Here is a 72,089-nt window from a genome sequence, read left to right as displayed (position 1 = left end):
GACCACTTTTTTAATATATAATGATTGATTGCAGGTTTAAGGTATACAGTCAGTGACATTCCTACTGTAGTACCACTAATGCTTGTAATGCAATAACCATCATTATATTATGTTAAATAAAACTGCTCCAGACTCCAGGGCAAGTTTTAGCTCACAGACCTGTTGCTATAACAACTCTGAGATGAACAAAATAATCTATGATTAGGTAGTGTTGTCACAATACCACCATTTCAGTATTCGGTTCCAATAACAGTGAACATCCACGGTTCTCTGTACCAATCGGTACCAATTTCGGTACCAAAGCAAAACACAAAAACAAGCTAATTAAAAAATGTGACTATAATTCCATTTAATCCAAATTGTGTACATATTGAATATTAAAGGGCTTTTGAAAACTGAAGTTATTCAGAATAACAACTAAGTTTGTGAAAAGAGAAACATTTGTACATTATCTAACAAAAAGATTTTAGATTCACATTTCATTCTAATGCCTCTGGTGTGTGAAAAGAGTAAATAAAAAAAAAGTCCTTTATTATTATTATTATTATTATTTACCCAAATTAAAATTATAGGGGCATTAAATAGTTAAAAGAAACTTCATTTTAATGCTAATTATATTAAAAAGTTAACAGCTTAAGTCATTTGTGGATTAATGCGTATTGGAGACGCGAACCGTTTAAAACGATTCAGTTCGTTTTGGTGAACTGGTTCAAAAAGATCCGGTTACATCGAATGATTCATTCGTGAACCGGATATGACAAATTGCTTTGTTTTGAACTCTCTCACAACAGAAACGGAAGAGAAGACAATGCTGAATAAAGTCGTAGTTTTTGCTATTTTTGGACCAAAATGTATTTTCGATGATTCAAAATATTCTAACTGACCCTCTGATGTCACATGGACTACTCTGATGATGTTTTTCTTACTTTTCTGGACATGGGCAGTATACCGTACACACAGTTTCAATGGAGGGACTGAGAGCTCTCGGACTAAATCTAAAATATCTTAAATTGTGTTCCGAAGATAAAAGGAGGTCTTACTGGTTTGGAACGTCATGAGGGTGAGATATTAATTAAATAATTATGATTTTTGGGTGAACTATCCCTTTAAGAACAGTCAAGTCCTGCTCATATGTAAAAAGTAACCCAAAAGTAACATATCACATTACTTTCCACAAAAAGTAACTAAGTAATGTAATTAGTTACTTTTTAAGGGAGTAATGCAATATTGTAATGCATTACTTTTAAAAATAACTTTCCCCATCATTGACAGGCAAGATAAAATGAAAGTGCATCCATAATTTTCTGAAGACAGACGGTTTCCATCAGAAATGCAGTGATATAAAAACACCTGCACTGGGATTTGACATTGCTTATGTTTATTCAGTGAGGTCAAAGCCTTTCGTCAAATCCATTTGTGGTGTTCAGTATTGATATATTGGTCTTTAAAGTGTTTTGTTAGTTTGTTGTGTTTCCTCCTTTTGAGGTCACCACGTCTCAGTGCTTTTATGAAGAGAGCCCATCTGCACACCTTTCGGATAGCCCATCAAGAACTGGGTTGACTGGGTACTTGGTACCAATACTGAAAAAAAAAAAAAAAAAAACTGGTACCATAACATTTTCATTTTTTATTACCGACTTGGTACTGAAGTGCCGGGTATTTTGACAACGCTATGATCAGGTCAAATTAGTAACAAAAATAAATAACTCAGTTATCACTTTACAAAGTACAAGGCCCAAGTGCATAAAACACATATCTGCTCATGTGCTTCAACTTGAAGGTCGAGAAACAATCCAAACTGAAAATGACAACGTTACAGCTTCAATTTACATTTTCATGGGATAATTAATTTAAACGCTTTAACAAAAAAATGTAAGCTTCACATTTTTGCCTTTACTTTTATTATAAGTGATTTCCTCAAATTGCATTTTTTATACATTTATTGAAAACTAGAAGGGGCAAGTGGAAATTATTTTCTGTGTAAATCAACATTTCCTTGTGAAAAGAGTCTGTAAGAGTCATACAGATGAAAAAGACAAAGAAATGTCTAATCCATGTGACAGTGAATGTGGAAAGTAAAATATATCTTTGTAGATCTGGAGACAGCAGAGAGCAAATCTAACATGCAGATAGAAGGGCATAGTGTGACACCTCAAATTGAGTGCCTTGAAAGTAGACTAATGCATCAGGCTGCCTTGAAAGGGGAAAAGAGCAGTTCTTTCCATTCCTGAGCTTCAAGGACTCTCCTAAATTGGTTGGTGGGGCAAAGAAAGAAGATATGTGTGTCCATGTGTGTATGTGTGTGTGTGTGTGAGAGAGAGAGAGATGGGGAAAGAGGGAGAATAAAAGATAGAGAAAGAGAGTTACCTGCTGTACTCAGCTCTTGAGAGGTTCAAAATTTCAGTCTTAAGCTGATAACAGTGCCAACTGAAAGTGCTAGTCAAAAGGTCAAAAGTCTCCCTTGTCAGGAGGCAGGAGAACTGCACAAGGAGATCTGGGCCACAGGAAAGCCAGCAGCTGTTTCCATCAAAGCCATCTCTCATCTGAGTGGCCATCTTCCTCCTGCGCCTGGTCCAATAATTCCGGTATTCAAGCTCTCCTACCTCTACAATGGAGAAGTACTCTCAGCACTTCAGACGAGGTGGTAGAAAAGGTAAAAGATCTTCCATCTCTCACCGATTGTTCAGCAGCCGCAGAAGAGGCTGTTGATACCTGATACATGTAAATAATAGAACCTGACAACTTTTGACAAGCAATTATCCAGCTTTTGTTACCAAGATTGCTTTCAGAATGAGCCAAAACCTGACATTTTAATGAAATTGAAATTCTTTTTTTAATAATAATTTGATGAAATATATAAACAAAACAAAATAAATTGCAGCTGTTTATCTATCAACTCCAGAAAGCACTGTAAGAAAATGTATTAACAATACTAAATTCAACTAAAATACAGAAATGTGCTGCTGGGCAGAATTTTATTACTGAAACCAAATTAAATTATTTAACTTTCTTGGTGCCCTGACAACTAATTAAAGACAACAACTACAACAACAGCAACTAATTCTAATTTGTTGGAAGTAGCTTTAAATTAATGGATACTTTATAACCAGTACAACAGCTCAGTATTAAACTAGAGCTGATCAACAGTGGCACATGTGCACCTTCAGTAACAAAATACCAGTAATGCACCTTGGAAGTAAACACATTCTAGATACCTTCACTTCTGGGAAACAGGAAGGTCCAAACTGTAGTTTCATTGCATCTTCAAAGGGCTCTACAGGATCCCAGCCGAGGAATAATTAAGGGTCTTATATAAGTATCATGCCATTCAACATTACAGTATAACTGAGCTATTCATTTTAACATTTATGAAACTAAAAAAAAATAAAATAAAAAAAATAAAAAACATTACAATAAATGCCATATTTACCTGTGCCCTTGAACTTAAATATACATGACATTGAAGTTATGAAACACTAAACTCCAAATTAAATATAAATGAATATAAAAGTTATTGTTTTCCTCTTTTTTCTTTGATTAACAATAATCGCAGCAGCTGGTTATTTGATTGTTTACCTGCTGTTTCTTTAAGAGCTGCCACTACCGAATGGGACGCGGATCTGACATGCATCAGATTTTCTCTCAACACATTTTACCTTTTATGACCCACTTCAGGTCTTAAAGTCTCTACTAATGAACTGACGAGCTGGATGAGGGAGACCATGCTGGGCTGCTCTAGGGAAAGTTTTGAATGTATGAATGTACATATACAACGCCTGGCGCTGAAGTGAAGCATAATGTGTGTTTGTATTTATAGTGTAGGCCTATATATACACTATTTAAATATTTACATGTATATATTTATTTACATGTAAACATTTATATGTATATAATTCATATTATAAAAATATACATTTAAATGTAAACAACATATTTTAGATGTGGCATGCATATATATATATATATATATATATATATATATATATATATATATATATATATATATATATATATATATATATATATATATATATATATATATATATATATATATACATACACACAGGCCACTTTATTAGGTCCACCTCGCTAGTACCGGGTTGGACCCCCTTTTGCCTTCAGAGCTGCTTCAGTTCTTCATGGCATAGATTCAAAAAGGTGCTAGAAACATTCCTCAGAGATTTTGATCCATATCGAAATGATATAATCACGCAGTTGCTAAAAAAAGCTGCTCTATTTGATTGAGATCTGGTGACTGTGGAGACCATTTGAGTAAAGTGAACTCATTGTAATGTTCAAGAAACCAGTCTGAGATGATTTGAACTTTGTGACATGGTGCATTATGCACCCGGGGTGGTCTTCTGCTGCTGTAGCTCATCTGCTTCAGGGTTCGATGTGTTGTGCGTTCAGAGATTTATTCTGCATACCTTGGTTGTAATTAGTGGTTATTTGAGTTATTGTTGCCTTTCTATCATCTTTACCCTGTCTGCCCATTCTTCTCTGACCTCTGACATCAACAAGGCATTTTCGTCCACACAACTGCCATTTTGCCTGATATTTTTTCTCTATTTCTGACCATTCTGAGTAAACCCTTAGAGATGGTTGTGCATGAAGATCCCAGTAGATCAGCAATTTTTGAAATACTGAGACCAGCACATCTGGCACCAACAACCATTCCACGTTCAAAGTCACTTGAATCCAGTTTCTTTCCCATTCTGAAGCTCGGTTTGAACTATTTGAACTTATGAGCTATAGTCTTCACCACATCTAGATGCCTAAATGCACTGAGTTGCTGCCATGAGATTGGCTGATGAGCAATTTGTGTTACCAAGCAATTAAAAGTGGCTGGTGAGTGTATCTATACCTTACTATCGATTGATGAGCAGCAGTTTGACGCAAACGTTGAAATGAAGTTAGTTATAACTGAATCAGAACCCAAACTAAAGTTCGACCAAAGGAAGCTAATTTATAAGTAACGTGGAGCAACACTTAACTAAACTATTTTATTCAGACCAAACACTCCTGTTCAATGATTTCTTTCTTTACCAACATCTGATACTTTCACCAAACTGCACTTGCAGTCCCATCTTGCAAGTCAATCTTTTCCAAGACAGGCAATGGTATTTTTTTTTTTTTACTTTTTTTTTTTTTTACAATTTCATAGTAATTTTCAACATGCACAAACACTTTGTGGTGCAAAAATATCTAAATAAATAAAAATAAGTACTATAATTTCTATGTACTACTACTCTGCTTTTCTGCCAGTAGCAATTACCAACTGTTGTTTGAACATGCATTTATACTCCGTGTTCAGAAAGTTAAACGGACATACAAGTTCCTATTCTTTTCACATATACATATAACTGTTTAAAGTTAGTCAGGTTGTGCAGGCTATTTTCAGCTAGTAAACAGACACCCATAAGCAGAAGTTATATTTGCAGGAGTATCCATAGAGACAGTATACTGTTTGAGCACTTTTTTAAAATAGGTTCATTAACAGCTGGAACATTGACATAAGTATAGGCATTACTTATAACTCGGTTATAGATGTTAGTGACTTATGTGGCTCAAAAGACTTACCTGATAAAACTTTATCTCTCTCTCTCTCTCTCTCTCTCTCTCTCTCTCTCTCTCTCTCTCTCTCTCTCTCTCTCTCTCTCTCTCTCTCTCTCTCTCTCTCTCTCTCTCTCTATATATATATATATATATATATATATATATATATATATCTTTATAATAATTTTTTTTAAGTCGCACCATTTTGTATAAATCGTGCATACACTGCCATATGAAAATCCTTGCAGTAGTATTCTGAAATCCACCTATTACATATTTAATTGATCAATTGACTTATTTTCCGAGCAGATACACAAGTACACAAAGACAGATGCGCACACAGAGGGAGTGATTAAAATCTAATTATTTCCTTTCATTATCTTCAGAAAGATGGTGTCCAGAAGTCACAGAAAACCATAATTCCTTTTTTGCCATTTTATATTTGCATAGTAGGAGAAAAACAATTAGACGCATGGGGATTAGACATATTAGCACTGTCCCTTGGAAATGAATTTATTACCTGGCAGCCCACTTAATTGATTTCGTGCCACTGCATCTTCGTTCTCGTCTTAAATCCCGATGCTGTCTGAATGTAAATACTCTCAAATTTGAGCCACTATCCGGAACAAAAAGCCAAGATCATTTTTGATCTGCACGAATGAATCAATATATTCTCCGGCATGTGTCAATTGACGCCGACATGTAGTTAGATGTGAACCGGAGGGTGCATGAAGGCACTCGGAGAGTCTTTAATGGAGTCTCAGAGGGATATAATGAGGAGCTCCTCGTACCTGTTTCAATTTCTGTTTACTAAGTAGGAACATGCACAACGAATAAAAGCCTTTGATAACGGAATCATCCCTGAGCCCTTATTTCTAGAGAAGAGTCGGTCTAGCTAACGACAACATGAGGTTAACAGCAAATTCAGAAATAATGTGCCATTTCCCTGTGGACCTCCCCCTGTCCTTTTCATTTTCTTTGTTCCTGAGGAACGCTGTGGATGAGGGGGACAGATTCCTCACTAAGTCAACATGATGTGACTGCACTGCAGCCAGTGTTTGTGGTGGAGGATGGCCGGGGCTGCCCAGGGAAATTAAGTCCCTCATAGGTGCTGTTCTGATTCGTAATGGCCATTGGTGTGTGCCTGGAAAAACAAAAGCCATGCGGCGCCTCGTGCTGACCACTGTTTTGAGGAACTGAGGGGTTGTTTGTTTGTATTGTTTCCCGAGAAGACAAGACAAGAATGTGAAAGTGGGAACTGTCTTAGGTCATATGTCCTTAAGCAATAATTTCACAAAGCTCAGTATAATCAATGGAGCATATCTCAACTATACATTGATCAGTTTGTATTGACTTGTTCTCTAAAGTACAACCACATTTACATGTTAAAATTTAAATGCCAGAAGGGGCAAAAATTTACATTAGAAGATAGAGGGAAAATGTTGAATTGAACTGTGATGTTAAAGTGGTGAGTTACTCACCAGGAACTGCATAATGAAGAGCAAGGTTTTTTAAAAGTATGAAAATGATAATAATAATTAATATTATTAGTATTATCATCCAACCGCCATTCTGAATCACAACAGTACCTACAGTATGAGATGACAATAATGATAATAAAAATAAATTATTATTATTATTATTACATCATACTTTGAATTAGTGAAATAAATCAACTTATTGATTATATTCTAATTATATGACCAGCACCTGTACACTTTACTTGACCAAAAGAGCAGTCTGCTTTCAGCTATTCTAGTCTGTGAAAGAATGACTCATGTCAAGTCCAAGACAAGTCACCAGGAAGTGTGAGAAAGTCAAAGTCAGGTTTCACATACTTGCCAATTCAGGTCTTCAAAATTGAGCCTGTGGTCTGACACTAGTTTAATTCACGTCTGAAGCCCACGTGTCTGGAAACAAAAACCCTAGACCTTTAGTGCCTTTGGTGCACGTGGTGGCTGTGAATAAAATCTGATCAGTGGCTTTGTCATTTCCAGCCGATTAAAACCAGATTCATATGGCGAAGAATTACATTAGTGATTCTGCCTAATTATCCTGTGACTTGTCTGAATTAACACAATTAAGCACCATTTTCAGTGGGACCTCGGGATGAGATACACAAGTCATACTCCAAGACCAATTATGCCATTAGTGGCACCAGATGTTCACACAGCTGTATTCACACTGACAACAGCACAGAGGGTTAAATTAACTAGAGTAATTGAACAATAAAACTGGGCTGACGAAGTTCTTTGGAATAAATTAAAATGCGATTCTCTCATCTATAATATCTCAGATGAGAATATGAGGAACACATCAGTTTCGCTTATAACAGAATATAGTGGTGTGACTCAAGTATGCATACAGCACCGTATCTGATATTTAAACTGACACAATCTGTAGTATTTAATGTGTCTAAATGATGAATGCTGTAATTATCACGGAAAAATGTGAAACTCTGACATATTGTAAGTGGTGTAAAATTACGACGTTTTAATTTCTAATCTCATCTCCATCTGGGGCTAAAAATCTCAAAGCAGCTGATACAGCTGGTGACTCTTGAAATCACAGAACAACAACATACAATTTAAAATAGTACAAAAGCTACCACAAACAAACAAACAAAAAAACAATAATGTTATTCTCTGCAGTTTTCTGTTAAGAAAGCTCAGAGGTTAATTGGGAATAAGTCACAGTGCATCAAGTTACCTGCCACTTCATGTCAATTGCAGCGCAATAGTTGACCCTTCTCTACTAACTAAGTTTGTGTCTTTCTTCGAGCAGAAATTACTCTTTCCATCAATTAGCAAGAGCAATCCCTCTGGAGGTGCAATCTGTAATAGATATGCACTTATTACACACTAAAGGAAACACGGTTTTTAAAACATCTAATTGAGAAGGATCGGGTCATCCAATTAACCCAAACACACATGGGTTTAAACCATTTGGCAAAAGTTCTGCTTCAAGACTTTATACAGTTTATACAAAATACAGTTACATCAGTCCCTTCTAAATGCTGATAGGCTTGCTACATTCTAAGGTCCTAACCTTTGGCACTAATTATTGACCATTATAGAGTTCATTAACGAACACGGACCACCACACCATGGACATTAGAGACTTACCCCTGTTAACAGTTACTGAAATATCACTACTGTTATTTTTTTGGTGATTGCAGTAACTGAATAGGAGCATTAAATAAGAATTGTTTGTGTAATGTTTTTAATGACAAAGTTAAGGAATAACTATTTAAATGACAAACCTTTTCGTACAACAATAAGATACTGGCGTGTCTTAATGACTGCACAAACTCAAAACTGCATTTCAACATGAAAAAATTGCTGTCTGATATGAGATGCAGTCTATATAGAAGGCATGACAGGTGTTAAGTTAGAATAAACATGACAATCTGTTTCACATTTTCTGCAGCCTGCATTTTGATTCTTCACATTTCACTGCCTGAAGGTAAATGTATCAGTCAGTTCCTCTGAAATTTGCACAGGTGTGCTAGCAGAGTAACCAAAGGCTAATAATCACATGAACCATGAACATGGTCCACCACCATCTGGAAGTCAAAAATTATACAGATACTATTTGTGACTCTTGACCATAAAAGCAATCTTAAGTCACATGGCTCTATGTGTAGCAATAGCCAACAATACATTGTATGGGTCAAAATTATACATTTTTCTTTTATGACAAATATCATTAGGATATCAAGTAAAGATCATGTTTGTGTTTTTGTAAATTTCCTGCTGTAAATATCAAAACTTAATTTGATTAGTAATATGCATTACTAAGGACTTCATTTGGACAACTAAAAAGCAATTTTCTCAATAATTAGATTTTTTTTTGCACCCTCAGATTCCAGATTTTCAAAGAGTTGCATCTCGGCTAAATATAGTCATATGACAAACGATACATCAATGGAAAACGTATTTATTAATCTTTTAATAAAATTGACCCTTATGACAGGTTTTGGGGTCCAGGGTCACATTTGTAATTTTATGCTACATAGCTATTGGTTTAAATACAAAACCTACACTCTAAAAAAAAATGTTGGGTTAAAAACAACCCAAACTCGATTATCTGGCAACCCAGCGCTGGGTAAATATTGGACAGAACACATGCTGGGTTATTTAGACTCAGCTGGTTAGTTTTATTTCAGTCAACTGTTGTTTCAAAATTATTAAATTGCTGCCTTAAAATGGACTAGAAAATACACAGAAATATACACAGAATTACTAGTGGAAACAGCAAAAAAGAAATAGAATAAATAGAAAAATAACCCAGCATTTTTTATAGTGTAGCTTTGACGTGTTTTGCTTAAAATGCTTACGCTACCATTTAATTCTCTAAAATACATTTTGTTATGTAATATATAAATAAACACATTTTTAAGCATAGTTTTTGGTGCATTTTAGGGATACTATACAACTTCAGCAACTTTTTCTTTAGGCCTATACTATATTTAGGCCAGTATAAACAAGGCTAGTTTTAATTACTGTGAAGACTGCTGTGTATGCATAAGGAAAAGAGTGGAAATGAAGCTGACCAAAAATGGAGAGAGAGAGAGAGAGAGAGAGAGAGAGATTTTTTTTGATTTTCACAATCGATTTATTATAAAATTTTTAATATAACACTTTACACACACTTGAGAAAAAAAAAAAAAAAAAAAAAAAAAAAAAAATATATATATATATATATATATATATATATATATATATATATATATATATATATATATATATATATATATATATTACATTAAATCTCTTGCAAAGACAATTTCTTCATTTTCAACTGAAACCAGAGCATAATTACAACACCACTGAGTTTCAAAAACCTTTAACGTACTCATCAATTTATGAAAATTAAAATCAATAAGTATTCTTGATTTTACCATATTTTTAAAAACTAAAACATCTTGTCCTGACTTCTCTTCAATCTTATTTCTCCTAGTGATATAAACAGCATATTTTGCTTGTCCCACAATAAAATTGATGACTTGACATTTGAACTTTTGTTTTGAATTGTAAAAAAAACCCAAAATATAATTTTGTTTTGAAAAACTAGTATTAAAATAATCTAAAAAAACACTTAAGTCAAAAAGAGGGTTTAGTCGCTTACAATACATGAAGCAATGAAAAATAGTCTCTCGTTCTGAACAAAAAGGACATTTGTCGCTTACAGTGGGGTTTAAAATAGACACAAATGCATTTACAGCAATGGCTCCATGTAAAATCCGCCACTGCAAATCACCAATATTCTTTTTTAATGGTGGTTTGTAAAGTGCTCGCCAGACAGGTTTAGTTTCAGAATTGATTCCTAATTTTTCTCTCCATACTGTATCTGTTTTAGTACTTAAATTTTGCTGATGAGTAACTTTAACAATGCATTTATATAATATTTTCCCTTCTACTGTACAAAAATCAATATAATCATTACTTCCAAAATTGAACAGGGGGCTATTAAAACAAAACTCATCTATAACAGGGAAAATTTCAAGTTCAGGAAAAAGCTCTTTACTATCAGGGCTTAAAGTCCCTGCACCAAACTCTTGTAAAAGTATCTTCTCTTCATCAGTTAAAATCATAGTTATTTTTTCTAGAAATTTTTTTACAAACCGTATTGATCGAACTCCTAATAGGTTAGCTACTTTTTCAGCTCTCAGTAAATTATAACCTGATTCATTTATAATGTGTTTTAGTTTAAAAACCTTTTTATTACATAATAAATCTGTTAAACCAGGAAAATCTTCTGCCGAAGTATCAAACCTAGCTCCAAAAACAACTGGTTCTTCCAATAACCAATGAAGAGAAGTTGCTGGTTCCATCCAGCGATGTTTAAAGAAACCCCACACTTTGAACAGATTTTGATAGAAAGAAGGAATTTCATTAAAAGTCAATCTTTTATGGTCCATTAGAAACAATGTTAAATCCACTTCCATATTGCCAACTCTTCTCAAGATACTTAAGGCCAGTGGTCTCCACACCAATGAATAAGGTCCCATCATAAGTTTCTGTATATATTGGAGACGGTAAGTGGCTCTTCTACAAGCGAGATTTACAAGACCTTGACCTCCTTCCTCTTTGGGCAAAAAGAGAATGCTTTGAGGAGTCCAATGATACTTGTCCCAAAAAAAGTTCACCAGTTCTCTTTGAATATTAACAAGGAGTCCGTTTGGAGGGTCAACACAAGCAAGTTTATGCCATAGTGAGGATGCCACAAGATTATTAATTATAAGAATACGTCCTCTATAAGATATCTGAGGCAGCAACCATTTCCACTTTTCCAATCGACCTTTTATTTTCTCTATTAAACCTTCCCAATTTTTCCTAATAAAGTTTTCATTTCCTAGATAGACACCAAGGTATTTTAAACCTCCTCTTTTCCAAATCAGTCCTCCAGGTAAAGCAGGAAGATCTCCACTCCAACTTCCCACCATTATAGCTTCACTTTTCCTCCAATTTACTTTGGCAGAGGAAACTAGTTTAAAATCATTTACAATTTTTTCTAGCTTAATAACATCTTCCTTCTCATTTACAAAAACAATAACATCATCAGCATATGCAGAAAGGTGTAAAGAATTATTACAATCAGGAAAACTCAAACCTTTTAAATGAATTCGTAGTTTTTGCAGTAAGGGTTCAATTGCCAGGGAGTACAACATACCAGACATAGGACATCCCTGCCTGACCCCCCTTTCAACTTTAAAAGGAGCACACAAACCACCATTAATTTTAAGAACACTCTCAATGTTACAGTATACAGCCTTTATCATTGATATAAACGTATCGTTAAACCCAAAAGCCTTTAAAGTACTCCATAGAAACAAATGTTCAACTCTGTCGAATGCTTTCTCTTGATCAAGAGAAATCATTCCAGAGTTAATTCCCAGGAGTTTAGAAGCATCAAAAACATCTCTTATTAAAGCAATATTATCAAAAATAGACCTGTTGGGAATACAGTAAGTCTGATCACAGTGTATCAATTTGCTTATAATTTTACTAAGTCTCATAGCTAAAGTTTTGGACAAAATTTTGTACTCTGAACATAAAAGTGAAACAGGGCGCCAATTGCTGATATACTGAAGATCCCCTTTTTTGGGTAACAGTGTAATGACTGCTCTTCTGCAGCTTAGAGGCAATAGTCCTCTTTTCAGACTGTCATTAAAAACTGTCAGCAGATCTTCTCCTATGACGGGCCATAGAGTCTTATAGAACTCAACAGGCAGCCCATCAATTCCTGGAGATTTACCATTATCCAAGCTCATCATGGCAGTATAAAGCTCTTTCAATGACAACGTCTGTTGTAGATCATTGTTAGACTCTTCATCCACCTTTGGCAGTCCTTCAAGAAAATGATCAGCCTCTGCACCCCATTTCCTCAGTTCAGATTTATAAAGGTCAGAAAAAAAACCTACAGCACAGCAACGTATGTCAGCAGGCTCAGTTAGTTCTTGTCCTGTAGCTGAGCGTAAAGTATGGATCATTTTACTTTGACCTTTTTTAATTTCTAAATTAAAAAAGAATTTTGAGGGAGCATCCATTTGTGCCACAGTTTGAAACCGTGACCGGACTAAAGCTCCCTTTGCTTTAACTCCCAACAGGTCTACCAAAATAGATTTCTTTTCTTTCAGATCATCAATATGTTTTCTGTTGTTTTTTTTTTGATGCTAATAAATCTTGTAAAACAGTAATTTCCGTCTCTAAAATCTTCATTGACTGGGCTAGGTCTCGAGTAACATTAAGAGTGTACTTTTGACAAAAATCTCTAATAAGAACTTTTCCACAATCCCACCATTGCGATAAAGATACATAAAAATGTTTTTGCTGCTTAAAAGTTTTCCAAAAAAAACTAAAATTTTCTAAGAATTTTTCATCATTCAGCAATGAAGTATTAAAAATCCAATAAGCACTTTTATACTTAACACATTTAAACAAAACACTACACAGAACTAAGCTGTGGTCAGAAAAACCCACTGGAATAATTTTACAGAACTTAAAAAGATTTCGTTGATGTTGAACACTATATATTCTGTCAAGCCTTGCTAAGGATATATAATTTTCAGTACTATGAGCCCAAGTATACTGTCTAACATCTTGATTCATATTTCTCCAAATATCACATAAATCATGTGTTTCAATTAATTGTATAAGTATTTTCTGAGAAGCAGCATGTGGTTCTATATGATTTCTATCTAACTTAGAATTTGCGGTACAATTAAAATCCCCACCTATAAATAACATATCATCTGGATTTAAGTCTTTTAAGACAGCATCCACCTTATCAAAAAACAAAACTCTTTCTAACCCCTTTGTAGGAGCATATAAATTCAAAAGCACCATGGTAACTTTCTCATATTTTACTTTGATCTTTAACAAACGACCACCAATTATTTCTTCAACTTCACAAGACAAAGGTAAAATGTGTTTTGAAAACAAAACAGCAACACCTCCACTAACAGAGGATTTATGACTTAGGACAATCTGTCCATCCCATTCTCTTTTCCAGTCGTTCTCATTTTTAAAATCACTGTGTGTTTCTTGTAAAAACAAAATATCAATTTGCTTTTGTCTACTAAATTCATATAACATCATTCTTTTATAACCATCTCTGGCACCATTTAAATTTAAAGTTCCAATTTTAAAATTTGTCATATTTATTTTAGAGACAAGAAAAAAAAATAAAAAAGTTGCCAAAAAAACTATTTTTGGCAAAATTTTAGAAGTTGACAGCTTCATCTTTATTACATTTTTTTTTCAGTTTGTTCACCAATTTTCTAAGACGATAAATCTCCACATCTTGAAAAGCTCCCTCTTTTATTAGATACCTTACATCATTAATAAATTGCTTACTATCAGGGAAGAAATCTTCTACTTGCACTCCTTTTACTCCTTTTGTTTCTTGCAGAAATTTGCTAATATCATTAGCACTATACAAGCAGATCAAGGTTTCATTTTGGGAACTTAGAGACAGATTTGAACATTGAGATATATTGGAATCAGAGGAATCTCCATCACTATCTGATGCCACACTCTCTTCACCACCCTCATCTTTCTTTACTTGTTTAAGTAACTTTTCTTTTCCACCACTTTTTTTCTTTCTTTTAACTGGGATCTTGAAAACAGATTTTGCTTCATTCTCAAAAACTACAGCATTTTCTTGCATATCCATTTCAACAACATCTGTTATGCAAACGTTCTCAGAAGGTTCAGCCTGCTCATAAGGCCTAGCGAATTCATCATTTTTACTAGACATGGTAACAATCTCAGACTCAGTTTTATCAGATCTTAACTCAGCAGCCACAACTGCAACCGGCCCAAGCTCACCGGCTTCGACCACTGACACACCAGCAATGTCAGTGCCATTCACGATCTCAGCCAGCGGAACAACAGACACCCCCATTTCAGTGCTTGTGTTCACAGCTGCATTTTCCTTTTTATTCGGACAATCACGAACAAGATGTCCAATCTTACTGCAATTAAAACATTTAATCGTAGTATCAGATGTTGCAAACACTGTATAATCGAAACCATCAATTTTGAACTTGAACACCAGATCAATCTCATCAATTCCGTTTTTCAACACCATGAAAACTTGTCTTCTAAACGAGACTAAATGTTTCACCAAAGGTGATTTGCACCCAAGAGGAATTTTCTTTATTGATGAAACCAGTTTTCCATACCGAGATAACTCTTGCACCAGTATATCGTCATTAATAAACGGAGGCACGTTGGACAGAATGACCTTTTTGGACGGGCTACTCAACGGTAAAACACTCACGAGTGAACCGTTCAACACAACGCCACTTTGGACAACTTCATTTGCCTTCTCAATTGATTTAAAAAAGATAACAATTGCACTATTCATTCGCGATGCAGAGACAATATAATCATGTCCCACAATCTCTCCCACGGCTAAACATACCTGCTCCACGTTAATCTTAGACTCCACCTTCACTCCATGTCGGCGGGTTAAATCTTTAAAACTCATCGTGTTTTGGTTCGTCATGCCTCCCAGCGCAACGCTGGTTGCAGACGGAAAAAAAGCTTTTAACTCTAACCGATCCAAACACAACAAAACATACAAACAAACACACAGCTCCAAATACAAAAGCACGATGCAGTCACCCTTACCACGCTCAGTTCATGCACTCCGACAGAGAAAGAGAGATCTAAAAAAAAAAAAAAAAAAAAAAAAAAAAAAAAAAAAAAAAAAAAAACACCCAAACCGAAAAAAAGAAAAGAAAAGAGAAAGAAAAACAAACGTTTTTGCCACAGCGGGCAAAAAACCAGCTTACATTCACCACGCGCTCTCCAGTCTCGCTCAACAGACGCCCACGCATGCGCACGAAAGAGAGAGAGAGAGAGAGAGAGAGAGAGAGAGAGAGAGAGAGAGAGAGAGAGAGAGAGAGAGAGAGAGAGAGAGAGAGAGAGAGAGAGAGATAAAAATGACTGCATTGAACACATGGGTAATAAACAAACAAACAAACAAACAAACAGGTAATGCAATACTGCATCTATCGCTCAAGTAAACCTCTCGGTTTCTGAATGCACAAGAATGGTATATCTGGCAAAAATTAATTTGGATGCATTTGAGTCCATCCTGTCAGACATACCACATTTTACTGAGGAAAATGTGATTTAACAGAATGAAAAGTATAATGTAACTTCCAGATCTTCCTGTAATGGACCAGGCTTATCCTATAGTTCTCCATTTCACATTGAGCTAAAACTGAGCTTTCAATTCAATGCGGCCACTTACATATTTTCTCTCCAATTCTATCACCACACATAAAGTGGGTTTCTGTAGCACGTGAAAACATATGGACCACCCAAATGAGACAAAACAGATGATCAAACGTGTCAAAAACCCCAGAAACGATGGATGGAGTTTAGGACCATTTCGAGAAAAGTAGAGAAAATCAACAGTCTTTGAAAATGACTTGAAATGATGGCCTGAAATCAAAAGATTCAACTCTCAACACATCAAACATCATACCAAAATATGAACTGGCATGAGGAGAAGTATTCACTTTGCTTGACCTTTCATCTATGAAACCTGCAGCAGAATTATTTATGCAGGTGTATCTGATGTGTGTTTTGGACAGGGATGCCACGCAGCTGCCTTTGAAGGAAGTAAATGTGACTCCGAAATGTATCTACAGGTGTAAAGTGTCTGAAATGATGATCTCAAATAAAGTTCAAGGCAGAAATGAAGGGTGCTGTCTCTAACTAACAACATTTGATACAATAAATAATTATAAATAAAAACCCTAATGCTGCATATGGGTCATTAATAATAATAACACCTACTGTATTAGTTCAGTAGATATTTTTTGTCAGTATAATTAGTTTTTTGGGCAGATAGTCCAAATGACATTATACAATCTAAACTATATTTGCCGCGAAGAAGGACATCAAATTATCATATAGATTGACTTTTTTTAAATGTATTTTTAAATAAGTTAATGCATCTGGACATCTCGTTTTGATTGTCCAAAAAAAGGACAGATCACGCTATTGACCCATGAGGATTACACATGAACACAACTTTCCATTGCAAAACCCTACAATCTCAACTTGTGTAATGGCTTGTGTTTACATTGAGCGGTGGGCTTCACTGGGCATTTATGGACCCATCCCTCACTGTCTTTTCAGTCTGACAATGATAACACCAACACACGAGTATGAATGTGTCATTTTTCAAGGCACACAAAACCTATGGCACTCAAACCTTTCATTTCTCCCGACTCAAAGGCAGGCGAGGAAGGCCCTGTTTGATAACAGCAATTCTAGAAAGGTCACAGGCGTCAAGAAAATAGGAAGAATGAGCCAGGAGGTTTTAAAGTTGTATTAATGAGAACCCCTTGCTGGCACATGCCTCTGAGGTCAGACCATCACCTAAAATGATAAAGATTTATCATGGGAAGGCAAGCTGGTCAAAGCTTCCTCTTATCTTATGGCATTCCTTTATGAAAGCAGCCACTGTCAAGACCCTTGGTGGATGAAAGGTTCTCCTACACTGCTGCAGACCTCACAGTAAAAGAGAAACATCCAATAAGTCTGTAAATATTTGATGCAATATATTTTGTACTCTTTGAGGATTTTATAAGGCGAGCCAGCACATCATGCTGGACTTTGAAGATTCACTCTGAAGAGGTGATGTATATAAAACAGGAAACTTCTTAAGATAATAAACAAATGACTTTTTTTGTTGCACTTTGCTTTTAAAAGGTTACAAAAACTAGTTTCAGAAACTCTTTGGATATTTTCTCTTTTGCCTTGCAAGGACAGGGTCTAATGAATCTATGGGTGCTTTCACACCTGGCCCGTTGTTTCTGAAAATTTCATTTTTCCTCTCTTACCTCAGTTCGTTTGGGCATATGTGAACGTGGCAATCGTGCTCAGAACCATGGCAAAACAATCAGTCCAAAATCGCCTGAAGAAGGTGGTCTCAGTTCGATTGAAAATTAACTCTGGTGCGGTTCGTTTGTAGTGAGAAAGTAACAATCACAATCACTAATGAATCAGGCTATACCAAAGTATATAATGGGTAATTACGCAATTTCAGTGAAAAACAGTAGACGATGTCTGTGGGTGAGCATTTCTTTGCTATTCAAAATCAAAGCACGCTTTTTCATTTTATAATGCCCTCTTATATTATACTCTTCATATTAGGTACATTTAAACAATGCTTTCCTGACAAATCCTGGACTCCTGCTCAAAATGCTAAATTAATATAAAGACTCTTGAAGCTGTTGTCGTTCCATCAAAGCTGGTTCCATCCTGACGGATGACAGCTATGAGCAGAATTCCGAAAAATAAACCTTGGAACTTTGACCAATGAGAGGACAATTTACTTGTGCGTGACTTGTATTAACAATTTTGGTCCATTTAGAAACATTGCTGTGTGAAAGCAAACAGCACCAAGAATAAAAAGCAACATTGTTATAATTTGAATCCCTGTTTCGAAACAAAGCGATCCATCTACAGGCCTGAAAGCACCCTAACAATGTCAGGTGTGCCTATGGCTCCCTGTGACCACCATTTAAGAATATATAGAGACTGCATGGCTAAACAAGAAAGCATCAAGCATGGCTATGAAAGCTTCATCCAACAGTTTGGTACAGTATATCACTGCACAACACCCTTAGCAATATTATAATGCAGCGTCAAAACTGCTCCATGTATTAGGTGTTTCACACAATGAAAACAAGCCGCAACTCCAAATTAGCATAACGCGATTTCATTGTGTTGTAAAGTTTCTGTGTTGTGCACTACTTGGCCACAATACTCAGAAAATAATTTTAGTAGAAGGACAGCATTTAATTAACTTACTTCACAAAAGTAACATCAATACATACACTTTTGGTTATATATATATATATATATATATATATAGTGTGGTAGCGGTTTTATAAAAGCGCTAAGGTACTCAAGGTGAATAAGTCATGATTGAAGGGGTTGCTGACAACAAAATCAAGCGATTACTTACATGCAGTTATAACCTATTGTAATCCACATTCTCAATGCAAAAGGAAGCCTGAAATTTCCTGCCAAATTAATATCAAAAGTGCAGAGTCCCAAATAGCATTACCTTGACACACTTGACAGATGCTTGCAAATTTTGGGTTCTAAACTGACAAAAAAATAGCACATATTCTGAGGGGAGTGCAAAACTTTTATAGAAGAATGCAAAAGTGGTGACAGAAATTATATGAGGTGGTTGGAAAAATGAAGTAGAATTTAAAGACCTTGACATATAATTTTTCGGTGTTGTATTTCTTTATGAACCTTTTTTGTATAGAATTGGTATGTCAAAATGACGTAGGAAAAAAAGAATAAGCATTAATGTTTTACGTATGTAAGAGGATTTATAGAAATAACTACAATACAAGATGCTTTCATTACATCACAGGAGAGCTGTCACATGGATTGATTTGACCTCGTGGAGACCATGAGAATCTGACGAGCTTCTAATACCTGATGCTACATCTGATTTCAGTAATGTAAGCAATATTCAAATTAAACATTATTGTATGTACTTAATCAAAAGGTTAAAACAATAGCAATGAATTTTGCCAAATAAATTAATGTCGAATTTAATGTGATTAACTAAATCAAGAGGTTAAAATAACAAATTAATTTTTGCAAATAAATTAATGTCTAATTTAAAAGTGAATTACTCAGGGGCAAAACATTAAAGATAACATTAAAAGCCCAGGCTGCAGAATTTTCTTCTACCTACTTTGCATCCATCAACTTTCACGCTTAGTTACATGTTCAACCTTATTCTTAAGTGATATTTATTTTGTTTGAGGCGGGCACCCCTGGGGGCAGGAATAAAAACCGTAAATCCATTGTTGACATGGCAACCATTAAACCTCAATTTCAGGATTTCAGCATGAGGCCGTTTGGCAGTGTGATAAAATGTGTGAGAACAGAGCAATTGAAGCAGCAACTGTTGTGTCTATAGACTGTGGTTTCTCACAATCTAAGAGTCTTTCTTACAAGAACAGTGCTCTCCTGCTGGAAACACACAACTAAACTGAATCTACAGCAAAGAAAGCATGCTGCACAAGGTTTCTGAAACTGAAAAGCAAATCTTTGTGGTACTCTGATGCATAAGCTTTTGTCACTGCTAATTTCTGACTAAAGGACAAAGGTTTTGTTTCTTAGTTGTTTGTATTTATATTCACGCTGGTATTTTGAGCCCCAACTTGATACCGAGAGTGTTTTGGCAAAGTATGCAAAGACATGCTGTGGTAAACTGATATGAGTACAGTCTTGGGATGGGTGTAATATCATAAATGCATTCTGGCTAGCCTGCAGCAATACAAAGCCAGAAGTCTTGTAATCCCTAAGCATTTGAAACGGCATTGAGTCATCATCCACAAAGTAGGTCCTGAATTATCAGCACAGTCTACACCAAAAATTAGTAATTAGAACACAACGTACGTGCTGACATTTCAACTAACTCAACACATTAGTTAACCTTCATGTTCTGCTGAGGTGTCGTTGATGCTATTAACCATTTATGTTGCTTTAAATTATTGTAAGCACATTTAAATCCATTACAGAACTTACTAGCTTTTTCATTCCGTTTTACCACAAAGTATACAAAAAAGAAATAAAATCTGAATATCTGGTTGCAGTGCATGTAGAATTGCATTTAAATTGTATTCATTGAGAACTGATATTATATTAAAATCACATTTAGGTTTCTTAAACCCCATACAGAACATTAGGGTTAAGAACTTTCAATAGAATTCACACACAAATAAATAAAATAAAAAAGAATGAAATCCATGGATAAATGTTCAGCTCTTAAGCTGTGTTATGAATGGCATTTTAAAGATGCACATGGACTTCGTCAGGTCATATACCTAATCCAACAGATCCAAAGGCTGGTGATCGTACCAATTTTACAGAGTAAGCTGGAAATAGAGAATGGGTCTTTGTTTGCACATCTGCTGAAGCTGAAAAAGCTGTTTAAGTTAATGAAATGACATTGGGTAGCAAAAGAACTTAAAACAAAAGTGAAAGATGGAAACTAGGTAGTTTTCATATAGTTTGCCAGACAGCAGGGTGGGCAAGAGCAGCCAGAGGAATGGAGGTGAACTTGACACTGTGAAGAAAAAATAGTGCAATCCAGAAAGCATTACTGTTAAAGCACAGGATTGCAAATTAAAAGTGCATCTACCATGTTACACCGCAGTTAATTAATCATGGTTCGTCTAGGAATATAAGGAGACATAACATACCAATTTTAAAATTGTGTGAATATCAAGATGGGAAGAAACTGAATTGAACAGAACAATGCTTTGAAAAAAAAGGAAAAAAAAATCCCACTAACTGAAGTTAACCAAACAAAACTATCCATCAACAGACAATGTAGAAACAAATATCTTCAGCGTACAAGACGCCATGGCTAACCTTGCGCTAACCAAGTGTGTCTTATACAGTAAGGGAAACCTACATAATGTAAATGTCACGACTTGCACAGATCTCATCAGAGACTAAAGTTTAACAAATGTTCAGCTGACATCAAACAGGTGCATCACACAGATCAAAGTCAGGTGTCTTTTTGAACATAGCTCTTTGTATATGATATGACAATAGTTTCTTAAAATAAGTAAAATGCTCATGAAGTGATTCAGAGGATTTCTAGAGATTGTTTGTTCATGTACTCATATATTGATGAGGCAGAGGCAGAAAACAGTGCAAGCTTCAGTAGGCCTGAGTGTAACAAATGAAACCAACATGTCTGCACCATTCATTTCCACTAGGGGCGGACTGGGGATAAAATTTCAGGGCGGGAAATCTCACACTCATACATACCACAAATTCTAAAACAATGGACAACATAAGTGTAGCAAAAACCGTGGCTAATTTGCGGTTACCATGGTTCAACATTAGTAACCATTGTCTTTTGGATTTATAGTAAAATCATCCTTAATTTTCATAAGGGTTGTGTTGTCTGCCCTAGCTCCCCCTAAACCTATTATAAAATATGATTATTTGTCTGCTAAATTACTACTGTCATATTACATAATAATGATGTCCTCTATACAGTATTTTGAGTGATGGCTGTGTGAGCAATGGGCTGCTGTTGCTTAACTACGTAAACGAAGACAAAACTACAATAGCACATGTACAGATGAAACTGACCTGCACTTGAAACCCTGTAGTTTTGCTTCCCTGCTCCGCATGTAAGCTTCCACAGTCCACTTCTCTCTGGCTGCATCCGAAACTTAGGCAGGTGACTTGCCGTATCAGGCAGTGACTTTGCAGGCAGCATTTTTTCCACGAAGGCACCTCATAAAACTGATTTTGGACAGGCTTCTGAGGCAGCTTAATGGTTTAATGATCTACAGCAAAATATAGAGAGCTTTGGTGACAACGTAGTGGATATTTCATTACTGCAAAAATTTCTAACTAGAAATTCCATAAAAAGGTGGAAAACATACAGCTACACAAACGGACCACCTACCTTAACTTTCAGACGCCATCTTTATTTTTTGGCTTTACTGTCACAGAATGAAACGCACAGGATTGTGGGATATCAAAGGCAGCGAAGGATACATTTATGCTGCCTTTTAAAAATCTGCTAGATGAACGCATTTCAGCAGACAGGAACTGAATCTAGCATTGAAATCGGACGTGCCTTTATGCCTTCCTAACCTTGGAATGAATCTTCTGAAGGCAACATTTTTCAGATGCAGCCTCTCTCTGTCACAGTCTTCTGTCTTTGTCACTGTCTTCTGAGAGTGTTGTGTTTGGTGCCATGTGCTTCTGTCACAGTGCGGCGAAGGGCGCCAAGAAGAAACAGGGTCTGGGTCCAAATGCAGGGAAGAAATTACTTTAATATAAATGAAACAAAAAGCAAACAAGACAAAAAAAAAAAGATCCAGGACAAGATCAGAATCAGAAGCAACCGCAAGACACAGGTAACCAGTAACAATTAATACAGCCAGAGAGAGTGGTGTGTGAGATGAGAATATATAGTCCATGACAATGAGCAACAGCTGTGTGTGTGATTGAGAGACAGGACAGAGTGAAGGTAAATGAGTCCGGGAACAAGGGAGAAACACAGGTGTAGCAATTAAAACAATGATGAGGTAACAAGATAGGCGGGGTAAGAAAAGAGACAGGACAAAAGCACATGACACCAAACAAACACAACACTCACAGAAGACAGTGACAGAAAGACAGAAGACTGTGACACTCTCTCATTGATTACTCTGATCCAAAACGTTTGGCAGAGGTGCGGAGAGTGCACGAGCTGAAGCATTGCCAGTCATAACTAAATGATTCGTCATTTATTAGAGATTTCATTATCGAATGGTGGATTTGGAAACAATAGCTTTAGTACTTTAGGCAGGCAATTGTACAATAACAGTATAAAAATAGTGGGCCAAATTGCCTGCTATGCCACCGGAAATTGTTGCGGTTCTCCTAATAGCCAATCCGCGCCTAATTTCCAAAGAAACACAGAACGTGCAGGATTCATATATTATCTTTTTGTTGCTTAATAATCACAGACACTAAGTGATTCAAGTGTACTCTCCTACTTTTGATTTATTCGTCCAAAATGTAGCATATTCTATCCGTGTTGGGCTATAGGAATTCTGTTTTTATATAAAAAAATATGACTGGATTCTACAAACCAGTGTCTCCACATTGCAGAAATTATAGGGCCATTATGTCTCAGAATAGTCAGTGCAATTTGGAAAAGAAATCAATTAAATTTGTATATGTGTGAATATTCAAATGTAATCCACTTTGTAATCGTTAACATTTACAAAAGTAATTGTAATTTAATTACACATTTTTTCTTTGTAACTATATACATTTTAATTCCTTTTCATAAAGTCTTAAGATTTGTTTGTGCTCCTATGTTTTTGATTACAGCTGCCATTCTCCCGTTCAGGTGATTTTCATCCTTTAAAAAATGCTCACTATTCTTCCTTGACCAGCTACAGCACTTCAGATTCTGCACGGTAGTGATCTCACTGTACTTTAAAATTATTACGTGGACATTGTGAAAGTTCACATCCAGCACATAAGCAATATCCAAAACAGACTGACCTGATTTAGCCATTTTAACAATATTCTACTTGTTTGCATTGCTCCTTCCACATGGCTATTTTCTCTAAAACCTACAAAACAACACATAATAATTCTTATAATCTGCTACATAGTGATTTATTAAATTACGGACTACTAGGAATAATGACTGCAAGCCTGGTATGACCACTTGGCCAAAAGTGACATCTGCACAGTTTGGTAAGTTTCACTGCATCATGACAAATGCTACAACTGAAACTGGGAACGCATACATTAGTTTTACACTCCAGGCACAACATAACAACTAGGGCACAGAATATTTAACAAATATGAAATAAAAAAAGTTTTAATTAAGTACGAAAATGACAACTTCGAGGTTGAACCACAAACTCTGTAGAGTGACAAACAAGCACAGTTGAGTTTCAGCTTACCTTTCTTGCTGTGCATTATATGTGACTTGATCAGAGTTTACATCAGAAGTCTAAATTACATTTTAAATAATCGTATAAAGTGATTGCCTGTCTTGAATGACTGATAAGAAGATTGATTCTTATGGATTGCATTTACAATCTCGTATTGTACTTGCAAATTTTTTTGCAAAGCTTTGGTTGCTTATACTTTCAATAAAGCAGACATCTCATTGACAGACATCTCTTGGGTTTTATTAAAATGCCTTCATTTGTGTTTTGGACATGAAGAAAAGACTTTGGAAGGACATGAGGATGAATTAAGTTCTATTTGCATTTTGTAAACCCAAAACTCAAAAATGGCTTTAAGCGCATAATGGCTCTCAACGAAAGGCACTGGAGCACCTAATTGCATTCATTTTGTGGAAATTTGAATGCTTCACCTCCAACTCCCATTAGCTTCTCTCAAAGTCTAGGTCGATGAAATGCCAACATCAAGGTGGCATTTAACTCTGTTGCTGTGCTTCCTAAGACAGATCAGACCACCACTTAGTGCACATCACTCCTATATTCAAAATTACCATCATCTAGAGGACTGTCACTAAAAAAAAAATCTTAAGTTGCAGACAAAGGAAGTTGAAAGAGCTTTGTGTGGCATGCAGGAAACTTTTGCAACTTGCAGAGAGTGTCTTTTCTCTGGATCACAAAACTTCATGCACTGTGCCAGTACCAAAGATAGGCTGCCCCAGCATCCATAGGGCCTAAACGGTAATATATCTTCTGACATCATGAAGACGTCTAGGAGGCAGGTCCTGAAATTGGACTCAAACTATATGGATCTACTGCGGTTTGCATAGAAGCCATAAAGACTTGTGAACCATGATTCGTATGCATTACCATGGTTAGAATTATCTTTTTAATTGGGAAAAACAATGGAAGAGAAAACAAATCATCGGTTTCGTAGCTGCCGACCCTAAAACAAGCATTAGGTTTGATTAGATGCACTGTTGATTTATTGATGGTTCAAAAAGGTCCTTCTCTCTAATAACTGGAAAGTCTAGCAACATTTTTCAGATCTGACTGAGAGTTTATGTTTTCCTACTCTCTTGAAATAGGTCTCACTCTACAGGCTGGCTAATCATTGTGTAATGCATGCAAAATTGAGTTGGGTTTATCAAGAGGCAAACTGAACCGCAAAGCTTGAACCAGTGGCCCCTGCGAGCAAAGTTTCAGCTGAGTGCTGTGAGGTGCTAAGAGTTCGGCGTAGCAGTTGATGAGTCATTCACGGCACACAGACACAGCTTTTTTTCACTGTTGACAGTCAGCTCCCAGACTATAAAAGCCTTGTTTGTCTTACAAATGGGCTTTGGCTGGGAGAAACACAGCTGGTTTGGGCGATCAGATCTCTAAATGTTCAACTTTCCAACAGGAGTCATTCAAACGCAAGGAACGGGAGCTGCCTATTGGGAAATAGTCCCGGATTAAAGGAGCCAAAAGATTGAAAAAGTAATTTAAAAAATAATGGGCTTTTTAATGACTAAACCTAAGGGACACCCAGATGTGCTCTTTGTTAATTTTCACTTGTGTAATGTAAAATTCCAACTGCTTAATTACTCTAGTATACACAAAGCAAATGCTTTTAACGAAGCAATTATGGGAGACAATCTCGTCATGGCACCACAGCTTTCACAAACACCCCCTGCCACTTGGACAGACTGTTGTTGGCAGAGAAAAAACATTGGTTTCTCATGTGTTGGATGACAAATGAAGACATATTAGCGTTTATTAATGGTAACATTTACACCCGGTCTTTCTAGTGTTACTCTCTCAATGTTAGGGGTTGTGGCAAAGCAAGTCATTATACAAATGATGATATCAGCTGAAGGTTTAACAAAGAATATCTATCTTCACAGCAATACAGTTTTTTTTCTGCTGTCTTTGTTGGTCTAGTATTAGCCTACTCTCTGCAAATAGTCCTACAGGCCACACCACAAAATAAAATAACTTTAACACTTTAAGCAATTTACTGTTTAGCAATAGTTTTTTTTTTTTTTTCTTTAGAAATGCATTTAAAAAATGCAATAATCCATAAAATGATTAATTACAACCATAAGGTAACTACTCCATAAATAAATGTTTACTTTAAAAACTGCAGCATATGATTTAAAACATTTTTGTTTGGTTTGTATTTTAACATTCATACATCAAGAACACCTTTCAATATTTACCAGTTTCTTTCCTTTGTGTACAAGGTTACACCGGTGCAGGGTTTTGAGATTTTCTCTTATTGAGCATTACAGTACAATAACCAAAAGCTCAGACCCTCTGCAAATCAGGCAACGGAAATCCAAGAGCTGCTGTTTTTCTTCTTTTGCCAGTGGAGATTTTGTTGTGTGCTTGCCTTTGTATGAAGAGAAGATGTATCATGCACTGAAGGGGGAAATGTTGGCATTGTTATTGCCCTTTTAGATCAAAAACATCATTAGGGAGCATGTCTCATGACATTTTGTGTTGATTTTTTTTTGTTCTTGCTGGAGGATCAATAGATTTCCAGTGCCAAGGAACGTAAAGGGTGGCGATTTCTGCCTATTGTAAGAGCAGCCGAACAGCTGTTGGTAAATATCATTACAATATTACATGTTTTATTGCTGGTTTAATAATGACATATTTGATTGCCATGCAAAAAGGACATTAACATTTAGAATGATCAATAGAACGTCTGGTTGCAGATTTTATGAGAAGCATTTCCCTGTGATAAAAGAATTTGAAAAAGACCTATAGTCAATTGCCACTAGATTAATGAATGGGAGATGGACGGAGGAATAGCTTGCATCTGATGAGCCACGAAGATTTAGTTCTGCATAGTCACTGCACAGACAGACAGCTACATAGACAGAAACCCTCCAAAATGAAATGAAAATTGCTCATTGAAAAGACTTCATTTCGTGCATGGTTTAAAAATTAGAAGCATGCCTTTGAGATGCAAAATCCAGAAGAATACTTCTGTCAGATCTAAATTGCTAATGCACACCGTATGGGAGCCGGGTATCTCTTTCAAGGATGGGAGTCTTAAAGACACAAACCTGATAGCTGCGCACTTGATCAAAGCTTGGCCATCCCTTGTTTTTCCCACTGAGGAGCTGCACAGATGCATAGCAACATGCATATTCTGAGCCACATTTTCAGATTGTGGGAGTCTGACAGTATAATTGCCAAATATCACTAACAAAATGAACGAACAGCAGCTAATTGGCCTTCCTAAAACTTAATGTCCTTAAAAATCTTTCAACTTAATAGAGAGGTTGTATTGCTAGGCAACATATTTAAATGATAGCACCACTGGTAGTAGTTGGAAAACACATCAGCTGCTGCAAAGGAAAACATTTTGCATTACAACTAAACACTTAAATTAGGGTATTAATCTGGATAACTTTGAAAACGCATCAGTGATTTGTCAAGCAAAGCTCTATATAATGGATACATTAGGAAACATGGTTTTTACATTGAAGTGTGCACTATGAAAACAGAGGTATTCATGAATTCACATTTAGCCATGTGATGCATATTACACATACAGAAAGTTGTACCATGTTATTGTATACTGTATAAAGAATATTTACTCACAACTGTACCGCAGCAATACCATACTTGAAATGTTGACCTGGACACACACAGTAAGTGGAGGCATATTTTGCAAATAAAAATGACAGTGTCAGAGGAATAGCATGATGACTTTATCATGGTACCAACAAAATTAGCATTTATGATGTTTTATGCATGCACAGCACATTTGTAACTTTTGGTAAAAACTTAAAATGTGAATGTGGACGAAGAGCAAACAAAAGTCAGAAACACTGTTTTAAAACATACCCTGATACTTCCTGTTTTTTTTTTTTTTTTTAAGTGTTAAGTAAAAAGGGTTTCACAAAGGGTTAAAACCAGAAGAATCTAATAAAACATGCTTCATGGATAATGGGCTTTACATTTATCCTGATTAATGTAGATGTATTGTAGCTTTGGAGAAACTACTAATGGTTACCTTTCAGAGTAACACTTCTCTTAATATCAATTTTGCATTTCATAGATTGTGAGTGATGCAGTTTAAGCATTGTGTATCCATATTGTATGACAACAAATATAATTTGAACTCTTCTTTTTATCAGTCATATATTGTCTTGTAAATTGCTTTGATCTATAAGCCTGTAAAGCCATTATTCATGTTGTACCCTTGCATTTCCTACACATTTTCAGTACATAATTGTCCTTAATATATGGATAACTGTCTGTTCTGGGAAAGAATGTGTTTACATCCAATGATAAATTCAGCCCAAGTGAATTCCTCTGATTCACAAGCTCCCAATACAGTAGAGATCAAAGTGAGTGTATAATATAACTGTTTTTTAGATAAATACAAGCCAGTCGAGGCCAACTCCTACATTCGGCCCACAGTGATGAGATTCTCCATTCCACAAAAGCATTCCAGCACAATAGTGCTGGAAGATAAGAACTGTCCCTTTCATGAGCGCTGCCAGTGAGTTTACACGCTCCACTTGTTTTTCTCTTGTGTTTCAGCTAATTCGCCAGAGTTGCCCACTCACCCTCTGCAAAGAACACACATACACATGATCCAAGGCCACGTCACGCTGGACAAACTTTCCCACTAACTTATTACTCACTGAGAACCCGTCACCGGGGAGGAGCGGAACAGGTGTCCTATTTTCTCTGGAAGACTATGGGGATAATGACAACAAGCTCTCATTAACACATACTTTCTGTATCTTTTACACACATATGCAGCAATATATAAAAGGCAAAGTCAAATGAAGTTCAGAATTCAGTGATTACCTGGAAGAATAAAAGCAGTTGGATCTTTTAGAAGGCAAAAAGTTTAATTAATGAGGGCTACATGTTATAAAAAGTTCTATACCTAATAAAGTATAGAGTTCCATACCTAAATCTCACTAGCTTTCTGGACCAATCTATGAGGTGCTTGTCATAAGAGCCAGCAGCACTGGTCCGAAAGATGTCCCACGAGCCGGATATTCCGCCAGAGCCTTGTATTTTCCATATTTTCATGAAGGCATTTCACATGAGAACTTAAAAGACTAATTGGCCCACAGGGATCAGCAGTATTGTTAGTTCTGCCCGGCTCCCAAACCCAGACCTGCCATATGAGTGGTTAATCACCTGTGAGCCTCACACCTGACTTAACAGACACTTTCATATCCAAAGAGAAGCTGTTACCAGTCAAAGGTGCCTTGAGCCACAAATGTGAGACTCAACCTAAGTTCAAATGGAGAGGACGGTCTGCTATAGCGTAGCAGAAACATGCAGGCTGCACAAGTCTACATTTTTCAGGCAGTATTTAATATGGGTAGATTCAAACTGACACTTCATCTGACAAGATTATTTTTATATCAGTGAAAAAAAACAACAATGTAATCGATGAGTAATATCTTTGAATCAGTAATTTCTGGTTTGATTTCTGAATGATGATGTGACACTTAAGACTAGAGTAATGGCTGATAAAAAAAGCTGTATAATTACTGTATAATTAAAATATTTTTATTAAATAAATGCAGCTTTGATGATCATTCAAATAGATAGATAGATAGATAGATTGAATAATTTTTTATTCTACATAAGAACTACAGAACATTTCAGCACAATCCTGCAAGTATATATATATATATATATATATATATATATATATATATATATATACGGTCACATGCTTGTGGAACATAATGCAAGGCACTGGCAGGGGATCTTCCCTGAGGAGCAGTCAAAAACCCTGCAAATTACGTTGTCACAAAATCAAAGGTTCCTCAAATGTCACTGGTTTTTGCATTCTGTGTCTGTCAATTCAATTTTTATACACATCTGACTTCAGAATCACGATAAGAGAGAGAAGAGACGTTCTATTGTGTGATCTCTTATGTAACACAGCACACTGATGTACTGAACAGTGAATATAAAAGATACACCTAACATCATACCCAAGACCCAGAGCCATTTTAAACCCCACTCTTCTATTACTTACACATGATATTGATCTTTTGTTCTACCTTGAGGGCGGACTTATCACCTAAAATAACGCTGTGCATGCACGAAATGGAGTGAAACAAAGGATCAGGATCATGAGTGATATTACGTTTCTCGTATTGCTAACACACTATAACTGATTCTTCTGGCAAATTTTTCCAAACCATTCGCAGAGTTCTCAAAAACAAAGACACAATTCTCAAACATTTTGACAGATTTCACCTGCTTTCACACACACGTTCAAATTTGCTGTTGGTTTCATCAATGCATGGGCTGTAGTCATTTGTAGATAAGGTAAGGTAACTCTGGATATCATCAGCAAAGCTGTGATAGGCAATTTGGATCTTTCTCATTATTTGAAGACTAAGAAACTGATATAGTATCACATATAAGGATTTTACCAATACTGTAATGCAACTTGGCACTGGATGCTGTATTTACTTATTTATTTACAGTAACTGACAGTGCAGTATATTCCAGTTGTGTTTACTGTGTTAACTTTCGTAAAAAAAAATGTTTGCTGAATTTTACTGTATCTGCAGAGCTCTATTCATGTTGTTAGTTGTGAGAAAATGGTGAATTGTTTCATGAATTGTGTGTTAGCAGTCAAGGAAAACTAAATAAACACTTGATAAAATACTTTTTAAACATTTCAGTTCTCTGTTAACATACTGATCATTTTATGTGTTTGCTCCTAAATCCTCCTCTGAAATCATGGATTCAATTTACAGAGGAAAATATTATTTAATGATTAAATAAAGCAATGATTCACATCCTTTATACATTAGAAACAAGTTTATACATATCCAATAGGCAAGTCTTCAAAATAATTAGTAATCTTTGTTTTATGAATTGTCATCTTAAATTCTAACAGTTTTGTGTACATTGATTCCTTTTATTATTTTATTAACATAAATTCCCATTATTCCAAGACACAGAATATTATTTACAAATATATATATTTTTTTATAATAATAATAATATATAGATACATGCACCCCCCCCCCACACACACACAAATACAGGTGTTTGTGCATGATGTGTATATGTGTGTGTGTGTGTGTGTGTGTGTGTGTGTGTGTGTGTGTGTCATGCACATTTGTAGAAAAAAAGTAACCAATAAAGTGTAGAAACCACATAAATGTTGCAAAGCAAGGCCTCATCAAGTGTAGCAAATCAAGGCTACATTTGATGAAAAACGTAATGTAATGGGGGAATATGTTGCACTGTATGAAAGCCTTTCATCAACTGGAAAAAGAAATGCAGCAAAGGATACTTTCATACAAGTCTCTCATGCATGTCATGTACTGATGCTTCTGTTGTGATGCATGGGGAAAAAATCCTTTATATTACACAGGGTCAGAATCTAAGATCTTTCACACTCTAACTCGCCTCGACCGTTGTCTGATCCACTGTATTATCCATCTGACCCATAAAAATCCCACACTGACTGAGATAAATATAAGGAATAAGTTATTAAATAAAAAAAAGAAAAAAAAGAATGTCCAAAAAGAATGACAGCAAGACACTGAGTTTAAACTTCAAGCTATTCAGTCTGTCCTTAAAAAGAACAAAACCCAATTCAAAACATAGTATCTGAGTGTATGTTCCTGTAAACTCACTGAAATATACTTTAATCCATGAGTAAATTAATTAATGTGACTTACGTAAAGAAGTGTGTTCTGAAGTTCTTTCACAATCCAGTTGCATCCTTCAAAAGATACAGTCAGAGACATCATGACCATTCAAAGTGAAGGGGCACGTGCCCCCTCAGATATTTGAGCAAAGTGGTTTTTTAATGCAGCTTTCAAAAGAACAAAATAGCTGATTAATATTTCCTTTATTTAATACAACCACACTGCTGCTAAATTCAAATCTTAAACAAACATTAAACAAACACACATGATGCTGTTGAGTTTATGAATGCAATGACCAATCAGAGATGTTCAGATGAGTCATTGCTAAAATGCCGGTGTTTTCTTCACTCACTTGCTTACAGAATACCTCTTTCTGGCAAATAATGTCATCAGAAACAACGCAAATATTCATACGGATCTGTACGATGTTAATTTCACAGTGTAAATAGCTTCAGTGATTTTAATGGGAGTTTTTGAGAGTGCTTGAACTAGACTGTTAGTGGAAATGTTTTTTTTTTTTTTTGATAATGTAAATGTACTTTGCTCTCTTTCTGTTCAATGAAAGTGTTATGATTAGTAGCCTGACTTTCAATGTTTTTATTCACATACATTTTCAATGTTAAATTTATATTAAATATAAACTCAGTCGTATTAAAAATATGTTGTGGCATGACACTCATATCTGTTAATTGAGGAAGCAGACAGGATTTATGCATAGTTAATAGATTACATTATTAGGTTTCTTTGACCATCATACTGTAGATCAATATAATCTATAAAGGTGAGAATCAAGATATTTCATGATAAATAAAAAAATGCTGCTGTGGCTGAGTGTCACATAACGCAACAACCCCCAACTTGTGACCCCTCAAAACAAATTAGTGCATAACACCCCTGGATACAGTACGTCAAAACTGAACAGCTATAACTGTTACAGATTAATACATTAACATATTTCGAGTCATGGAAAGACATCAGAATATCCAAGTAAATGTCCACAGCTTGTTAGTTTAAATGAATAAAATGCCAAACATTTTATGTCAAACAAAGTATGTCAGTTTTAAATATTTCAGTTTTTATTTTTTAATAAATCTGCAGAAAATGTCAACAATTCTGTGTTTTTCTGTCAATATGGGGTGCTGTGTGTACATTAATGATGAAAAAAATGAACTTAAATGATTTTAGCAAATGGCTGCAATATAACAAAGAGTGAAAAATGTAAGGGGTCTGAATACTGTCCTTACCCACTGTATATATAGAGTAACCTGCTGAGCCAAGGAGTTGTTATGTAGTCTACAGAAGAACTTGTCATCTTGGTTTACCACAAGCTGGAGACAAGTGGTGACAGCAGCACCTGGAGTCATTAAATTGTGCCATTCATATGAAAAATCTGTTGTGGGAGATCTTACCTAGGAGAATGAGTTTCAGGTGAAGAGTAGCCATCCAGTAGAATGTGACAAAGGGTCATACAACGATATACCCTGAGATTGCAGATGCAGAGGGAGGAATGAGATGTACCATTGAGAGTCCTCAGCATAGAAGTGGGAAAGAAGCTCTGCGATTGGATGATGGTTTTGAGCAATCCAGTGCTGACGGAGAAGAGATGGAGTTCAAGTACTGATTCCTGTCGTACTTCAGTGAAGGGTGTGAGCTTTTCCAGATGACTTGCTAGGACATATTATCCAGGTTAGATATAAACCTGGAAAGGGTGGTTGCACATTATTTGGTGAGAAGCTGGAGTATGCTCTTGTACGAGTCTCAAATGAGGTTAGTAACAGAGAAGGTGAAGCGATCATGTGGTGGGGAATGTCAGGGGTGTTAGAGAATGAGTTTTTTAAAAGTGGGTCATGAAGTCCTTATGCAGTGAGTGTGAATGGCAGAGAAGTTAAAGGGGATAGAGAAAGTATGAGAAGGTGACAGAACTTGCACATAGACTGTGCATGCTAATTTAATTTCTGTGCAACTGACGAAAACAATAAAAGACTAAGACATAATTAATAGATATTTTTAGTCAGTGCACAGTTTCATTGTAAAGTAACTTAATTCTGCCCACATAACTCTTGTCAAGGAGCCGTGGTCAACTAATGGTTATTAGAAAAAAAAAAAAATAATAATAATAATAAATTAATGTGGTCAACATTACAGTTAAGATTCCTGATCATATTGTGCAAAACTCATATCTGCAAGGAATGTTTTGTAAAGTGAGCTGTGTATGTTATTAGTACCCATGAGGTCATTGCATAACTCTCCAGAGTGTACTCTACATCACATTGGTGCTCTTGCAGTTCACAGGACATATAATTTGTGAATTCTCTTAATTTAACAATGCTCAAAACCCCTGTTGTATAGCATAATTCTGTACACATAATTCTTCATCATCTACACACTGGCCACTGCAGTTTTTCCACATTATTTCTTGCAACTCTCCTCATGTTCATTCAGGTTGCATGGTTATCTACCCATAAATTCTCATTTGGATTGAGATCTGGACTCAAGGACATTAAAATAGTTGTTTTTAAGCCTTCTTGTGTAGCTTTGTTCTCTGTGCTTGGGGTCATTGGCGTGCTGGAACACAAATCAGGTTTTCCTCCAGGATTTCCCTGTATTTTACTGCATTCATTTATTTACCCTTTACCCTAACAAGCCTTCCAGGCCCCGCTGCAGAAAAGCATCCACTACCATGCTTTACTGTGGGGATGTTGTGTGGAGTGTTTGACATTTATAACCATGGCCAAAAAGCTCAATTTTGGTCTGGTCGGGTTTCCAGAGAATCTTCCTCCAGCTGGTCTCCCACATACCTTCTGGCGAAAAAGTAGATGAGATGTCACCTGACATTATTTTTACAGTGAATTCTCATTGCCACTCTCCTATGAAGCTGTAACCAGTGAAGAACCCAGACAGCAGCATTGTATTCACAGTCTCTCCAGTCTCAGTCTCAGCCACTGAAGACTGGAACTCCCTCACAGCTGTCTCTTGGTGGTGCCCCTCAGTAGTCTCCATCTTCAGCTTTGGAGGAAGGCCTGTTCTTGATAGATTTACAACTGTGACATACTTTCATTTTGTATTTTCATTATTAATTTATCTGAACGCCAAGGGATATTCATTGGAAATCTTCTGGTATCCATCGCTTCCCTTATGCGTTTTAATTGCTTTTTAGTGTTTATTTTATCCTTTCATGATCCTTCCACAATAATGACTAACAAGAAGTTGGACCTTCAGGATCAAATTGTATTTATACAAAAAAAATATATATATATATATATAATAATAATAATAATAATAATAATAATAATAATACACATAAAAATAAACAAGACAGAAACCACTTGGCAACACACAACTGACCTGCTATCTATTTATCCGATTTCTAAAACCATTCGGTTGCACCAGTTATGATACAGGCAACTATATTATGTTGGGTGAATACTTTCAAAACTTTCTATTTTGGATTATATTTTTTTTAGAATGCTTTGTAGACTATGATCCACTGTCAAAGCTGTTAAAAAACAAAACATGTCCAAGTCCAAGGTTGAACTGTCTACTTTTTTATTTATGAATAGTGTCTTTTTGGGTTTAAAAGGTGCCATTTCAAACATTTTTTAAAATGTATTCTTTACTTCAACTACACATCAAAATCCCAGCTTGCGTCAGCCAACTATATATATATATATATATATATATATATATATATATATATATATATATATATATATATATATATATATATCAGAAACCTAGAAAAATAATAATAATAAATAAATAAATAAATAAATAAATAAATAAATAAATAAATAAATAAATATAATAATAATTATATATATATATATATATATATATATATATATATATATATATATATATATATATATATATATATATATATATATATATATTTTTTTTTTTTTTTTTTTTTTCTTTGTTTGCATTATATTTGTATCTGATTAAATTAAATTCTACATTTTATTTGCATGTTTTAACCCTAATAAGATGTTTGAGGCAAAATCTCATAGCTTTAGGCTACACATTTCCCATTTTCTAATTGGTACGTTTATACCTGATCTGTCCTACCAAGTATATTTTAGGAATAAAGGTGAAAAATGCTGAATTTAACAGTCTGAAAAAAAAATAATAATAATATTGAAGAGATAGATAGAGAGAGAGAGAGAGAGAGAGAGAGAGAGAGAGAGAGAGAGAGAGAGAGAGAGAGAGAGAGAGATGCTTGAGAATTGAAGACTTCATTGGAAAATTATATCTAGCAAACTCAGCTTTAAAAACTAGCAGTCAAAGGTATCTTGTGTGCATAGTCCAAACTGGTGTTTCAATAATGCAGAAATATGCACAATTTAACTCTAATGTATAATACTAAATGGCAAAAAAGAAAAAAAAAAAAAAAAGAAGAAAAGAAAAAAGTCATGTTTAAAGGTATCCAATTAACATTCATTAAATCATGTTTTCTTCACAAATAATTTCGAGCTTTAACACACTTTTCTGGGAAAATTGCTTTCAGATGTACCAAGGCCACTAATTAATACGTTATAAGTGCAAAAGGACCTCTAAATTAATTTATTAGCTGTATGCAGTGAATAGATTTTTAATGCTCTGAGTTGACATTTCATTAATTCATGTTGTGTTCGCTCTCACATAGGTGTCTACTGTGGGCACAGCATTTCAACGACTCACACAAACACATGAGAATGCATTCTCACTCGCTCACACAAACACACACACACACACTCATCCACCCGCTGACACACACATGCACCCACCCACAAGGACCAACTTGGCATACACTGATTTAATGAGATATCTTTCAGTCTCTGTGAAATTCCTGCCAGTACATAGAGTGCTGAGACGTTAAATAAACATTCAATTCTCAATTTCACATCTGCCTCGGCCTTTCAAAAATTTAGAAATGCCAGGGCACACTAGAAACTATCTTGGGACGCTTCACAGTCAGTGACTGCTAGGCAATATGTGAAAATCACTAAAAAAAAAAAATCAAAGACTTGCTTGACACCTGCACAATTTTGTACATAAGACGCACAAATTCATTATGCAAATTTAGTACGCCTATTCATTACAGTTTTGTGACATGTACACTTCGCTTTATGATTTTCACATAAAATATACTGTAGCTCCCGTTCATTCATGTAATCTTTCACAAATTAACCATCTGAGAAGAATATTTTAAACAGACTTATTGGCATTAGTAAATGTAATACAATGGAAGGCTAATTAGATCGTAAGATTAAGGCTTTGTTTGTCCAGTCTGTTATGTTAGCTACAGATAAACACTTTTCAAGCATTATTTATTTGTTTTTGTCTGTGGAATCATGCACTAGTTAGTTAGCTGTGTATTCTTATGCAGGAAGTAATACAAATTATATAATTAATACTAATATACAACTCACATATTGTGTGGTCTGTGTTCATTTGTGGCCATTTAAGGGGGAAAAACATTTTACAAAATGATTTATTCATGAATGGTTAAAGGAATAGTTCACCCAAAAATGAACATGCTTAAAACTCAGACCATTCAATATATAGATTTGTTTGTTTAATAATTTGAACAGATTTGGTGAAATGTAGCATAACATCACTTACTCAGCAATGGATCCTCTGCAGTCAATGGGTGCCGTCAGAATGAGAGTCCAAACAGCCGATAAAAGTAATAAGTAATGCAAACCACTCCAGTCCATCAATTAACATCTTGTGAAGAAATATATATATATATATATATGTTAACAAATTAATCATTAAGAAATGTTTTACTTCTATTTGTTGCTTGCAGCTAAAATATGAGTGCTCTATCCACATTATTGCTTTCTTCAGTGAAGTTGCCTTGTATGAATCAGGAGAGAAATATGCTCGAATCAAGCACCATTTACAAGTAAAAACATTCCAAAACAATTCGAAACAAATATGTGGATTGATTTTGGTGTGAGAAGGCAGGATATGGAGTTTTTCACTGGAGTAACTGTTATTAGGGATTACAGACTCTTATTTTGGCCAGAGGAGCCAGTTTAAATTGAAAACACCTTAAAGATGTGTTTGTAATGACACAGCTTTCCATTTCACTAGATGTTAATTGATGGACTGATATACTGCTGAGCAAGTTAAGCAATGCTGCATTTCTCCAAATCTATTCCAATGAAGAACAGATTTTAAAGTAACTTTGTAAGTATGTTAACTTATTCTACTAACCCAACCTAAGAGTTTACTAATACTCTAATCAGAGTTAGTTGACATGAAGCTGCATAATTGATTATATTTAGCCATATGAATGTCGAAAGTGTCTAAATTGGACTCTTTAAGTAAAGCTCAAAGGTCAAGCTGTTATAAATATTGTGCAATGCGGCATTAACAAATGAGAAATAAACTATGACAGGGCAACAAAGTGAACAAGGGAGGCTCACTTAATCAAAATTCTTTGTAGAACGCTCAAAAACATATTTTTTTTTTCCTCACAATTTCACAGAAACAAATATGCCTTTTTTGTGTGTTTTTCTGTATCTTTACTGTCAAACCACTCTGCAAATATTTGCCATGCAGTAACAATAGTTGCTTTCCGCTTTCCTCTGTTCTCAGCTCTGCGTACTGCATGACTTGGCTGTCAAGGAGACTGTGGTTATTAAAAGATATTCCTCTGCTTCCCATTTCCTAGCAAATCAAAGGATTATGAATCTTATTTCCTTCCCATAAAGATTAAATGAAAAATCAGTGCTCTAATGGATGGGCCTATTTTAATCTAGCACATTAATACTTTAGTATGCAGGATATTATTGTTCTATTACAATGACCGTAATCATTTTTGTTTCATAATCTCTGTCAGTCCTGAAATTGTTCACTTCGTTTAATGCTGTTTCTTGCTATGAGGATCATTAATTACTGTCTGATCTCAAGGTCTGTTTGGGAGTAAAGCATGTTCGACGGCACTTCATGTCAAATAAGGCGTGCTGCTAATACAAGGATGTAAGAGCGCATATTTTCCAAATACTATCAAAATTATTTTCTTTATTATATATTTATATATATATATATATATATATATATATATATATATATATATATATATATATATATATATATATATATATATATATATATATATATATATATTTGGTCACACTTTATTTTAGGGTCCAATTCTCACTATTAACTAACAATTAACTATGACTTTTGCCTCAATTAACTCCTTATTTGCTGCTTATTAATAGTTTATAAGGTAGTTGTTAAGTTTAGGGTATTGGGCAGGATTATGGATGTCATGCATTATATGTACTTTATAAGCACTAATAAACAGCCAATATGTTAATAATAGACATGCTAATAAGCAAATTGTTATTAGTGTGAATTGGACCCTATACTAAAGTGTTACCTATTCAAGTATTCACTAAATTCATTTCCAAAACAGAAATAAAAATCCCTATTTAATTAGCAATAAAAGCAAATCAAATAGAGATTAAAAAGTAAATACAGATAATGAGAAAATGAAAAAAATAAAAAAATAAATAAAAGAACAGCTCTGATTCATTTGGACCATCTCAAACGGTCTTTGGACGGGTTATGCTGGTGAGCTGACACTTAGCAAGATCTTTTCAAATGAAAAACATATGCCTATTGTCATATTGTCATGTCACATGTTCACGGCGTCAGACCTGAAAGTGAAATTCACTTCTTTTTAATGCTGTTCTCAAAAGACTGCACAGTCAAAGCCTTAGATGTCTGATTTATTTTACTTTAAAAATAGAAGACTCTGCATCGGAGAACATTGCTATTCAAAACTATTTCTCATGCCTGTACATATTATTTACTGTGGTAAATTTGATAAATTCTTCAGTTTTCACTATTAACTAATTGCTTATTAGTATATGTGCTTTTTATTAGGGCTATAAAGCACACATTAATGCCTTATTCTGCAGGACCATGTTTTAGATCACTTTTAACCTTCCCATACTTAACAACAGTGTTGGGAAGGTAACTTTGGAAATGTAATGGGTTACAGATTACAAGTTACCCTATTTAAAATATAACAAGTAGTGTAACTAGTTCAGTTACTTTATTAAAGTAATGTAACTGATTACATTTGTTTTCAACAAATGTTTTCAACTGATAATCAGTTCATTAACTCTCAGACAGGTTATAGACCCAAGCTTTCCGACAGTGTGGATTGATGTTCAGTAATTGGCAGATGTTTTGCACTGCAAATTCAAACAGGATAAATAATCATAAGGCATCATAATAGCATTGCTTTACTAAACAATTTTAAAAGGCATTGTGAACATCAAAAACAGGCAAAGCAACAAATGAATATTCTTATTCTATTCTAGCATTTTGCAGGAAATATTCAGATGTAACCTCCTTTGTAATAGTTAACATTTTCATTAGTAAACGTAATTTATTTAGACCTTTTTTTTATTGGTAACTTTAACCGATTATGGTTTCATTTACACTTAACTAGTTATTGCTTAACACCTACCTCAATAAGTATTAATAATCAGCAAATTAGGGTATATTGATCCCAAATTTGCAGCAGAATTGTTCCCTCAATTGAAGTGTGGCCATAAATTCAAATAATGTTAACATCAGTGGCACACATGAGACAGGAAATGTAGGATTATTAACAGCTTTCAGAGTTGTTTCTGATCTCACGATGAGTCAGAGGATGTACATGGGGATTGTTTGTGTGGATATTATCCACAAATGACTGAATTTGGCACAAAGTTCAAGGCATATTTACTGCATGGGGACTGTTAAACCATGAACCATACCAACTTGGAATTCCTGGCCACTTTAATGACGGCTTTTAATTGTCTTTTATGCTCTGTGCACTTCTTGCAATCCAAGAATCGCATCATTAATCCTATGATAATATGGTTTACCCTGTTGTAAAATAGTTCAAAATCAGGTTCTGGAAAGATCGTGGTGGAAAATGACCGAAGGAAGATGATCAGTAAATGATGATGAAGATGATTGAGGCCCAGAAGCAATTTGACCCGCTGTTGCCCTAGAAGAGACAGAGAGAAAAGAAAAAAAAAATCACAGTCACGACATTGGTCTAACAGCTAGTCTGTTAGGAATGATAAATTACTCTATAAGTTGCATAATTGAATGCGAGTACTTTCAAAGACTGTTAAAAATGTGTTAAAGGAATAGTTCACCTAAAATATTTCTGGACTTGTTTCTTACAAACATGAAACTTTTCACTTTACAAGATGTCAGTAAGTGGACTTGAGTCATGTATTGTTTTCATAAGCTGTTTGGACTCTCATTCTGACGGCACCCATTCACTACAGAAGATCCATTGGTGAGCAAGTGACGTACTGTAATGCTGCATTTCTCCAAATCTTTTCTAATGAAGGAACAAACTCATCCATACCTTGGATGGCTTAACGGAGAGTACATTTTTATGAAATGTTCGTTTTCGTGTGAACATTTTTACTTTAACTGTGGAAGGAACTGTTTACCGACCAAGGGTGGATATCAATAATCATCACCAATTAAGTAAGACATTCAGTTTTTGTACCCTTTCAGAACATGAATGATTCATTTTCCACACAAGATTGTGGCAACTTTAGCAGTGCGTACAGTCCTATAATGCTGCATATTTGAAAATAATTCAAAGCATAACCATGAGACATTAAATGCTTCAGCGTAATGACAAATTGATTGTTGTCAAATCACCCTCGTGCCTCATAACCACTCATTCACGATCCTGTAAAGTCAGACGGTTGTTCTCTCCTGTAAAATTATTTCAGAAATCCTTAGAATATTTTAATGCTAATATTATAAGCTCACAAGCATAATATGATAAGCTGACAAGCTTATTCTAAGCTGTGAAGTTTAAAGAGTTTCTCCCATTAGTTATCGGACGGTGCATTAAATTGCAGCAGCACTCTAGCAGGTACAAAGTTAAATTCTCTTTTAACTTGGAAAGGAGATTATTTTGACTGCCAGTGACAGTGTCATATACAGAGGGGCTGGGGTTTATCTGGGCTTCGTGCGAAGCACAGGTGTTTGGGTACAGGACCAGGAAGCAGACAGAGGCGATTATCTGACGGCCTGTGATATGCACTGAGGTGTCAGTCTGCTCCGAGAGTAACTACAGCTGTGCGAGGAAAAAAATGCCATGGAAACCCTGTAAATGCAGTTCCAGAGGAAGTGCATTGTCTGACAGGATTCAAGCACTAGTCAAAAATGTATGAATTTATGAATGAGTGAATCAGCTCAAATTCTGAGGTGGAGTAAGGGGGAAAAACACTAGGTACACTTTCATTCAAAAGTTTGCGGATGTAAGAATTTGTTTGTTAACACTTTAGAATTGTGAACACTTATGCACTATTAACTACGACTTTTCCCTCAATAAATTCCTAATTTGCTGCTTATTAATAGTTAGTAAGGTAGTTGTTAAATTTAGGTAGTGGGTAGGATTAGGGATGTTGAATAAGGTCATGTGAAATAAGGCATTAGTATGTGCTTAATTAGTACTAATAGATGGCTAATATTCTAGTAATATGCATATTAATAACTATTTAAGATACCTGAAATAAAGTTTAACCCTTTTTTATGTTTTAGAATAGTTAGCTTATGCTTACCAAGGCAGCATTTATTTCATCAAAAAAATATTTCATCAGTAATATTGTAAAATAATATTGGTTTTCTATTTTAATATATTTTCAATTTGAATTTATTCCTATCATGGCATCTTCAAAAAAAAAAAAAAGATAAATATAAATAAATATACAATTCTGAGTTAATGTCAAACATTTTGTTTTCTATTTATCAATTTTCTTTCACCTTTAAGAGCTCGTTTTTTTAGTAAATCATGGCTTGCTGCTTGCAATGCCGAGGTCATGTGTTCAATCCCCAGAGAAAACATGAGCAGATGAAATGTATAATTTAAAGGCAATGTAAGTCACTTTAGATAAAAGCAACGGCTAAATACATAAATGTAAATACAAGAACATATTCTCAGACGTGAAACACTAGGTATCTCTCCTTAAGATGCATGGTGCATGGAGTGCTCGGTCAGCAACAATGAAGCTCATCACGTTAACCTCCAAGTCTAGCCATTGATCTGTTTGGCTAAACTCCAGGGGTCCACAGAGTTGCTAATGAGTCGATGGCTCATCGAAAGCAATAATGCTAAAAACCAACCTAACATGTGCCTTTACCTTTTCAAATATGTATGTTTTTTTTTTTTTTTTAAGCCCCACCATTTTGCCGTTGTCCAACTACAACCATTCACATACTGTATACATTCTGGATGTTAACATAAAACTTTTCCATGACTTGAACTTGTAAAATGACTGAATGTTTAAAAACATGGGGCTCTAATGATACCCAAATGCTAGACTACTTTCATCTATAGATATTTCTCTTGGCACGTCCAAGCTTACACGAATCAAATAATTCCACTGATCTGGCCCAGAAGCCTCTCCAGGGGTCACAGTAATTATTCCTCTTTGAGGTGCTGAATATGTATTTATGTCTAATCAGGCCTCACTCTCTCACAAACCAACCCAGCAATTAACCTTCTCTCCATTGGTCATGTATTTTGGACACAGTAAATGAAGTGTTACTGGGGTCCAGCTCTCTCTCTGTGTTTACTGGTCTCAATTAGTCACTGATAGTCCATGCAAGAAACAGCTGGCCAGCTTTGTCTGTATAATCTCTTTCTGCAGCTGGAGCGGGCAGGCAGCATGTTCCTCTAATAAGTTGTGCTGCCTCTATTGGGAAACACAGTCAAGGGGCTCTGGATCAATGCCGACTCTGACACACATGGCTTTTTTTCTATTATGCATGTCCAGATCAGATCCCCAAATTCTAATGAAAAGAGAGCACATATATATAAAATAGAAAAGTCGACAAACACCCATGCAAGTCATTGCATGAGGTAACAGGGCTTTATGGAGATAAATACATGAATGCATATATGCAATGGATGAATGCAATAAATACACTAAGGGTAGAGTCATAGGTGTAGATATTAAAAGGAGTGAAATGTTTAATTCATCTCAGTGCTAAAAGTATGCATCAGCGTTTTTTATGTATTTTTTATTACTCTTTCATTAGTGGTAGGGCTTTTCCAGATTGCACCGTTATGTCAGTAGGTATAGTGGCAAGTCTATTCGAGTGAGATATTAATTCATTCACTTAACTCATTTGTTCAAACTCACTTATTAATTCAGGCTCAAAACAGTCAACTGTGTTTATGAATGAGTGATTGATTCATTCCCTCAATTGATTTGTTCAAACTCATTTATTCTGGAACAAAACCAATAACAGTCTATGAGTGGTCACTGATTCTTTCCTTCCACTGTTTCATTCAAAAACATTGATATATTTAAGAAACTCATCAAATAAATGATAAAAAATTAATAATTAGTCAAAAGTTCCCTATTAGCTTATCAATGACTACTATTTGTTAATACCCCCATAAAACTGCTACACCTCTAAGAAGCCGTTTGTGAATTAATGTGAAACTCATCAGTAATCACAGTAAAATCAAATTTACATTTTAACTATTAACTTCTACCTAAAATTTTTTTGGGTAAACTTTAATAATTAGTATTTTTTGTCAGTCCCTAAAGTGATTTTTTTTTTCTTTTATTGAACCATTGTATAAAATATAATTAATCTGTGTATCAGTACGGCTGTGATGAACACACACACACACACATACACATATATATATACGATTTGCAACAAACACTGTTGTATATTGTGCTCAAAAGAACAACAAATCAACAATAATGCTGGGTTTTGAGTACAAAAATGTTCTCCTCCATCAATATGCAAACATACATGAAACTGAATTCAAATTTAAATCAATGTTCAAATGCAACCTAAGTCACTGAGATGAACAAAACAAATAAACAAAAAAATACACATAATCAATGATGTAAATGAGCAGGCAGACAAATGAATAACCATGAAAACGCATTTAGAATTACAATTACAGTTTGAAAACAACCAAAGGTCTATTTAAATATGTATTGCATATTCAGGGGCATATAGAGGAAACCCTGAGGCAGAGTTTAACTGGCCTGCAATTCTGGAAACACACACAGGCACATGAACAAAGAGTCCTTTCTCAGTATGTCAGCCATACATTTTATACATATTAATTATACATTATATGTCTTTCTAGGTGCCTGCTGTTTAAGGTATTCCTTCAATTATTTATTATTTTGTTTAGATTTTCTTTGAAAACAGAATTCATTTGAGATAATAATTTTTGCAGGTTAAAAATGCTAATATTCTCAGAAATGGCCCCAGCAGTCATTCACAAAGGTCAATTTGTTATTCTCTTGTAGGTATTGCCAAGTGCAAGGATTTTCCTCTGGGACAAACACTCACTAAATGTCTTTGAAGCATGTTTTGTTTCAAATGGAGACGGTGGTGTCATTGGAATAACCCCTGCGAGCTTCATGCCCCCCCTTAGCAGCAGGCTCCAATGTGTGTCAGAAACCTGTAATAAAGCAAGGGAGGCTGGGCTCCGTTTGGCCAGTCGGCGTGTTCTCCCCGTGTCTTGAAATGTACAAAGCACTGCGCTAAATTATTGGGGTCAGCGACTTTGCCTGCTCCCTTGATTTGTTTGAAGACACACAAGGCCCGTTTGACACTGAAGGACAACACAGGGGTCATAAATTTCTGGATAAAAAAAGAAAAATTAACCGGATCAACAAACACGAAGGAGCTCGGTTGTGCGATTGAACTTCCTTGATATCGAAGGAACATTTAATAACTGCATTTAAACATCTACCGTGAAAGTTTTATAGACATTCACCGGGGCAACACGGCGTGCTTTTTTATTTTTTAATTATTTGCGTGTTAAGAGAGACGGCGGGGTAGCTTTATAAGGTTAAAGGTGCATTTATTTATTTCCCTTCTCTGCAAGGTGTCTACCTTGCTGGATGTTATTAAACAGACATACTCTCCATTACAGCTTTGCAGCTAATCAGCTTAATGAGGCAAAGATTGCTGCAGTAATCAGGCACCATTAGGCTTATGAGTATTTATTATCAACGGCATGGATGAAACACAGAGGTGCCACTTCATGATAGCACACAAAGGAAGGGATTGCACAATCTGTTTATTAATCGCCTGCTGTCAGAGGGCCAGTACACTTCAGCGATCCGGGTCATTCATCAATGCTATGACCTGGCACGGTTGAGATAGATCTACTCTCCTTGTTCTGACCTATACGTTATGCATTTCAAAGCCGGCAAAGGATGCAAATGAAAGTTCAGGGTGTCACGTAGGACCCCCGAGGCGAGCTCATTTAGAGTGGGTGTTTGTGTGTGCAAGTGTAAGCGTACATATGTATGCGAGCGTGAGAGGCGAACTCTATTTGCGTGTCCCTGTGATGGATTCCAACCGTGTCTCATCATGTTTGCCTTTAAGCTCAGTTTCATGCTGTTTGGAACCAGTTTTGCCACAAGTCGAGAACCGTACGCTTTCATAGAAGTCTCCTTGATGTTTTCTTGCTGTCTGTTTGCAAGCGATGCTATGCTTGTTAAGAGGCGCATTTTTCATGTGCATCAAAGTTTACTGCTGCAGCACGATAGAAGACCACCAGCGCTCGGCTCAGGTAACAGTCGGCTTCAGAGCTGATTTTGTGCTGTTGAATAACATGTTGTGTAACGTGAGCAAACGGGGGGCTTTTGCTGCACTGAATATCAAAACGATTTTTTAAACCTTTTGTTTGTGGGAGACAAAAAGCGATCCATAACAGGCGCCGGCGCTCATTTAAATAGAGAACAAGTCAATAAACACTATGATATTATTCTTTGTTAGAGGAGATGTGTTATAGCTTAACATACCATATTTTTTTAAACAACATACACCAATACCAGGGTATACTGTCAAACTCATCAGGGTAAGTTGTCACAGTAGAACCTGCCAATAAACAGCTAAATTTAAGATTAAACTCCATCACCAAACTCATTCATAATTTAGCCAGTCTTTACAAAACATCTGATAAGAATGAGCTGGAGATTTAATATGCTTTATTTGAACACATTAACAGTGTTTACTCAGAAATCGATAATAAATTTCACAATTAATTACAAAGAAACAACAAGTAATACATTGGATTAAACACTGAATTTTGAATTACAATGACTGAAATACTAATTTATTTTAAAGGTGCTCCAATAATCTTTGTTTCACTTTGAAAAATCATTTTTACAGTGTGTTCATAAAGTGCTAAAAATTAGTAATCAATGTTGTTCTTATGTGGAGCAGAAATAAATGTGCCATTTCAAAGCATTTTTATCATCAAATGCTCAAACAGAAATCATTTTAAATGCTGCAATTAAACAATGTATACATTAATAATATTTAAATGTGTCAGGGGATCTGAAATGCCCTGAAATCCTTAAATCTATGACAAAAATAAATGTCCTAAGATGTAGCATAATAATACCATTGACTCTAGTCTGAATTTATGCATGTGTAATTTAATTGTGTTCGTTGTTACATAAAAGCAATGGCACAATACGATACAAAAACTTTAGTTTGGAGAACAGAATTCATAACATTTCAACAATTTTAACATTTCAACGCCTATACTATACTTCTCCTATACTGAGAGGGGGAAACAAAGTCTTTACTGAGATGTTGGATGCAAAAATAATGCAAGACTGACATATAGATGAACAACAGTGCGCCTATATGAAATATGAGATGCATTGGTTCCTCTGCTCTATGACATTATATTGATGCATCTGTGGCTGAACCACAAATCCTTCACTTTTGTCCTTTTGAAAAAGAAAACGAGGCAAATAATTTCAGATTGGATTGCAATTGTACTGATATGTTAATGGAGCCGAACACCACCTATTTAAAAAGCATTTAGCTCAGAGAGCAAAAATAGGCATCATCGGTTGGATTTATGTTATATGCAGATAATTAAATGTGCATTTAAATCTGTCTCTAATGATCAGTATTAATGTTAACTGATGCCTACACATGGTTCTAGGTCTTTAACATCAGCCTCTTCACATTAAGTTTGTCATTACATATAATATCTATGAAGGAGAGAAGAGTCTAAAATTAAACTATTGATTTCACACATCACCTAATGTTTCCACTCATCTATGAAAACACAGCAGAAAAAAAGAATAATAAAAAAAAAGTTTTAATGGCAAGATAGTTTTTATAAGCTTTAAAACATCCACTGAAAGTGAAGAATAATGGGATGTATACAATAAATTATATTATTAAGTGGATTTCATCATTTCTGCCTGAACAGCGTGATGTGGCAACTATCCTGTAGCACATGCCACCCGTTTGGATGTGCCTTTGAAATTGTGAACCCCCCTAATCTTTCCTCTGGGAAAGGAACGATTAAACCAGAAAGCTCACTCTTTCATTTTCCCTGACAAATTAAAGCCAACAAATTCATCTTTTACAAAAAGTGCTACAAGTCTCGGCCCTCTCGGTCACACGGCGGCCCGAGCCCCCAGTGGCGAAATGAAAAAGTAATTGAGATGTAAATAAAGGAGCCGGGTTCCGCGTTGTCTCCGCTAAATTGATTTTTTTTTGTCTGCTCGAGTAACATTCTCTCCTTGGCAGGATGCTATGTTTTACACTCCTTTGCATCGGTCACAATATCAGATTGCTGGACCTGGCGACAGTCCTCTGAATTAGACATGGTTTCCTCCTATTAATACATCTGGTATCTGAAATCAATATTGATACTGTGTACATATAAATCTTCAATTAGTGCCCAATGTGCTTTGTAATTTAATCATTGGATTTACAACCAGTGCAGGCGCCTGTCAGGAACAGGTTCAGATCAAATATGCAGGTTACATCCTCGACTTTTGTCTCATTCTGCTTCTTGTGTCTTTAGTATCGAAACAAATAACTCAGTGGCTGCAGTGGGAAGTCTTGGGATAGATTAAGAAAAAAAAGACAATTCTGCCATCAGTTCTTCACCTTCATGTCATTTTGAACCTATATGACTTCTTTTTTGCATGGAACACTAAATGAGATGTTTAGCAGAATGTCCAAGTTGCTCTTTTCCCAAAAATATGTATAAATCAATTGAATGAGGGTCACTTTTTTTGTATGTGTGGAAAATGGCAGTGTGGACATTGCTTTTGTGTTCCAGTCAAGAAAGAAAGTCATACAGGTTTGGAATGACACAAAGTTGAGTAAACATTTTTCATTCAAACCAACCTATGTTTTATCCCTGCAAACACTTTCTCTTAACAACATATTTTATAAGAAAAACAAGCAAGAAAGGTCACTTATTGAGAAAATTCAACAAAATATCTATGGTATCTTTTAGTCAATATTCCCCTAACTGGAGATTTGAAACTGAAAAATGGATTTCATAGAGTAAATCTGATACATTGACTTAATTGATACTAAAGGCAAGGTTGTTTCAGTCAGCCTCAAACTCAGAATCCAGCTGAAAGAAAGTAACAATGTGCTGTTCTATAGATGCTATGTGAAGGTCAGTTTGTCTGAATAAACCAAGATGACTCATAACCAGCTTAACGTGTCCAGAAATACAAATAAAGAATATCAATATATCAGTTTGGATGTAGATGTTATTGAAAACATGTTCATGTCTATGTCTTTATTTCATAATTTCTGAAGTGATTTCATAACTTTATGTACATTTTTTTCTTCGGTAAAAAAAAAAAAAAAAAATGAATCCATTCCAGCAATGAATGCTAAGACTAATAGGATCCATACATTTTACTAATGTCATTTCTATTAAAAAATCTCGATTCGCTTAATAATCCTTCAGGCATATGAATTTTTAAAAGCTTTCTATTAAGAGTCTGTTGGAATGTCTCTTATCTGAGTCTAACACATCATTATTATTGTTGTTAATGACTCCATCTAAAACATTCTGTCACATCATTTTATTTGTTTTGTCTTTGTTCTGTGAAAAAAAAAAAAAAAAAAAAAGATGGATTCCTAGTTTCAGGCATTTGCAACCAAAAAAACAAACAAACCAAAAATGCCCCCCACAAATTGTCTTGTTGCTCACGAAGCCATTTACAGCATATCCAGCTAATGCACATGAAACAATTGTGGACAAATTTCCCTGATTACATAAAGAATATAACAACAACATTAATCTCTGCCTGTAATCAGGCCTCAATTTATTGTTATTTCAAATCAATATAACCGAACATTAGTGCTGCCAAGCTGCTTGTATTGATTTTATGGTAGATGGCTATAATTAAAGCAGCTATAGCATGGCTTTATCAAGTAACAACCTGAACAGTTTAGAGCTCTGATAAACCAGTGTTAATTAACATTAGCTAATCAATTGACCAATGACCTGAGCGGGGAATCTTCTGAACCGGGACACAGCAGGAAACATGACAGTTCTGTCTCACTGAGTAACCCCTGGTGACGTCTCTGCGTGGTTGAAAGGCAATTTGCCACCCTTGTCAGCCCGGGCTCTCTTTCTTGGGCTGTTAAGTGTGTGGTTTGTCACCACACTGGTGAAAGATCCTCCCTTGACATCACACTGACCAGTGTTATCCCATGAGTAGTAAAAAACAACAGACACAAGACTAGTCTGTGACTGGTGGACACCTGATGACAAGCTGACATAAACATGTTATCATCTGCTATTTTTGAACCATAAATAAATAAATTATTGAATATATGAGGCTGTTTTTTTTATTGCCATCTGGGTTCCCAGAAATGCTGTGGGTGTGTAACAGTGATTCATAATTTACACTTGTGTGAACATTCTTCAATAGAATAGAATAGAATAGAATAGAAAGTATTCAATGAAGAAATCACTTAAATTTTTCATACAATCTGTTCAAAAATGTTACCCTTGATCTGTTTTTAAATATGGCAAAGAGCAAATCACATATGAAAGGATCCTTTAAATTACTTTTCAAATAATAATAATAATAATAATAAAATGGCAACAAAATGTACAAAGGTGCCACAAATTCAATTAAAGGGGGAAAAATGCCCCTGCACAATTAAACTGTACTATTAACCCTGTAGCAAATAAAGTGAAAAGCGATAAAGTGAATATGAGTTTTGTTGAGTGTCCTGAATTTAGCATGATCATGATTTCCATCATCACGAACAACAAGGTGTTGAAACAACGCAAGAAATGCAAAATTTACATAAATTTTAAACAGTTTGTTGTTACTGGTAACAACTGATAGTATAGGTGCATCTCAATACATTAGAATGTCGAGGAAAAGTTCACTCAAATTGTGAAAATCATGTATTAAATAAATTCAATGTACACAGACTGAAGTAGTTTAAGTATTTGGTTATTTTAATTGTGATGCTTTTGGCTCACATTTAACAAAAAAACTCCAATTCACTATCTCAACAAATTAGAATATGGTGACATGCCAATCAGCTAATCAACTCAAAACACCTGTAAAGGTTTCCTGAGCCTTCAAAACTTGGTTCACTATGCTACCCAATCATGGGGAAGACTGCTGATCTGACAGTTGTCCAGAAGACAATCATTGACACCCTTCACAAGGAGGGTAAGCCACACATAGTCATTGCCAAACCTGGCTTTTCACAGAGTGCTGTATCCAAGCATGTTAACAGAAAGTTGAGTGGAAGGATAAAGTGTGGAAGGAAAAGATGCACAACCAACTGAGATAACTGGAGCCTTATTAGGATTGTCAAGCAAAATTGATTCAAGAATTTGAGTGAACTTCACAAGGAATGCACAGAGGCTGGGGTCAAGGAATAGAGACGTGTCAAGGAATTTGGCTACAGCTGTCATATTCCTTTTGTTAAGTCACACCTGAACCACAGACAAGGTCAGAGGTGTCTTACCTGAGCTAAAGTGAAGAAGAACCGGACTGTTGCCCAGTGGTCCAAAGTCCTCTTTTGAGATGAGAGCAAGTTTTGTATTTCGTTTGGAAACCAAGGTCCTAGAGTCTAGAGGAAGGGTGGAGAAGCTTATAGCCCAAGTACAGTGTTAAGTTTCCAGAGTCTGTGATGATTTGGGGTGCAGTGTGCCGGTGTTGGTCCATTGTGTTTTTTGAAAACCAAAGTCACTGCACCGGTTTACCAAGAAATTTTGGAGCACTTCATGCTTCCTTCTGTTGACCATCTTTTCGCAGATGCTGATTTAAATTTCCAGCAGAATCTGGCACCTGCCCACACTGCCAAAAGCACCAAAGGTTGATTAAATGACCATGGTGTTGGTGTGTTTGAATGGCAAGCAAACTCACCAGACCTGAACCCTATATAGAATATATGGGGTATGGTCAAGAGGAAAATGAGAAACAAGAGACCAAAAAAATGCAGATCAGCTGAAGGCAACTGTCAAAGAAACCTGGGCTTCCATACCACCTCAGCAGTGCCACAAACTGATCACCTCCATGCCATGCCGAATTGAGGCAGTTATTAAAGCAAAAGAAGCCCCTACTAAGTATTGAGTACATGTACATAAAGTGAACATACTTTCCAGAAGGCCAACATTTCACTAAAATTTCACTATAGTCATATATATATATATATATATATATATATATATATATATATATATATATATATATATATATATATATATATATATATATATATAAATGTGAGCCAAAATCATCATAATTAAAATAACCAAAGACTACAGACTACAGTCTGTGCACATTGAATTTATTTAATACACAAGTTTCACAAATTGTGTTGAATTACTGAAATGAACTCCACAACATTCTAATTTATTGAGATGCACTTTTTTGATAAGCCCATTTATAGAAAAGTTGTTTTTTGACCTTACCGGACACTTTGCCAAAATTACTGTGCATGTCTATACAAATCAAACAAAATAAAAAAGCAATAAAAAGAAGTACTTGTCATCCATTTTTTTCCCCACTTCGAGCAAAGATTGACCTGGAAGAACCTCCCAGTTCTTTACTCTGACTTAACATTGGTTATTAAGGCAATCAATAATTCTCAACATACATTCTTCATCAGCATTATTAACAACATCCATAAGCTTTAAAATGAAAAACAAAACCCTGCAGGATCGAGACTGAGCTTTCACATCTAAATGAGTTTCTCTCAAACATGCTCCATATCTGTGGATTTCTGACACCACAGCCACCGTATGCAAGAAACTCCTTGAGGTTGTCCGCAGTAAAAGTTAATGGAGCTCAACGAAAAGTCATTCAAGGACCTGGAATTAGTCCATTCAAGTGGAAAAGTATTTGACTGATATTTTATTGCCGGGAATGAGTGAGTGGAAACCAAGTGGCACAACAGTGTCTCGTGAACGATGAATAGAAAAGGTCCGCCTCACAGCAAATAATCTGTGGGTTGCAAATGACTTTTATGAGCAGAATGACATGCTTCTGTTGAAACACAAGTGTAAATCAGCTCGGGTTTTATGATGTAATTATTAGGCTTGAATAAAAGGACACCACCGGTATCTTCAAAGTCAATCTGCGATATTACACAGAAACCTTATTATTGCTTTTAGTACAGTACATAAGATCATTTACTTGAATTAAGTAATTGTCTGAATGATTTGTTCATGAATCTATCGATCTGATTCTCAAGTTCAACTCATTGACTCACAGATATTCACTGGAGTGGACGATTATAAGTATAATGGTAACCATTTACAACAAGGTCCCATTAGTTAACATTAGTTAATGCATTAACTAACAATGACCAATACATCTGTTACAGTATTTATAATTGTTAAGGATAGTTAAGACAAATTTGACTGTACATAGTAAGTTAATTTTAGATCAGATTCATTAAATAATACAAACAGAAATAGTTTAGTAAATTTAACATTAAGATTATATATATATATATTGTTTGACTGCTGTTAAGTTTGTGTGTTTATTCATTCATTGATTAATTCATGCATTCATTTTATTTCAAGGAACAGAAAAGTTTTTATGGTTTTAGTTTTAGTTAACTATAATAATCCTGCACACTCTAAAAACTGCTGGGTTGAAAACAACCCAATTTGGGTTATTTTGACAACCCAGCGCTGGGTCAAAAAGGGACGAACCCAGCGCTGGGTTGTTTTAACCCAACCAGTTGGGTTATCATATTTAACCCAGCCTGCTGGGTTGCTTTTTTTATGGTTTAAAATGACTATATTGCAGGGTTTAAAAAAACAGAGCGGGTGTTTTTTTATCACTGTATTTCAGAAGGAAAATTACTGTATTTAGAAAATGTTCGATATCATTTCGCATGTGCTTGATGAGGCAGTGTTTGTGAGCTCAGCACCGCTCTGCAGCCGTTACCGGAGAAACCTACCTCTCCCGCTCTTAGCGCCTCCTGCTGGCAGAAAATAAACTCGCAGTGTAGCCATGTGGGGAAACAATGCATTTCTACGTTAAAATTAACCCAAATTGAGCTAGGCATTAAACCTACAAATGTTGTTCATTTTAAATATCACTTTTACACACAAATAATAATTACCAAAAGGAAAATATTTATTAAAAACAAGAGAAAAGTCAAAAAGTAACATGTTAGAAGAAATGCAGAAAAGGATGGCATTAACAGCTACAGAGTTCATAAACAAAGCATTGAACATTTGATGAATATAACTTAAGATCAAATTGGACTTTGTTCAATTGTATATATTGTATAAAAATATACGAAAACACATACAATAAATTTACAATTAGTTAGTTTTTTTCCAACTATTCTGGCATGACAGTACACAATTTTTTAACAGACGCATGTGTGTGTGTGTGTGTGAAAGAATGTGAGCAGGTGTATGAATGACAGAGTGTAAACTTTTCTACTAAACAACACAGAAAACTTTTAACTTTAACTTTTTTTTTTTTTTACAAATTATACACTTACAGTTTGTTTCATAGTCCATGAATACAGATCATGCATCACGGTCAATTTTCATAATCTCTTTAGCATAACTGATGTCATCATGAAGAAACCCCATCAGCACAGCATCTGACGTCTTCTACATCATCCAGGGCAGCGTCCTTCTTTAAAACCACCGCTGCATCAGTTTAGGGGAAAGAAGATTCTCCTCTCTGACCAGCATTCATCCCAGTCACCGCCTGTTCTTCATCAGTGGCCTAAGAGAAACACATTTGAAAAAATTAAACATTTAATAAAACTATCCATTTTCAGGTAGAGGTGTATTCACATCCGTAAGGATAGGTAAATAATCGGTTTTAAAGTTTCAACACTTTGTGCGGTTGTTTAATGTCTCAGTCCACCACAGCTCTCATGAAGTCTATAATGGCAGCACTAATGTGAGGACATGCGATATTGTTTGAATAAATATCGCTTTCAGAAAGCTTCTTTACTGAAACATTAAAACAGACATGACATTCACATACCTCACAATATTCATGTACATGGAGGGCTGCTCTTCAAACCGTTAGTACACCAAATAATTAAAATGTTCATAATTTACTCTCCCCATGTTTTTCCAGACTCATACAAACTCTGTTCATTTTTTGGAAAACATATGAATATATTTAATATTCTCTTTTTGTGTCCTCCATTGCTGGTCTGGGAGACCAATATTTTATTTTGAACATACATGTTTGCTATCATATAATTTAAGATGTATTCATATATAAATATCAGAATTTACTTCTACAATAACTCTATATTTATGAAGCTTGAAAATACTGATTATCTAAACTATAAATGGATTAACAAATATTATGAGAAAACTAAAAATATATTAATTTATGTTGTAAAGACAGACAAAAGTCTTATAGGTTTGGAATGACTTGAGGGCAAGTAAATTATTTTTTGTGTGAACTTTACCTCTAAGAGCGAAGACCAAGAATAATGGCTCTCCAAATCAGACAACTCCAAAGTTGGTTTGAGTTCTGCAATGAAAAACACAGACATCAATGGTCTTAATGAAATGAGCATTAAATCATATTGTTGTTGCATCAAAATGTGAAGTAAACTGGCAGGAGACAACAGAAAAATTTATTTTCTAAAAATAACTTACATAAAATCTCAAAGGAATGATGCTCTCCCATGTCTCTTGCTTTTAACATCTACAAAAACAAAAAACAAACATTATTTTACTCTTAGTAAAAAAAAAACAACTGATAACATGAAATTATGAAGTTTACTTGCCTTAAACGATCTTTCCCTCTCTTCAGAAGAAGCTGAGAAAACCACCTCCTCACACAAGCACTTGTGTGTCCTTAACTCCAGTTAGTTTGAGTTCTGCAAAGAGGGGCATCAATGGTTTCAATAAAATATTAACATATACATACATACATATATAAAATCACACTGTTTTTGCATCAAAATGTGAAGTTAACAGGCAGGACACAACAGAAACATTAATTTTCTAAAAAAAAAAAAAAAAAGTAATAATAATTTAACTTACATCAGTCTCAAAAGAATGAAGTTATCTTGTCTCTGGATTTCAACATCTAAAAAAAAACACACACATTATTTTAGTCTTAGTAAAAATAAAGATAACTTGATGTTATTCTGAAGTTTACTCTCCTTAACCCGTCTGTCCCTCTCTTCAGAAGAACACCTCCTCCTCATCCTCACACAGGTCTGTGACTCCTCACACAAACAGCTTCTGTGTCTCTAACTCTCAGCGCGAGGACAATGAAGACAGGAGCTGGACAAGTCTGAAAGATTACATGTAAAACATACTTTTAACAGTTACCACTTCAACAGCCTCAAAATAATTATGCTAGTCTTTACTACACAATGCCGTTTCCTTTAGGAGACAAACATACATTCAGTTTAACCGCGAAAAAAAAAAGACAAATTCACATGAGCGTAACCGTGACCATAACAGTCTGTTAACGCCTCAAAGAGAACAGATAATGTAAAATCTTATGTAAATATGACAAAATACATTCACAGACGTTATATTAAAAGTACATCCTCCGTTCAGTAACGTTACATGAGGCAGTTAAGACCTCCGTGTCCGAGGCGAAAACCGCGTCCGTTTTTTTTTATATAACGTTAGATATAACGTTAAGCTCCTTTGTTTCCGCCTTTCATAAAACCTTCCGCCTTTCATACAACCGGGTAAACAATAAAAGATAACTTTACACTTTGAATATTTAACGTTACTTACCATAGTCTTTCACTCGCTTCCCGCTTCTATAACGCTGAGAAAATGGCGGCTGCTCGCACTGGAGAGACGTACGATTTTGACGTGACGTGCGTGCTCTCCTTCACGTCCGCGTCCTCAACCCACCCCCGCTGGGTTAAAAAAGATAGTTATTTTCAACCCAAACTTGGGTTAAAACATCGCAAAGTCCTATCCAACGGCCTCAACCCAGCAGTTGGGTTGAAAAAACAACCCAGCGTTTTTTAGAGTGTGCCTCAGAAGACCAGGAGTATTACACACTAGACAGAGCGAAAGCTTTTTTTTTTTTTTTTTTTTTTTGGAGCTAGACATTTTTCATTATTGTAAATACAAAGAAAGATAGTAACGCATCCATCCTTCCAGATACCTTTTTGTGTTACATTTAAGAACAACTTAACATAAGGGTGAGTAATTCATGACAGAATTTCCATTTTTGGGTGAACTACTTTACCTATTTCAGTAAAACGTACTAATCATGGGTGGGATCTCTGCATTATTGCTACTCTTTCACTGAAATCCTAGTTTAGGTTTAATTAGCACAGAGAACTGACAGACTGCAGCTTCCAGTGCCTTGATGTTCTGTCTCGCCTTTGGCATCACTGACCACATAATCATTGGCTGGCACAACTGGGACAAGGCTTGATTTTCAAAGGCTCTCGCTCCACTGATTCACTGTGCATCCGTAAGATTGATCACAGTGGTTTATCAGAAACAACACGCGTTTCATCCCCCTTGGATTCTGGGGAGGGAGAAGGTGGAAGACTGAGCGGGTTGTGTCCCTACCTTGTCCCTCCCTTAGAAGTACAACAAACACCAGAGTGACACCGAGGGAGAAAGATTTTGACAGCTCAAGTGTGTCAGCCCATCAGGACTCGCCCGTGGCACTTTTGATTAAAAGGGAAACACAGATAGTATCAACTGTTGCCACAGAAGGAGCTAGATAACCATGGCCCAACATTCATAGGGTCTTCATCTCAATTAAAAATAAAATTCTCTTATCTGCCAACACTCCCTGTAAACTGTCAATATTTTATGTTTGTGTCTGTAAAATAGCCCAAGGAAAAGATAATAAAAATAAATAAAAAATACACCAGATTTACACATTAGTTTGATAAGCGATACTTTGACTGCCATAAAACCGTCACAGCTTTATTTCTCAGTATTTGAGAAGTTATGTATAGCTTAGTACTGTAAAAATAACTAGTTTTTCCTCATACTGAATCACAGGGTCAAAAACCATAGGTTCATTTATGCTAATACTGTTATAAAGAGTGTGAAAATAAAGTATTTTGGTTTCATATAAAAGAGTAGTTCTATGTGACTCAAACACAATTCTAGTGCAAAATGCATTCGCATACCAATGGAAGGTCCCATTCTAAACCAGAGATGCAACTATTTTCAATATTCAGAAGATGGTGCTATTTGTTTATGTATGCATGCATTGCATGAACCTGTCTGCTTGCATTCACACCAATCTGAACATTCAATGTGCTACTGCTCCAAAAATTGCATTTGCAAAATTCAGAAATATCACAGACCTCCAGAATAATGTGCATTTGTGCACGGCAGAATGTAGACTGGATAAAATAGCTCTCCTTGTGTACATAATACAGATTCTCTATATCTTAAACAAGACATGTTAATTGTATAGACACTTAAAAATAAATATACTGTAAGCCATTTAATACAATACTGGTTGGTTTGCATTTCTTCCAAACTCAAGTTGATTCTGATTACAGACTTGGCCCTCCCTGTTAGTAGTCATATACTTGAAGGTCATGTTAAGTATATAGCATAATAATGTAATTATGCAAACTCAGCCCTGAAAGACCTGACATGTTATACGCAATTAAAGCCCAAGATGTGCGCCCACGAAATAGCCACGCGTTTTGATCCCGGCTTGAAGGGCACCACAGGATCCTGGTTTAATCGTCTGGCAAGAATGCAGAAGTGGAAAATTTGATGACGCCAGTTGTTAAGTGGATCTTCGTCCGTAATGCATTCGTGCCACTAGATACACTGCTAGGTACACTGCTGTGGCTGCTTAAGATCATTCCTGCATTTCTGAAGCAGATCACAAAGCACTGTTCGGTGTGTAGAGGTGACACGGAACAAATAACATTGATGCTGTTACTATAAATAAAAGCTTTACCTAACAGGATTTGTGAGTAATTCATCATGATGCCATTGTAAAGTATGGATCAGCTGTTACTTTGGACGTTCTTCTGCAGTGTGTCAGATTTGCAGATTTATCTGACCATATTTTATTTTTAAGAGACTTATAAAAGCCATTGCCCCCACCATCACCACACACACACACACACACACACACACACACACACACACACACACACACACACACAAAGATAAGTAAAGAAAAGAAAAGAAAACTTACAAAAAATTTACTCACCCTTAGGCCATCCAAGACAAAAGATTTTGAGAAATTTTGCATTCTGTCACTTGCTTACCAATGTATCCTCTGCAGTGAATGGCAGAGATGCTCACAAGTCTCTGAGCTAGAGTCCAAGTCAAGTCACAAGTCTCTGAGCTAGAGTCCAAGTCAAGTCTCAAGTCTCTGAGCTAGAGTCCAAGTCAAGTCTCAAGTCTCTGAGCTAGAGTCCAAGTCAAGTCTCAAGTCTCTTTATTATATTAAGTCTCTGGTTATAATAAATGTTGCATCACGTACAGTGACCCATCCAAGCTGCTTAGAACACTGCATAGCTATATATAAGGAATTCAAAGCATGTAATATGTTATTATGACAACTCTATCTATTAGCATACAATATCAACTTTGATTTTGGTAAATAATCAGTGTAAACAGGCTATTGCAACATGACAAAAACACCAAGAATGCTTTACTTTTAAGTTAATATCTGTATTTTGCATTTATGGATTCAGTAATGGCCTTCTGTCTGTCCTGGCTGTTTAGCTGCACACCTCTTGTCTGGCTTAAGAATGAACAAAGCTACGCTGACTTATGTTATTCATACAATACCTACTCACAAATAAACATCAAAAACAAAGCCGGCTGCAATTAATTTCTGTGCAAAACAGCTTTTACTACTAACTCTTCCACACAAGAACATTGTTATCACACAAGAACATTTTGATAGAGAACCAAAAATATTTAAAGTAGATAAAATTAGAATAAATAAAATGGAAATGTCTACATACTATTACTACTGTAAACTTTGCAAATAGGACATCAGCCCCTTCAAGTCAATGAACAATAACTAAGGCCTGGTTCACACGGGACGATTTTAAAATTGTCGGCCGATTTTCCAAATATGAGAGACCCCACACACAGCGATAAAAAATCACGGATCTAACAGTTTTGGTCGTTCCGTGTGTGGTGTGCAGCCACACGGCAAAATCAACACATCACACACGAACCGATTTGACTCCCGAGCATTCCCAGGTCAGACTGGAAATCTCGCAAAATCCCTCGAGATCAAACGTGACTTTAGAGTAAACAATCATGGCGGACGAAGAGGATGCAGTGGTCATAGTTTGTGCTTTGTTTTTAACGGGAAAAAACATAAGAAAAACAAGAAAAGGCGATGGTCAAAGAGGTGGAGACAACGCGAGCATGGACTATACTTGCTATATCATAATATGGAGATAAGTTGTTGTTTTATCTCATAGAAATGTTGTTACGTACTACACAGATTAATAACCGTTGAAATAAACGTTCATATATTCGTTTGTACTCTGGTGGACTGCAGTTGTGGATGTAGTTATGCCCATCGACTTTATTTGTATTTGTTATATTATATACGCCGGCTGTTTTGATTTTGTTTCCCGGTACTATCACTGCCTCGTCACCTCGCTTTCTGATTGGCTACACCCACAGTCCACAGGCTGCGTGATTGTTTGTCCTCGGGGGACACCACACACGAGAAGAAATCGGGCAAAATAAATCCAACATGTTGGATATCCCCGATTTGAGATCGGAGCGGTCCCGACATTCTTCCGAGCAGAGGAGAGCAGTCTTAACACACCACACACGGCAGGAATATTTGATCAGATTATTTTACGATAATCGGAGCATCCTAAAATTGTCGGAAGGGGTGAATCGGGGCTAAAATCGGTCTAATTATCCTGCCGTGTGAACCAGCCTTAAGTGGGCTGCAATGAATATCTGTGCAAAACGTCATGGCTCCGCTCCTACCCAATGACAGAGGCACGCAGGTTTTTTTCCACTGGAGTACTCACGTGAAGGATGCGTGCACAACTAATAACTAATATCATCACGCTATAAAGGGTTGGCCTGCGCTGGGTGCGCCCCTCCCCCTATAACTGTTCTGTCTCGCAGAGGAGCTCATTTGTGTGCATCTGTGTGAAATACGCACTCTGAAACACGCATAGGAAAAAAGAGCGACAGAAAGAACGGCTCCCCTCCAGCCGTGACTCGGCTCCCATCGTTCATGTTTATGAGCGGTTCAAAAGAATCGGTTCGTTCGCGAACGTCACAACTCTTACAGCGAGCTCATCTGACGTTTACTAAAAATTAACATTGTTCACGAGTCCCGGAGCTCGAGTCCGAGTCGAGTCTGAAGTCTTTCGAGGACGAGTCTCAAGTCGAGTCTGAAGTCACAGTTTGTGCGACTTAAGTCGCACTCGAGTCCGAGTCTCAAACTCGAGTCCCCATCTCTGGTGAATGGGTGCCGTCAGAATGAGATTTCAAACAGCTGATTAAAACATTACAATAAATAATAATAAATAAACTCCAGTGAAGTGAAAAGCTGCGTGTTTGCATCTATCATTAATATATTTGTAACTTATGTGTCCTTTATCCATAATATTGCTTTCCCAGTGAAAAGGTTGTCTCATCTGAATCAGGAGAGAAATATGCAGTCTAAAGTAGTTTTTAACAAATAAGTTTGGGATTTAAATGTGACAGGTGATGGATTTTTTCACTGGATTTCATCTTAGATGGCCTCAGAAATTGTGCTCACTACTGAGGTCCAAACATATCAGGACATGAAAATGACGCTTACAAATTAGATTGCTTTTATTAGACAAACAAATGAATTCAAATGGCATTCAATTGAAAATAAGAGCAAACTTAGCAAGCAAAATAAATAAAGAAATGGTGTACTTTTTTTTAAGACACTTGTTAGGTTTAAACATTGACATAAAATATCAAACATTAGTTGTCAAACATTAGTGGCTCAGGTTCATTGTTGATGCGATGAACCACTAGACCTGGGGATGTGCCCAAAATAAGCTACATAACCATCATTTTTTGTAAGAAAGTTCTTCATAAAGGTTTCTCACAGAATTCCAAGGCTCATTATATCTAATAAGCTAATCAAATATTTAGAGACTGCTTATTACTCAGAATAAATAGAATCATAAAAGAAAAGAAAAGAAGACACACTTCAAACACTATTTTTATTCTGTCCTAGACAGTGACAGATCTATGCTGCTTTCAAAAATTTACCAGACTCATCTTAGCAGACGAGATGTTTAGATTCTTACCTCCATATTTCATGCTTTTGGACACAGCTTGTGTGAACCTGAGGTGAACATATCCACGAAAAATGACCTTACACCGCAGCTGTCAAAAGTAATAACACAATTTTTTTTTTTAAGTTAGTTTTGAGACCAGCTCTAGCATCGTTTTTGGCAGATGCCCAAGCTTGACTGAAATTCATGCAATTTTAAGCAACAAACGTGTTGTTAAAGTAGCATATTTCTAGTAAACAATAAAAAGTATTACACAGAAGATTAATCTTTGATGATTGATCGAGTTATTCCATACATTATTTTTTTTTTTTTTGAGAAAATGCACTGTAAATGCTGACCTACTGTATCTGTCATATTTGTATCTTTAATATCTATTTTTTGTCAGGTGCCAAAGTTCACAATTTCCCGCCTGGCAGGCATTAAACAACTGAAAGCAGCTCCTTTATGACACATAAAGAGAATAATTCATATTATCACAGAGATGTATTGACTGTTCTCATTTGATAGGAGTCTGTGGTAGCAGCCTGTCTGTGGCTGTCATCTCCGACTGGTTTTATTACCTGTAAATCACACAGCAGTGGCCCCCCGTGGGTTCTAGTATACAGCACAAAGGGCGGAGTGGAAGTTAACTGACATCTAATCAGCACAAAGAGAGAGCAGGAGCTTATTTGAATCCCCGTTCGGTGACAGCGTGAGACTGGAGAATTCTCTATCTCTGACAGAGGAATGTGATCTTAAGAATTCTGACACCATGCAAATATTGAAATGAAACAGGGCCAAAACAGGGTTCGAACCTCCCCTACTCTGCTCCGTGGGTGAGGTACACCCCTGCTATGATGTCTCTGTATTTTTCTGATTACAATAGGCAGAATCACTTGGGCCAACACAATCCTCTATGCAGACAAGTCTCCTGCAGATAATTTCCTCGCTTGCCTTTGTGTACACATTCCTTTTGCATGCCTGCCATCGAACTGAATCAGCCTCGGCCTCCTCTCTCACACGTGAAACCACAGTCAGTGGAAATGCAACACGAGCGACAATGCCGGGCCTCGATTAATTCATCCCCCCGACTCGTTGCAATATTTGTTGTAGCTTAAAGGTAGACAGCTGAATGTTAAGTCAGGGAATATCCCCGAGTCTAAACAAAGGTTGTTTTCACACACAATAGACCTTTTATCTCTTCATGCAAGCTCTCTACCACTGACAGACTTGTTACGATAACAACATGGCTCCTCCAAGGCATGTTCTCCACTGAATATTGCATTCAATTTAAAATTCGCCAGAGCCTTCCCTTTAACCAACTTTATATGTCACACCTAAGCGGCGTAAAGAAGTTTCACGCTGTAATTTGTTTTGATTAAAAAAGGAAAATACTGAAAAAAATGCAGGTTTGAGGGCAGCATCGATGAAATTCGCATTCGCACTGCAACGTTGCTTATATTTGTATTCAGTCTGCCTCGCATAAATCTGGCCTAACTTATTCAGCTTGAATTGTACCAAAGATTCCTTAGGGGCCTGTATGTGGAAGAGAGTAGTTCTTAGAAAAGCACTTCCTGGTATTCACAAAACAATGGCAATGCCAAGAAAGCACAAAGAAACAAAAGGTAACACTTTAGTATAGGAACCAATTCTCATTGTTAACGAGTTGCTTACTAGCATGCCTATTATTAACATATTGGCTATTTATTAATTAGTACTTATAAATCACACATACTACATCTCTAATCGTAGCCAATACCTAAACTTAAAAACTACCTTACTAAATATTTATAAGCAGCAAATTAGGTTATTGAGGGAAAATGTCATATTTGATGGTTTTGTTAATAGTGAGAACTGGATTTTATAATAAAGTATGACAACACAAAGACATTTAGTCAGTTATTTTTCTATAATCATACCGTTTTACCTACTAAATTAGTCACCATTACCAAATATGTAGTTTAATTACACTGTGACAAATATATAAAAGTAGGTACGTCATCTTGTCATACAGGGTCAATAACATAAATGAATAATTTCAGTTTAAGTAAGGATACATCAAACAACACACAAATTAATAAATTTTTAAATATTTAATACATATAAAATAAATATGTATCACTCTTTCCATTAACATATTCATCTTTCTATTCATCAATTCATCATTTTTTTCACTGTATTTTTTTATTAAATATGTTTTAGTAAGCATAAGATACTCTTTGAAAAAAACATCACAGATCTTACTATCCCTAAACTTTTAAATGGTAACCAACAAACTACTGATAACACAATTAATATTCTGTTTACCCAATAAAAATCAATAATTATGGTAATCAGGGATTTGTATTTCTCCAATCCCACACCATTAGATATCACAGATTATTTCATGTTATTTTCAATACATTTCTTTGTATTTATTATTGTTTCTTTTAAATCCTAAAATATTGCAGTCTCCCACCATTACCGTATAGAAACTCAAACGACGGTCTAGCTTCGCTTCTAAAAATGCATGGCTTATCAATAGTTCCATATTCATCATAGCTCTAATTTTGGCAAGAGCCTGTAAAGAGAATCTTAAAGTATTTCTTTTTAAGTGCATGGCAACATGAAAAGCAGCATTACTCAGTCCTAACGATGATTTTATCTTAGTAAGAGCCATGCAGTGAGCGACCATCACTCTCCCCTTATTTCCCCTCTACTGCGCTGTCATCCCACAGACATTAATATTTACTCATCATAATTAAATATTAATAAAAAATTAGAGCACTGATATTGAAATCGCAGGAAGACATTTAAAATGATTTCCTTCAGCTAATGTTAAATGTTATTAGCTGCCCTGTAGCATGTTGTTTTAGAGTGATGGTAATTGATCAGGCTTACTGTATTTGTTTTGGGGTGTTTTTGATAATGACAGCTTCCTGTAATGGATTATTAATAGGTGAGAGAAGGAAATGCCTGGTTTCATGCCAGGCTAAGCTAACATTAGGATCATTTGACCAGACAGCGTCAGGAGGGATTTGAACCAAAGTGACACATTCCGCAGCAGCTCTGGATGTTGTATACGGAATTGATTTGATAAATATGGCCCAAAGAGTTGTGTAATTTGCAAGGTGATACATTTTCAGAGGCCAAATCAATTTCTTGTCTTGAAAGCAAATTACCTTGGAGGTCTTAATCTCTGAGTGAGCGATAAAATGTACATGTGCACACACAGACAGCCAAAAAAAAGAAAGAAAATAAATCACAAAAATTTTGTTTTCTTCAAGTTGATGCTTACAACAATTACATTAATTTGTCCTGCATCTAAAGTAAAGTCAGTGCAGTTAGGCTTTTTTATCACAATCAAAACACCACATTCAGATATGTTCATAGCCAAATCATGCTTTGTTCAGTTTTGAATTCTGAACACATTCATTTTTTAATCTGAGAGCAATAATTTAAGTGAAAACTACTGAATTGTTCTATCACATAAAGAAAGAAAGCAGCCCGAACAAAATCTTCCTGCATACAACAACTGAACAACATGAAGAGTCACACTTTAGTTTAGTCTAGTCTAGTGTCACTAGTAACTAACTATTAACTATGATTATGCCTCAATAAATGTCTAATACAGTGTTTATTAATTGTTAATAAATGTAGCATGGTCATGCAGAATAAGGCATTAATATGTGCTTTATTAAATACTGATAAACAGCAAATACGCTAGCAATAAGTGAGAATTGGTCCCTAAACTAAAGTGTTACCATAAATATGATACACACCAGCATGTTTAAAATGTCAAAACGGATGAGAATATAGATCAAAGTTTCCAGCTGCATTTTGAAGGTTGGATAACTTTAGAGAGTGTCTTAATGCACCATAGGGGACCATTGAAATTTAATAATCGGCAACACCGAGGTAAGCATCTTGCTCAATAAAGCAGTTGTGCTATCTGGTAATGGCTACTTTCATGGCTTGAACACAATTTCCCTTTTCTCTAATTGCATGGTCGAGGGGAAACCCGGGACTAAAGTGTACAGTGTAGCCTAGATGTTATAAAAGTATAATGTTTAATGTCATATACTTTCAGAGAGCTTGAAAGCAGAATCCATGAGATATAATCATTATTCAGACAGCTTCTGCTTTATGCATTTGAAGCCTTTCCCTAACAGAGACATTACTTTGTGTTGTATCTTACCTATGGCCATGTAAATGCACCCTGGCCTCTCAAAGACTGCTTCTTGCACTTTCTCCCCAAATAAATAAGTAATCTCTGGAAAAAAAGCATTATTGAGGTAGTAGCTTTCAAGGAGACTTGCGGCGATGGGTGCAGTTGAAATCTATCACTTTAAAAATGTATGTGTTAAATAAAAGGTTTTCCATTACCCCTGCTCAGACTCTCTTTTTTCACCTTATTTCCACCCTTAAGAACTTTGGACAGGCCAAATCTGGCCTGAGATCCCTCAGCTATGTGTAAATAAACAACGCTAGAATTATCTCAAATGTATAAAATGCAGATGAGCAATTTAAAATGCACAAAAATAAGCAGTTTAACAGAATCTGTAAATGTCTTTCTTTTCTTTTTTCCTTTTCTTTTTTTTTTTTTTACCATACACTGATCGCCAAAATTATTTTGGCACTCAAGTCAGAGGAATAGGTCACTCAGAAATGAAAATCTGCTGTAAATTCACATCCAAGATGTACTGTAGATGAGCTTGTTTCTTCATCAGACTTGGACAAACAGATGATAGACATCAATAATCCACAAGAAGTGATTATTACACACTTTTTGTTTATATATTTATGTATTTATTTTTTAAAACCATTGCTTACGGCTTTCATTATGATGTCACCCATTCACTGCAGATGATGTAATGCTACATTTGCAACATTTCTCCAAATCTGCTCTGATGAAGAAACAAATTCATCTATATCTTGAATGTCCTGAGGGTGAGGACATTCCAGCAAATTTTCAGTTTTCGGTGAGCTATTCGTTTAATGCATGAAATTGAATTTCAATGCATTCAGTAAAGAACCAAGTGGCGTCTCCAAACAAATGATGCTGGAGTTTTCTAAGCACTAACTTCACTTTTTTGAGGCAGTTTGAACAATAGATCTCTTGGTTTTATAATTTATAAACCTAGCAACCTTCTTTCCATGAAAAGTTTCACTTGAAAGGTCCTATCTTTCTTAAAAATAAATGGCATGTGGTTTGATATTTTCTTCTGCTGCATAATGCCAAGACATTTATACATTCATGAGGTTTTTAAAAACTTTGTGGGGCCAGCAATATTTTGCTTCCGGGATACATGCGGTTCATTAAATTGTCTTTGTATCAAAACTAATGTATGTGAACCATGTCAACGTGACAGTCGCAAAGGTCCCTGTTGATTACATGCCGCACAAACAAAAGTGATACCCTCAGAGGGGAATCCTAGACACGTCCCATTGACAAGGGTGATGTAAATGAACTATTTGAAAGAGTCAGTAACAATAGGTTTCTGTCAGCCGATAGAGAATAAAAATGTCAGTCCTGTCAGTAAGCACATTGTCCAAAGTTCTCAAGCTCTTGACAGGAACACATTTTGACAATTTGAAAGAAAGGCTCTATTGCTTTCATTATTTAAATATCTTAGCCATGAATCTCAGAGTAAGACACATCTAAACCCTCTGTGAGTGTAAGAAACCGAACACATGGCACTTCAACAAGTGCTGAATGCTCTTAAAGATTTATGTGCATTATTTCCACTTCAGGGAATTAGAATTCTTCTTAATATATTTTAATGATGCAACATAGTGCAAATTCAGCTTAGTGAATAATTAATTAATTGAGAACTAACCTTACAAAGCAAGCAATAACATCATTCTGACTCTAAATGGCTAAGAAAAAGAAATCAAAATAGCCATTTTGATTTTTGTGAAGGGACTGTGTGAATTACTGGAAGCAGACGGGGAAGACATGAAAAAGGGGATGATATAAAGAGAATGCACAGTATTTTATTATGTCATTTGACAGCATTAAGAATTTTGTTCCATGAAGCGGCACACACGTCTCCCCTAATTGTGTTAAGAAAAGCAAAATGCCATTAGGATTCCCTCAGAGAGTAAACTTGGAGGCTTGTCAGATTTGAAGAGTGCAACTTTTGCATTAGTATCATCTCAAGGATAATTGGAAATGGTTTACTCATTAGGAGCAACAAATCACTTAAACTGTAGATTAATGACTTGAAGATATGCTGTTAAAATGGGGATTGATTTTGAGATTCAATTTAGAAAAGTAATTTCATATAGAACATATTAAGGATATGCGGAAACAAAAGATTGTTAATTTGGCTTATACGCAAATATATAGCATGCAGGTGATTGTGTTTTGCTAAAAATTTGCAGATGTTGTTGTTAAATATAATAAACATTATATGCATACATAAAAAAAGTTTAAATAAATCCACATTTAATTTTTTATAGCTGTTGGGTAACAAGTAAACAGGTTGTTCGATTTTTAGATAAGATTGGATTAGATTTTTTTAATTGTGATGCTCCATATTTGTTCAGTTGCTGAAACTTTAAAGAAAAACCCCTAACTTACCCCACATACGCCATGCAAGCTGTTAGTGCATGTTGTCCAAAATCTATATTTGTTTAATGAATAGTACCCTGCCCCCCCTTTTATTTTCCTCAACAATAAAAAAGGGTAAATATTCAGTAGCTATGTACGTGCCTATAATAGAAAATGGCATTCAAAAATAAATCTACCTCCCAATAAAAAAGTGACAACTAGCCCTGGAGCAAAAACACAAAACTGCAGAAAAACAATAACGCAATAAAATAACCGGTAGTGATCAAAAAGAAATTGTGACCCATACAGTACAAGGCTGTGATTAGTTATTCAATTATCAGAGTTTGTAGCAATATGCTTCAGATATAGAAAAATAAATAAATCCTAAAGCCTAATTGTATACTAATAGAGTGGAATGGAAGGTTAAAACCCCTCAGGATAAGACCAAATTAAGCTGTCAATCATCTGAACCGATTTGGATAAATTACGGCATGTCCTGCCACATGTCTCACTCGTGTTGCATTATAACAGGCACCTCGTGGTAGCAGCATTCATTTTTGACAGGTTTTCTCTCAGTTGTGCCTGGCTTTCAGATGTCAGCGTCAGCCTCTCATTCTCTTATCTCTCAGACTTTTTCTTTCTGTTTTTTTCCATGTCTTGCCCTTTCCCCCAAAGACTGTGTGTATGCTTAGACTTGCCTCAGTAACAGAGGATCAGCCATGCTTTCCTAGTCACACATATCAAATACTTAAGACACCATGAGCCACAAGGACGTGCGGCATCTCCTTTAGTCTAAAAAAAAAAAAAAAAAATTAGAATGGAAAAAAGCATGTGCTATAAAAGAGGCTTATTCTGGGAGAAACATCCTTGAGCTGACAAAGCAAATATAATAATGTAAAATATGTATGCTGTGCATTTAGAAGAAGGCTCTGTTTTCCATTCTAAATGTTTTAACAAACTTCAAAGAGCATGACATTTGCATTTCAGATTTATATACTGTACACAAATAAAACATTGGCCCCGGTCGCACTGAATCACTAAGCACAAGCTCTCTGAGTATCATATGAATCAGTTTTTATATTCTTGCACACTTTGAACAAGAATTTGCACGGAACAATGCAGAAAGCACACTTTATATTTTCTCTAGAACTTTCAAAAGGTTACATCAGCCGCCAAGAGAGGATTGAATAAATACTTCTTAAATTCGTCACGTTAATGACTTTGTCCTTATTTTTATTAATTCAGTTAGGTCACCTAATGTTACGTGCACACGTATCTTGAAGTCTTCAACCCATTACTGAATATTACTTGTACATTAGTCCTGAAAGTCTGTGGTAGTTCCATTTTGTCTGGCTCCTCAAAAAGCCAAGGTCATATGAATGACGGATTGGAGGGTGCTTTTATACTTCCATATTTAGCTTTTTATCTGCTTAAATCGCTGCCTTAAGGCTGCAAATTGAGAAAACAGCCAGGGTCTCAGTCCCAAACCCATTTGAGCATAATAAGTATGAACCATCCAATGGCATTTCTTCGATCTGTCGATCTAACAGTCTGCAGATGAAGTGCAGAACAGGCACAAAGCCATTATTTCAGACCCCCACAGTTACGGGAATTGCAAAGTTGCCTTTGCAGATACATCAGCATTTTTTCCCCCATAATATTAACATAAAATTGAGATTTCTTTATTCTTCCATGCTGAAACATATCAACCAGGATTGATCAAATGAAGTGTGTTTCAAATAACCTTTATGTTTCACTATTGTTACAGGTGCAGTCTGAGAATAGCTTTAGATAACGTATAGTCATTACTTAAGCATTTTATATAAAGCAAAGCGACATTCATCACAAGTGATTGATCAGAAAGATCAGGTGTTAACTACCAGAAGTTTCAGCGCTTTAACATTGAAAGATTTCCAAGTCAACTAATAAAAAATAGTCTCTGTCATACAGCTTTTGACATTTAATCTTATTCTTTGGAGCATACACGTTCCACCAGAGTAAAGCTACAGATGCAGCTTATACCAGCTCAGCTGAGGAGACAAATAGTTGGTGGATTTTTTTTAACATGATTTCAGTATTGCACACAATATAGGAGAGAGCAGGGCAAAAATGAAGTGTTTAAAAACACTTTTTCTCAGGGAGAAGGAAATTGTAAAAAGTACTCATTTTTTCTGATCTAATTAGAACTAAAAATAAATAAAAATAAGATACAGTAGAATGCGGTGTCAGAACTAATTTATTTACAATTTATATGCATTCATTAAAAGGAATAGTTCACCCAAAAAAATTGCTGAAAATGTAGATTTGGACAAATGTAGCATTACAATTTGCCATAAAACTGAGAGTCCAAACAACTGATGAAAACACTACATTAATTCACAAGCAATCTATACCTGTCACACTTCACTTGGAGAGAAGGAATGGAAAGATCCAGGAGAATACAGAAGTATGATCTTTAATTCAAGCCACAAGGAGATACACACAGAGGAAATAAATAATGACATTCAACAGCAGACAGAGAACTAAGAACTGAGAATACTTTTTAAAGACAGACACTGATGGGACACAGCTGGAACCAAATCAACTAAATGGGGAACACCTGGAACCTGAGGACAGGAACAGGAAACATGACCAAATAAGGAAAACAGAAACTAAGACCAGGGTAAAACAAGGAAACTCAAGTGACACTCATGTCTCAACCACAACACTGACAATAATATTCCAGTCCATCAATTAATGTCTTGGAAAAAACGAAAAACGCAGTGTTTGTAAGAATCAAATCCATCATCAGGATGTTTTAAACTTAAAACTATTG

The 72,089-nt window shown here is 35.6% G+C and overlaps 2 long non-coding RNA genes across 2 annotated transcripts; both read right to left on the bottom strand.

Annotated features, from left to right (window-relative positions):
• Positions 1–54,649: 54,649 nt before the first annotated feature.
• Positions 54,650–56,218, bottom strand: LOC127971895 (uncharacterized). Its single transcript, XR_008156950.1, has 3 exons — positions 56,168–56,218; positions 55,975–56,039; positions 54,650–55,268 (listed from the first exon to the last, which is right to left on the bottom strand). It is a non-coding gene; the product is annotated as an uncharacterized LOC127971895 (long non-coding RNA).
• An 80-nt stretch (positions 56,219–56,298) lies between these two features.
• On the bottom strand, positions 56,299–57,336 carry LOC127971896 (uncharacterized). The gene is made up of 3 exons (XR_008156951.1): positions 57,272–57,336; positions 56,558–56,813; positions 56,299–56,391 (listed from the first exon to the last, which is right to left on the bottom strand). It is a non-coding gene; the product is annotated as an uncharacterized LOC127971896 (long non-coding RNA).
• Between the last annotated feature and the right edge of the window lie 14,753 nt (positions 57,337–72,089).

This window comes from Carassius gibelio, chromosome B14 (assembly GCF_023724105.1).
Source record: "Carassius gibelio isolate Cgi1373 ecotype wild population from Czech Republic chromosome B14, carGib1.2-hapl.c, whole genome shotgun sequence".
Lineage (NCBI taxonomy): Eukaryota > Metazoa > Chordata > Actinopteri > Cypriniformes > Cyprinidae > Carassius > Carassius gibelio.
This window is presented reverse-complemented; position numbering and strand designations above follow the sequence as displayed.